The following is a 72,089-nucleotide window of genomic DNA, read 5'->3' as shown; positions in this document are numbered from 1 at the left end:
GAGAGTGTGTAATATAAAATAAATAGCAGAATATTTACCTTATGTATATTTAGTTAAATGGGACCACGGCTGTAATATACCATCATGAAAAACATGTCTATACACTAATGTTCCCTGGTATTTGTCGATTTCATTTGAATGTGTTCCAATTTTAGTTTTATTCAAACACGGGCTGTGTGTCAAATGGACACTCTGTTTAGTGACCTGATGGGGTCATATATACGAACCAATACCTGTAGTTTTCGGCAGTTTCACACACACGCCGGGGTTCGCAACATGAATCCTTTAGGAATGAGTTATGCCCCTCTTTTGTGTTTACTGGGCCGGGACAGGCTATAAAGAGTAGCAGTCCCTTGTTTATGTTGCCAGAATAACACTTGGGCTACGGCGAGATTGTTGCGGTACGCTGGGCAGTTGAGCAATGTAAGGTAAGCTCTCAGCACCTAATACTATATGCATACACCTTTTTGCTAAGAAAGGAAGAGCATTTTTTTGCACTTTTGAGCGGGGGTATCCCCACATAGATTTTGCAGAGGTTAACACGTGAACTCGATTGAGCACATGAGCATCAGTGTTAGGGTGCCACTCTGCACTGCCTAGTAGTCATGGGGATTTGCGAACAACATTTACTGACCGGCGGCATGGTGTGGCTACTAGTTAGCGCTAGCAGAATTTTTCCTGACCGCCATTCCGCAGCGCCCATGAGTCACAGGGGTATGCAAATAACACTTTGAATTGGTGACATGATGCCGCCATTATGTAGCATCTGCTGCATTCCCTAGACCACGGTTTTATATATACAGTGCTATATGCTTACTCTGAGTATAGTGAGAGTTTCCTCACCGCCACTTCAGGAAAATGTTGTCCTAATTATCCACATTTGGGGCCTAAAATAGAGACAAAATGAATACATAAGTATACCGGAATATTGAAGATGGGTGTATTGTATTACGTATAAATCACTGTGGATAATATGTCTGTATCCCAGAAGATTTCTTTACCTAACCATTGATGATGGATTCCGATGACTAGGCTTAATAAGAGTTTGAGTGAGTGAACACATTTATTTATCTGTATGGTAATTAGAAGATGCAAACCAGATAGATAATAAGAAAAAAAACACACCAGAATGTTTTGGCTCTTGTAGGTATCGGGATCTGGAGGAATTTCGGCACACACCAAGGAAAATTGAAAACCTATATGGTGTGGCTATGAACACATAGAAACTGTAAGTTAATATTGTTAAGAGTTTGTGAAAAAATGTTATGAATCTATGTAAAAGAAGGAGAGAGAAATGGATACAGAAACTTTAGTAGTATCTCTGATTGTTTCACAGGGTCTTAATAAAGCCATAGACACAGTGAAGGATTTATTCCAAATATCTACTCGCCATCCCGTGAATTGACGCATGGGGGTGAGTAGCGGGACGTGTTGATATATGCTCTACGCATATGACAATAATAGTCATCTGAGATAAATAATTTGGGATGACATAGGATACTAATGGTGTTTTATGTATGTTGTTTTAGATTGAAATTGGCTTATACCATTCCAAATACAAGGGCAGACCTAATAGTTTGTGCCCTAAGTCCTGAAGAAGGTCTTGAAAACCAAAGACAGTCAGTTCTGTTATATGTGGACTGAAACATGTGTCGACGATTATGTGAATATTCTGATTAATCAAATAAGGACTGGGCCAAAATAACACTTGTTATAACTACAGTTTGGAAATACTTGTATTAGGAGAACAATACATTATTTATAATTTGCCAAATTTGTTTTTTTAACAAATAATTGGAGGAATGAGTGAGTTTGGGATTGAGGATGAAAGTTGAGTATATGAAATATATGATGATGTACTGTTACTTATGTTTTTAAAACAATACATACAATGATGTACTATGTGTATATTGATTAAAATGTGTAATATATTTTTTGAATAACCCGTGTCATCTCCATCCACTGGTCCACCTTTTGTTTTGTAAACTCTATATACCTTACCTGAAGGACCAGGGATCTTATTTTGAACCTCTATTGGAATACTACATAAAATCTTCACGGAATTCGGAACTAAAGGAAACTCTGCCTCTACAATCTCGTTAATTGGTCTCATGTCCTAAGTAAAATGCCATGAACCCCCTTTCAATTTTTACACAGGGTACACAGCAGTATTATACTGTGACTCTGACATCACCAAGATGCCCTGTTACATCATAGCTGATAAAGTCTTCAAAATATCCTCATTTGCCTCTCCAGACATTGGGCACTGCCTTGCTTGAGGTAAAATTGCTCCAGTTTCAGCTTAATTTTACCTTCTCCCACCCCCTTCAACAGGCCTACGTCATAAGGGCCTGTAGTCCATAAAGAGGTTGGCACATTTTCCATGTCCTCATCAAAAAATGATGGGCGCTGCCGCACTATCACCATTCGCTGTGGGATTTCCCTTCTCTCTATTCTGATCCAATATGTAATACACATCTCGAATATTAATTAATCATCTGACGGATCATGCATAAACATATCTTCGTCTGCGACATCAGTCCAAATATATCCATCCCCAATGGCAATTACTGTACTCCTGGGCCTGCCCTCGTCATCAAATCCTTCAAGCATGGCCAATTCCCTTCACACTATGCTGCCTGCAACTGTAAGGAAAAAATCTGTCCCCCCTCTTCATTCATAGGTATCTGTGGACTAAACAGAAATTCATCAGGTATCCTCATAATCTTTCCCACCAAGCCGGGTAGCCACATCAACAAAATGCATATCCCCATTAAGAAAGACTTCTGGCTCTAATGGCATTCCTCGCATATCTATCTGCCCTGTAAACACCATAATACATTTTCCCACATTTAAATAATGTATTCCTAGAGTGGAACACACTATGCATTCATCAGTAAAAGGAATTGTCATATTTAACTTCACCATTAAGTCTCGACCCAGAATATTAACTGGTGTCTGCCTTGAATACAAAAAACGGTACAGACATATCACACTCTACTATGGAGACTGGCAGTTCATCAGTAAAAGGAACTCTACTAGTATCTCCAGAGAAACCTTGCGCATTCATGGCATTTCCTGATAACAACATTTTTCCCTCTCGTGAGCGAGTTGCCCCAGTGTCTACTTAAAAAGAAAAATATTTCCCTCCTGTGGTAACATCAACCCTTGGTTACTCTTGAGGATTCAGTGTCACCGATAATACTGAACACATCAAGTCACCCTGTGAGTTGTCCTATTGTGGATACATGCTTATTACCTTGCCTGTAAAAGGACTTCCTCCCGTGATAGTGACTCCCCCTATTCTAAGAGCCAATAACTGTCCTGTGTTTGCACTCTGCTCTATCTGCATGAGTGCGTGTTGAGACTGCCCTTGCGGCAGATTCAATGGTGCTTGCTGAGGTTGCAAAGCCTGTTGCATTTCCAGCGCTTGTGCTTGATACACTGTCTGATCTTGCGCAAATCTGCCCATATTTTGAGACCTATATGCTGGAGAATATGCTGTCCCCCCTCTTCAGAATTGCCCATTCTGTACATACCCTTGGCTTCCACATGTGTGTGCAATGTGCCCTGTCATACCACATGTCCAACATATAGGAGGGGCCTTCTCAGTTGCCCTCCTTGCATATTTTGACTGTCATTCTGCAAATTCTGAAGCCCGCCTTGGTATTTTGAAAGCCACCCTGCTTATTCTGCAAACCACCTCTTCCTCTGAAACCCATTCCTATGTCTCTCGGCACAAACCCATTCCCTCCTTGATCCAATTGCTGTTGATTATTTGCCTGTGAAATACCCACTGCTTGCTGCGTTCCCAACCCTTCTCCGCTTGTCAGTACTGCTCCTTCGATGGCATACTTTGATCATTTCTTTTGGACTAATTTAGCCTCCTCATGCTTCCTAGCATCCTCCTTCTTCTTATTTATCTCTTGCAGCAATCGGCAATGATGCACGATAGTCAGCTGTATCTCTGCTCATGGCTTCGCTTCCATTCCCAGCAGTTTGTTGAGCTGTCTCTGTACCTGTTCTGGTAATCCCTCATACAAAATGTGGTAAAATACTGTCACTGATTTCCCCCACTGCTCCTCATTTCTAAGGTCCACCGTTCCTGAATGCTTTGAATGTAAGCAAGCAGATCCTCGTCATCATTCAATATTACATGCTATAATTGCACCCATATCTAATGTATCAGAATACTGTACCCTGAGCGCTTTCCAAACAGCCACCCTACAATTATTAAATGGCGCTCCGACATGAGCTGTGTTCGGTGCCATAACACTTGAATAACCTACTCTTGTCCAAATGTCATCAGCTCTCTCCTTAAGAATGGCTGCTAGGAGGCCCTTAATGTCCCCTATAGCTAATGTATTTCCTCCAACTCATGAATCCATTTTCCTGCACCCGCCATTAAACTAGGGAGTTAGCATCTTAAATTATCCTTTTCCATTTAGGGACAAGAGATATACTGTGGTCTGGCCCCTCCTTTCTCCAATAAGGGGAATTGTGTGAACCCAAATCCACAATCAGCTCCCATTGTCTGTCTACTCATAGTGGGGACAATGGTTCCTGATTGCCTTCCTCCTTCTACCTGGCAATGACCTCTATCTGTTCACATATGGTGGTGATTCCCCCCTCTCACTATGCGATCATCCTTTAGATCGCTCTGGGTATGCCCTGGGGTCTGATGTCCTATCTTTAGGTTGGTCTAAATCCAACCATCTCACTTCCTTTTCCGTCTGCAGACATGCCTCAGGACCACATGCACTTTCTCCCTCTTCCTCACGGAAGTTTTCTCTGTCTTTGTCTGACATATCTAGTCCCCAACTAGTATGGTTTTCATCTTTCTCATTTCTGTTTAAATTCAGCCTGTCTAAAGACAAGGCCCTATGCTCGAGACTAGACATGCTTCCTTCTTTGCCTCGTCATTGAACACCTATGGTTCGATATTCTTTCCCTTGCTTCTCCATTCACTTTTTGTCCTCATCTCCTGATAAGCTTTGCCGATTCTATCTCCGATGCCTCCTATCTCACAATTCTCATCTAGGTTTACCCTAGACGGTCGTGGCATTGCTCCTTGCAATGGGAGGAACTCCTCTATGTCGCCCCATGATATTACTGGACTTGGTTCCATCAGCTCTTTCTCAATGCGATTAATATTGTGTGCCCTCTGCATCCTTTTTCGCTCAATTTCTTCATCTAGTTCCCTTTGTTTTTGCTTCCCATCTAACTCTGTCCTCCTCCTGTCTTTTCTCTTCTCTCCTTTCGTTTGCTCTGTGCAGTTCTTCGTCTTTGCATTCTTTCATCTCATAATTTCTGTTTTTCCTCCTCTTCTCTCTTCTTTTCCAACCTGTCTCATTCTTCGATTTCTCTCTGCCTGTAGTCATACTTTGTCTGTTCTTCTGCCCTTTGTTCCTTTCTTAGTTGCTGTTCCTGATAAATCTTCTCTCGCCTTTGTCTACTCTTTCTTTTATGCTAATCTTCTTTCAATCATTTCTCTCATCCCCTGTCTTTTCTATCCTACTCGTCTTGATCTCCAGTTGCCTTACTTCCTTACTACTTAACCCATTCCGCACTAAACTGTTTAAGCTTAGGTGCGTGTTTTGGCAGTTGCTTACAAAGATGCATCAGTGGAGTAACATCCCCCATTGTCACAAGTCTCAATTGACTGTCGATACTTACTCTTGCTTTACACAAAATATGTTTCAGAAAAATAACCAATATGACTGTGCACCAACAGTTGCCCTCAAAGCCTCTACTTCACGATTTACTCCAAACTACGTAGTTCAGCCAGCACTGACAATGACTAAACAGATCGATAATAATAACTTTTGATCTCTACTCAACACAACCATTCCTTGTCGCTCTTCAACACAGAAAAATACACAAACAGACAAACTAGTCGACTTCAACATATATTTCCTCAGCACTCTTTGCTGCTATTACCTGACCCTAAACTACTTCGATAAGAGTTAAAGATATTCCCTCTCACAGACCTTGTCCATGTTCCACTTAAGTACCCACTTTGGGTTTTGGAATAACTCCTTCTAGATGCTCCTTGAGCGTAGGACTCTGGGCTTATCTAGACCCTCCTCATCTCAACCAACCCTTGTTACACTTTACTATTACCACAATCCCCTGTTCTCACATCATTTGCTGTTCCCCTCAATCCACTCACCATTCGCCTTTTGGCACGTGACACTCGGGATTGTCTCCTCCTCTAACCGGCCACCTTTGTCTTCTGACCACTCAGCGCCTGTGGAAACCAGGAGGGATTTTGTGAGAGAGCGCCCTGTCCCACCTGTATCTTCTTTACTTGCAAGTTTTCTAAATTGCTACTCTCCACAGGAAGCCTCGAAATCCCCCAGCTAAATGGAAGAGCACGCCCGATAACTCCGAACTTCTAAAAGCCTACTGGGTCGATGGGTCTTTCAAAAACCATCCTCTGCTATCAAGTGAATCTGAGGACCGGGTCCTTTAAGACGAGGTAACAGGATCTGAGATGGATGGGGATGCAGACCTTACTCATACATCAATAATCAGACCGATTTAGGAATTTGGCAAAATCAAGGCTGTTTTAATAACAAGTCTTTAAAACAGGGAGTACAACAGACATCAACGGATGCCGCACAGCTCGCTCAACGAGTTCACAATGCATTTAATAAAAAACAACGTTTATATACAAAAAAAACATAAGTGACATCATGCTACGTGGCAGTTAAGAAAACCTACTAGGGTTTGTAGTGGGCTCAAGGAGACCATCTACATATACTTTCTATGGGGTACAGGGGTACAGGGACATGATTGGGTCTCTAAAATCATGTGGACAATTAAGCCCAGCTTAAGCGCAAGTCATCTTCCATGTCAGACTAATACACGTCTTACTATGAGCTTCTCAAACTATAGGGCTCCTTAATATGTGGCCCTCTGGAATATTCCACTAGCTAGCAGTATGCAAGCTGGTACCTCAGGTGCTGGGGGGGGCTGGCCATGCCTCCCCACCCATTAAACCCATCATTACTCCTGCAGACTGCCATTCAAATAACTTCTTTGAACTTGGCTTTGCAGAGGCTCAATGTGCCTGAAAATAAAAGGGAGTGAACGTATGAGCTGATCTTCTGGTCTCAGTGTAGCTCACCCCAAAGTCCATTTTTATCTGGCCATGTGACTGTAGACCATGTTTTTGAGCTCCTCATTATATTTAATAAAATTAAGTTAAGAAATTTTGGCACAGTGGTTTTCCATTACACCTCAAACAGGAGCTCAGCTAGCTTCTCACATACATGTATCTTCTCGAGTAGATAACAAGGCTCTAAGCGGTCCCCAAATCTTGACACTGGGCCAGACATGCCTTTCTGACATGTTTCTTGGCCAATTTAATCTAATCCTATATGGAAACCCCCACCCTTTTCCTGTTTGGTCTCCCTATCTCCCAAAGTTGGTTCATTCCAGGATTCAATCACACCTGGACTGGCCTGGAGGGACACAGGGATGTTTCCAGGTAGGCCTCACGACCCTCGGCCTCTTTTGTGTGCTTCAGAATCTTCTAGAGGACTACCTGAAGTTTTAGTTATGTTTCGTACATGATTACACTTTTTATGAGATGTTCCCAGGCCTGACATGAGCTGTGTTTAGGGCTGAGCTTCTTGTGATAGTGTCTGCAAGACGTTGCCTAAAGGCCTTGATCATTGTGTTTTTGTTATACTAGAAACCACAGAGCCAGACAAACACATAGTTTGGCACATCCACTGGTAGCAAGGCTTCAGTTCTCATGTGACCTGGGGTGAGCGAGATCAAAAGGAGCAGGGAGCTTGATCAGGTGACTCTTTTTAAAAATGTACGAACATAGTGCCCATACTGTTATGAAATCAATATTGCTTATCTCAATTGGTCCCAGGCATCCCTTAAAATATGAGCTGGCATGCCCACATGGCTCTGAACCTTTGTCCACCCTTCTTGTGAATTCAGCAAACAAAATCTGGTTTTCATCACATGTTTCGGATGGCCCGATAGCAAAGCAAGTAGAGCACTCGCTTTGACATCTGTGCAGAGCCTGCTGAAGCAGGTTCGAATCCCAGCAGGGCCAAACTTAGCCTTTCATCCTTTCGAGGTCGATAAATGAGCACCACACACCGTGGGTAAGCAGCGCTCAGATGCCCTGAGGGTTTGTAGCGCTATATAAATGCAAAATTATTATTATTACCTGAACACATTTCTGCTAATATTAATGTGTTGTGGTCGCTACACTTTACTTTTACGTTTTGCTTGTAAAATGCTCTGCCACAACAGGTAATGCAAAGTAACATGGGCTTGCAGATTTGAACTTTTAAAAACCTACAGTGAACCATTACTTTTAGATTGCAAGAGTTTGAGAGTTGCATCTGTACAAGAAAACACAAACTCTCTCAGAACAAACTTCATTTTATAGCCTGCAATAAACTGAGAGCTGAGGGGGAGCAGCAGTTTCACACTAACTACTATAGTGGCAGCCTAGCAGAGCACACCTACAGATAAACTTATTGAACATGCTTCTTGCATACAAACTCTGCACTACTAGCTGTGCCCCCGGCTTCAAATGCAGCTCCTTTAACATACCTGGAATCATATTGCTTGTCTGGTCCCTTTGTTAACTTTTGATGGGCAAGAAAGCTGGCATGAATGCTGCAAATACCCAGTGCGTTTACTACCTTAACATCTGTGGTCCTAGTTTAAAACACCCTCGATTATGGGACAATTACTTCCCACTCGCCTTGTGCAGAGGCACTGATGTCTGCTTTGGGCCCTATGCTGCTTTCAACCAGTGCCATTCAAGTCACCACACCCTGCAACAAGCATTGGCAAAACCAATAGTTTTGTTTTCATTTAGGCATTCGAAATGCATTTTCCAGCCAGGCCCTGCCATGATGGTACTATCTGGCCAAAAGATGCCAACAGCTGGTAAATGACATTAGCAACTTGCTATATTGGGACAGTGCTTGGCAAATGCATATATATTGCCTAATCAAGAGCCAACACTGTTGGTTTTGCCAACGTGTGTCATTAACACAAAGTCAGTGTAAGGAATAGATGCAAGGACACGCATATGGATCTTATATCTAGAGCCTGAAGGAACATTTAGTTAGGACATTTATATTACAAGTGCTGGTTTATAGTTGCAAATATGTCATTACATGCTTAAAAATAACATAGGTACCTCCTTAAAATCACAGAGATACCTCAAAGAGATCCCGCGGGAAGCGTGTTTTTAGATGTGTAGACGGAAAGGACATGGGTAGGAATGGTCCCAAGTGGTCAACTGACAGATACAAATCCAAACAATACCCACACCATGTGTGTCGCTACTCCGATGCCATCTCTCTCCTGGATTCAATCCCCATATGCTGATAGAAATTGCCAAAACTTAAGACACAGGTCCTTACTAGTTTTAAAAAATTTGTGAATCCATTGCTCTCAAGTTTGAAATGGCCATGTGTGTGAAGGCCCACCAGTCCCCCCCCACCCCTTTGGATCCTTGGACGTGTCATTTTTTTCTTTCCTATATGAAATGTAAGAAAACTAAAAGTTCCAGAATTCAAAGCAAAAACTGGGCTTAATGCCTTTCACACAAATGGCCACGGGAAACGTCAGAGCTCTGTGTTTTCTGCTACCTGCCATGTCCAGATAGTTTTATATTTTAACTCTGACTGCAAAGTTATCAGTGAGCTCAAACATACTTTGAGAAAGCATTTTGATTTGCCTACAAATCAATGGTTAGGCTAGTATATTGTGATTAGCCCGTACCCACTCTTCACCTCCAGAGACGTAATTTCACCAACATACCAGGGGTAGCGGAAGTGACATCACACAACCCTTGACCTCTGATGATATCACAGGAGGTGATGTCATCTGACCCCACCCCGAAGTGATATCACGGGAAGCGATGGAACACAACCTTTCACCCATTGACAAAACAGGAAGTGGCATCACATAGCATTGTTTCTAAGTACACTATGAAACAAATGGTTACGGTATCACTGTAAAGTGATATACATTGCATACAAGAATGGATCACCATGTGTATCGTTAATATCAGTGCATATAAGCCCATATTACCACATTACTGTGAATGCTAACAATACTGATGTGTTATTATATAGCACTTACACTTAAGCGCTTCATATAGAACAAACATAGACACAATTTCACCCAACCTGTTTTGGTACTCATTTAATCAACCTCAGCAGGAGGAAAGGATGAGTTGACCTTGCCGGGAGGGAAACCTGCAACCTGCAGATCACACACACATTGCAGCAGCGAGCACTCTACCCACTGAGTTATCTTACTGACTATATCTACCAGAAAACCGCCACTCCAGAAACTGAGACACATGCAGCTGGCCACAGCCCAGGAGCCTCAATAAAATAAAAAAAAACATTTTTTTGTAATTTCTTTTTTTGGGGTAGCAAGGGAGACCACAGGGGTAGCAAGGGAGATTTCAGGGTTGCAGTTGCAACCCCTGGTGACCCCTAAATGACGTCCCTGTTCCCCTCCAGCCCCCCACTCCAGTCTCTAAAACGGGGCAAACTGAAATACAAGGAATCACTGTAAATATTTCAGGAAAAGTTGTGGGAAACATACGCATATGGTATGTGGCTACTCAAAAGGCAGTCACATAGAAAGAAAAGGTGTGCATCGTCTGAGACCAACTAGGAATGGAGCGCACAAAACACATTTGCATGAAATTCAATAATCAGGTTTGTGGAAGAATGTAACTTTTGAAAGCAACAACAATGCTCTCTCACACTCTCCTTTTTGTCCCCCCTTCCATGCACTTCTCCCTCTCCCCCTCTTCCATGCATTTGCGTGTTCTCAATGTCACTGGGTCTAGTAAGATCGCTGTTTTGTTCTCCCCTGTTCCCATCCCTTGCCTTGTCGCGCTCTGAAACACTTGTGTATGAGCGCGATAGAAATAAAATATCAATATCAATATCAATATCAATGCAAATGTACCAGTTAGCACATAACAAACCCTGATTACAAAAATCAATATCTGTGCTTTTTTTCCCATCGTCCACAAAATGTTTGGACCAATAATTACCAGAGATTTTCATGCAACAAATTTAGTGCGTTAATAAGACATTTGTATGTATTACTGGATACAGCTTATTTATTGAAAAAGAGTAATTGCCACTTAGTAAATGGATGGATGTTAAGAATACATTGCTTCATCCCCATCACAACCCTCTGACTTAGTTACTCTTAAGTGTGATGCGTGCATTTGTGTATTTCATATAGAAAACGAGCTTCAACATGATGAATGTTTGTTACAGTTGCAAAGTGCAGGTCATCATGGATGCAACATTATCAGTAATTTATAATGGGAATTCTGGCATGCATTGTGGGCACGGCTTCAAGAAAGTGATTTACCTTGGCAATGCAGGCATATATCGTATACAGAGGCTTCATAAAAATGTCATAAAAAGCACCTGGGACTGTGGGTGACCTGGCATCTAATTGATTTTTTCATGTGTTATTGAAGAAAACTAGTTGTAAGGATTATGTCATTTAACACATTTTGCTTCTCCAAGAATTGTGCACTCATGCGCCATTTCAACCTGTTGCTATGCTTGGTTGGTTGCTAATTTGGGGAGATGATAATGCCACTCCACTGAAATTATTCACCAGCCGCCTCTAACTGTGATTACTTTAGAATGCCATTGCCTCTCTAGGAACCACCTGCCCCACCCTCACAATTAGATGTCTTGGATCTAGCTGAGACTCCAGAGGCGCTTCTAACAAAACACTAGCCTCTGACTGCCCATGGCAAGTGAAGGGCAGGGTCCTATGAGAGATGTCAGCCACCTGGTCACGTGCATATACACCAGTCCTGTCCTTTAGAGGGTAAGGACTAGGTATAGAGTGGGAATTCAAGGACTGATGCAAGTGGTCCAGGCATTGCGGTTTCTTTTCAGAATGCATTACGTGGTAACACTGGGTATCAGTGACATATGTGTCTGCTAGAGTTGAGAAGATATATGGTCAAATGTCTAAAAGGCAGACTGGGCTCAAATCTCAGCTTCACCTTGTAAAGAAATGGTGTGATCCGTGGCAAATAATGTGTTCTCACTGTGCCCTATCAGTCAAAATGGGCATGTCTGGTATCTACCTAATGTTCGGGGGGTTGGGAGCGGTGGGGTGATAGGTTTGCTAGTGTGGAATAAATGTGCATTAAAGTGCAATTTGTTAACCATTATTTAGGTCAATGGTGTGCTGGAGGTGTGTTTGGACTACCTTTCTATGTTTGCTCGGTGCAAAGTGGGGAACACTTTGAAAAAGAATGTCCAGGGTCACTTTTGGTTCCAAGTCCACCCCTGTGGCAAGTACATGCCAAAGAGGGGGCACCTTGTTTAATTTGTGTTTACATTCTTCCCTTTTATTTGATACATTATAATAAAAAGCTCGGTGCAAATGTGCTGTACTTTCATAGCTTTTGATCATCCATCTGAGCTTTATTACAACTCTCATCCAGCTAAGCCAACATGCTGTGATTTCTCCACAGCTTACATGCCACTCTGTTTAATAAAGCTGACTTGCAAAGCATCAAAACACATGGCAAACCAACCTGAACAAATATTAACATTTTTCTTTTATAGAAATGGGTTATCCAAAATACCTATAATGCACTTGGAAAAGACAAATCAATGAGACAGAGCATGTGTATCTGCAAAATTATTACAAAGCATTTCAGTAAGTGGAATTTAAATCCACATAGGCAGTTACCCAGAGTACAATGCCAAGTGTAGGTAAGGGAAACTACTCACCTGTGTACATTTTAAAATCAATGCACTCTACTTATTTGCCTTGAGTAACTATTTGACAAGTTGACAAACCTAGTGAGTAAACATTCTCATACGCCTTCAGGGTTTCAGCATCATTCTGAAACTGAGGTTATGGACCTGCCTCAGCTCTTGGTGGCTAGGCTGTTGGGAAGAGAGTGAAGGCGAACTTAATATTGGCCTTTGGCTGTGTATGCTGAGTGAAAGGAACGTAAGGCTTTTTGGAGATACTCGGATATGCTGCATGGAGAAATGATGAGGGATTCTGGCCCTGCCCTGATCTCCTGACAGACGTCTGGCAAGCAGTGTGTGTTGCCCTAATGAGAGCAATTTCCAGCAGTCCTACTGAGCATATCACCGGAGAAAGTTAGAGAGAGGGTTGAGACAGCTCTCCACCTGCCAATTGACATATGTAAGGCTGGTGAAATGAGACCCTGGGGTTTCCATAGCTCAGGCACCACTTATTCTTTAATTAAATGTTCCTGCCTCCCATAGCTCTTACCACCTTGCTTATGATAATGAGTGGAGTATCCTGAGAGACCTTTCCCAAACCTGTCAATTCCCAGATCCATTTTGCACATGGTGATCAATGTAGCTGATTCAGAAAAGGGGGAGGGAATGAGGAGGGGGGGGAGAGCCAGAGACAGAGAAACTGACAGACAAAAAGAGACAGAGAGAAAGACAGAGGGACAGTGGCAAAGTTAGAAAGCCAACTAGGAATTTTCTTCAAAGACGAAGGGACACAGCATTGCATATGCTTGGTATCCCCACTATATACAGGGTAAAGAAAATAGAATCATTATTATGCTAATATCTTCCAAAATGTTCATTTGCATCCAATATAAAATGTGCAGTTCCATGTAATGTATTTTCTCTCTAACCCAATGCTCCATTTATCATAAATGTCCAAACCATGGCAAAGCACAGTTTAAAGATATGATGTAAACCCGGCATGCTTGTAATGAGCATATAGTATTTGCCATATGCACATATGATGTGCATGTATATTAATGCAGAGCCCTTAGCTCCCATCAGTTGCTCTGAGGTTAGATAGCAGAATGTAAACCTGTTGCTTTCCTCACCTTTTCACGCAGTATCCCAATATTAGCTTGATAAGCCCCTTTTTTAAATTTGGTCCATGCCAGCAATCACATATTGACTGACATAGCAAGTAACACAACCTCCTGCACCAAAAACATACATCTGCTAAATATTACATTCGAGTACTAGTCCTCATTGCCAAAAACGTCTCATTTGCATGCCGTAACAAACATATCTTGCATTGCCCTTCTTATGTAATACAATATACTGTCTGTCATGTATGTGCATTCAGATAACGATCTGTGGAACTTCCAGCCAACCTAATGTTTTTCGATGCCATGACAATGTCAGTTAGGCTTTATACAAGACCTCGTAGAGCAACAGTGGTTGCTCACTTTTCTTAGAGAGGCGGAGCTTCACCTCACTGATGATGCCCAACAAGGCTGAAACATGTGTGTGGGGTTGCTGTTGGTACTCTTGTTCAGAGTAGAATTGCCTAGCCTTTTGGTGCTGGACTGCCCCTGGGCAGGACAAAGACTGATATGTGGGGAAATTTCTTCTCTGTGAAAGGAACAGTGAGCTAAAGACTTGGTTGAGACTCTCCCAGGGGCCATCCACCCAAGAACAAGTCAATGGGCTGTGTTCGTACTGGTAGAGGGTTTCCCAGACCCCCCCCTCTGTTTTGCACTGTGCTTTTGGAACACAATTTTGTCAATTTTGATGGTTTTAGTAATTTTGCTCTAAACCTTTACCTCACAGTACATTTCACCGTTCCATTTCAATCCCATCCACACCCCACCAGCGGGCAAAACAATTTGCCGCTAGTCCACTCTGGGCTCTGTCACTTCTGACGGCTGACTGGACAATATGGCATGATTCCATCCGGCGCCTGACAGGGTATGTAGCAGAAAACTGGCAACATAGTCTCCTAGCTTCAAGGGCATGAAACCACTTACTGGTGAACATCAGTGCTCCTTTAAGGAGCTAGAAGTCGCCTTCATCGGTAAGTGCTCGTTCTTGGGATCATAATGTGGAAGCCCTTTCCCTGATCAGCAGCACCTTGATCGCTCTTCACTGACACACAGGCATGAACACTGTCGCAATCCCCAGCACTACCTTCCATTCCCTATGTTATCTTTCATGTTTGTTTCACTCTTTTTCCCTTTCACCCCCCTCTCCTTTGGTGCCCTTTCTATTCCTCTGCGTACTAGGGACTTTATAATCCGTTGTACTCCTGCCGGGGACCTAATACCGCACTTATCGGACAAGCCTCAGTACTGTAAATTCAGTAGGGTGGGGACAGGCACAATAAAGACGTTTGTACATAACATATCAATCACTAAGCTTGTGATAAGCGAGGTGTGTTCAGATATAATCAGCAGCAAATATCCTAACATGCAATAATAATGGTAACCAGCTTCAGTGCGTTTATTGTGTGATGCAGAAATGTGTGTGATCTCTAGGTCACAGGGTTGAATCTTTGTAGAACTGACATGGTGTTGCATCCTACGAGGTCATTAAAACACTTATCAGTATGTTGACAAATAGCACCTATGAATGGAATGACAACATTGGCTATTTATATATTTATATTTATAATGGGAAAAGATTCAGGTACTATATATCTGCAAATGTCTAACTTTTCACAAATGTCTATCTACCAGAGCCAATCCCTGATGCTCATTGGAAAACTAAAAAAAGCAGGGCCCTGTCAGCTGGGTGATAAACTACTGCTAAGGGTATATCCCAGCCAGAAAGTCTGAGGTATAATTACAATGCAAATTCTCAATTATTGATGTGGGCAGCAGTACTACCTGCATGGCATGCAAAGTATCTTCTGAGTGAGGACATTTTGAAGGCCAGTATTGATAATACGTTAACCAAACAACCGCCTACTTTTGTCATCTATCATCATTCCTTTATTCGCAATTTCTTAGAAACAGAGCTCCTGTGTCGTCCTGTGTCAGATTACTGATGCTCTTCAAGTCTTCTTTTTTGTTCACATTAGACAGGAAAGAAGAAAATCCAATGATTGGGAAAGGTTGAAAGAAGGGTGGAAAAATCGACAGGAAGCTTGGAGGTACCTGGAGACGTGAAGGAGGAGCCCACAGGGGTGAAGAAGAATGGGAGACTGGAGAAGTCTCTCCTATGCACCTCTCATATCCAGAATTGGTAGCCTCCCCAGAATATTAATGGAGGTTGGGTTTTGCCCTCTGAATATCTCACATGCGTAACACAAAAACTGACAGAAGTCTTGATCAAAGTGGTCGCTGGGCATAAGACGTTGATATCAATGAAACCCCCTGCATTGAACATAATCCCCAGAATATAAACTTGCACATAGATATTTTGAGATACAGACATTCTGGATGTTTAGTGTCCTGTCAAGAAGCAGGATCAAGATCAGAAATGCTGGTAAGTTCATTATTCCAGGAAAGGGCCCTGGAAGGACATTCACTAAACAGACTCTCAAATCTTTATTTCAATCATAATTTAAGTCCAACTTGAAATATTGTTTTTAGCACAACATTATCATCCTCACACTGGGTTTTGATTTTGCTTGCCTACCCAGGATTTGGAATCCATTGGGCATTATAATGAGTTTGGAAGTATTCTGATGGTAAATCTGCTGGAACACTGCCAAACAGAATTACCGTTACCAACACTTGGTTCCGTGGGTTTACAAGAAACAGATCATCTCTCAAGAGGGGAGAAAAGTGGCACCCGAAAGAGCAGAAGCAATCATGAGAACTCAAACACTGCATGCATATTAACTGTAAAGGGAGTCACAATAATATATGTAATGCATAGATAACGCTGTAACCAAAATAAATAAAGTTGTTAATAAAAAAAACTGAGAAAGTAAGGGAAATGCAGCAGTTTCTAGGCCTAAGTAATTATTGTAGGGTCTGTTTTTTTTTTTTTTTACTACAGCACATATATTCAACAACTCTTAAAAGGACTCAAGGAAGCACAGATAGGCAAATGTAAAATAGTATGGGAAGATGACATGACTGAAGGAATGAAGAGTTTTACTTATGCTCACATTCGAATGGAGACGTGATGACAGCAGTACTTATACAGAAGATGACGTTAGGACATGGACATAAACCACTAGCTTATTATAGTGGGATTCTAGACCCAGTAATGAAAGGACATTATCCTTGTGAACATGCTTTCGCAGCTACTGCTTTCACAATTTAAAATGCAACCAGTATTACAATGTGATGCTCAATAACATTGTTTGTGGTGCACTCCCTATTTGCCCTTTTGGAGGAACCCAAACGTACCTTGACTACACAAAGAGCATCTGGCCAGCAGTCAAAATTGTTAGCTGTAGAATAGTGAATCCAGCGACATTCATAGCAGAACCAGTAGGAAAAAATGACTATGTACACCACTGCACTGCGTGGGTTACGCCCCTGCTGAAAAAGGATAACTTAGATCCTGCAGAAGCAGGACATTATTGACCAATAATCAATGTCCCTTTTATCCTAAACATTTTGGATGAAATAGCTTACTTGCAGTTTCAAGCTTTTGTGGAGAATCATGACATCCTAGCAGCTCAGCAATCCGGATTTCGCACTAATCATGCGACTGAGTCGGCGTCTCTTGATCTTAAGTCACATATCGCAGGTATTATAGATGAGGGCAGTACAGCATTAATGCTGTTATTAGATCTGTCTGCTTCTGTTGGGTAGACTGTCTACAGTAGGAAGATGTTCGACTGAGGCAACAGCCTGGTTCAAATCCTTTTTGGGCCCTGGAAGCATGAGCGTCACCAAGGACAATGCTTGCTCCAGTAGCTCAACTCTCACGTGTGGTGTACCTCAGGGGTCTTGTCTTGCGCCAATTCTTTTTTATATTTACTCAAGACACCTCTGTGACCTCCTCTCCATCATGGGCATATATTTTGCTAATTTTGCCGATGACATGCAGATTGTCATTAGGCTATCAGGCGTGTACATGAATGACTCAGAGCGTATTAATGACATCTTCACTCAAATCCAGAATTGGATGGCTTCTGAATTCTTCAGTCCTTAACAATGCCAAAACTGAGTTGCTCATTTTGGGCACTTAACAAGGACTCAACAAGGTCAATGCCAGCTATGAGAATTTTATGATTACCCAACATACAATCCCTGTCTCAAAGACTGTTAAGACTTTGGGAGTTTTCTTTGATCCTCAACTGTCGCTTAATTAGCTATCTAAAATCATCTTTCTGTTATTTTGTGCAGCTACTTTGGCAGATCCAGCCTTTTCTGTCTAAAGAAAATCTTGCCATGATTGCAGCAGCCATTATAACCTGCAAGTTAGACTATTGTAATAGCCTTCTAATTGGCACTTCACAGACAAATATAAAAACATTACAGATAATTCAGAATGGTGTTGTACATGCTTTGAGTGGACTTAGACACAATGCGCACATCTCATAAGCTAGAAGGAGCCTACATTTGCTCCCATTCAGCAAAGGCTATAGTACAAAGGACTAAAAACTGTGATTAAATGCCTTCATGCTGAAGCTCCATCCTATCTTATCACCAGGGTAAAAAATAAATCTATCAGACGTTCTTAACACTCCAATGATACCATCTTTTTGGCAAAACCTCGTTCTACCTTAAAGAAAATTGGTAGCGCCAGCTTTAACCTCTGGGCTCCATCTCTATGGAACTCACTGCCTAAACATCTTGCTGACAGTGGATCAACGGCTCTATTTAAGGAACATCTGAAAATGTTCTTGTTTGACGTGGGACATGGCTAACTGATCTCAACATTTCCCGCTTCCATCCTTTGACTATGCCTGCCTTTTTGACATCTTCTGATATTTTAGCTTGTTCTAGGATGGTAATTTCTTTTTTTTTCTTTTCCTGCTGGCTTTTTCTCTTCATTATCTTGTATGTTACCCCTTTTGTGAGTGCCCTGAGGCCTGTGGATTAGTGGCGCAATACAAAAACATAGATAGACAGATACATAGATAGATAGGAAGTGTAAGTGTACTCAGATAACGTCTAAGTAATGACAACCGTACACGCAGGGTTGTCACGTTGGAAAAGGAGGGGTTGTCTCCAAGCAGACGGCACTCCAGTTCAATATGCATCTCTATTGGGCAAGCTTATTAAAGTACTAAAGCTCCCATTGGCTATGGTCATGGTGAAGTGCGCCACCCATACTAAAGGGGCAGACCTAATTTCTCATAGAAACTATGCCGCCGATGTAGAGACAAAAAAAGTAGCATACTTTCCAAATATTTCTGATTTCGAATTAGAAGAAGTTAAGCAAGGATCAGAGCGATGCATGCTGATGCAGGAAGCATTTAATATGTTATCCATTGTACAGTTAATTGCGCTGGTTGAAAGCAATTGCATAAGTGTGGTTAGTTCCGCTCCTTGAGTGTCTTTTAGCCGGGACCGAATTATCCCCAGTGTCTTCTGACAGCAGCTGGTATGTGTGTCAAACCCTTTTATGACTAAACTGGGTGCTTTGGGGGTGAGAAGCACCTTGACCATAAATGGGTGGTTTGACTGGTAGTATTGCCAAAAGAAATCTGAGCTGCTCTCAACTGTGAAACTGACAGAGAGTAGGAATGCCTCCCAAATAAGTCTGATTGGGTGAGAATATAAAACCTTGTTGGAGAGCAAGAGGGAAATGTTCTGTAAGAAAGAAATGGGAATAACTCCAGCTAGCGACTAGGCCAAAATATGCATCCTTCTTTTCGAAGATAGTGTCCACGCATACCAAGTGACTGTCCTGTGTCGCTGCCCCAGTATCCCTGAGGAAAGCTGGTTCTCGCACTTCAACTCCCTTTATAAGGATTTGGAAGCACAATAACTGGCCAACTTTGAACAAAATGGAATGGGAGGCTTTGTTGTCACATTATGTGTTGGATATCTCCTTAGACGAAGGGGAGGAAGCAATTGGCACACAGAAGAGGGGGAAAGCACCTAGAGCAGAAGCAATTCCTGGGGAACTCTTAAGTACTGAAGTATGAATATGGGGTCCTGTTCTACAACATCTGTTCTCAAACATTAGGAGTCCCCATCTCATACTCAAGTCTTGGTGAGGTGCAACTATAGTCCCCAATTTAAAAAAAAGGGGATAAGGGTGACCCCCAAAACTATAGGCCTATATCTCTAATTGACGTAGCCTCTAAAATGTAGGGAAATATTTGAATAAGAAAACTAGTGGCTTGGATCCTTTAAAGTAACGCGCTCTCAGATCTGCAGGCAGCTTTTAGACTGGGCATTGGCCCTTTGGACCAAGTAAATCTCTATCTGGTGTTCATTGACTTACGTGCAGTTATGACTGCACCTATTTCAAATGGGGGTCACTGTCAATCTGCTGGCAGCCATACACAGCCTGCATATAGGAACTTTACACCTGTGTACACATTCCAGTGGGCAAAGGCCTATCCAAGCCATTCCTGGTCTCTAGGGGCATCAAGCAGGGGCGCCTTGTCACCACAATGCTCTTCAGCTTATACATAAATCAAATTGCTTACGAGATTTCCCAATGGACATGGATAACTGTTACGCTCACCTGGTCTGTGCGAAGATGTTGGGGCACAGTTGGAGCCCTCCCTGGACTTGGCTCCCCTCTATCAGCCTTTACCCCAAGCTGCTATAGTGTGGACTGCTCTGGCTGCTGGCAATGCCCTTGGGAAAAGGTAAGAGGCAGTGAGAATGCTGCGGTTGAATTGCCATCCCCCTAGAATCCTTCATTCCAAAGTGAGATGAGCATGCGTTTTCCCATATGATCTCATTTGCTGTTTTGTAAGGATGAGCTCTCTGTCCTGCTTCTCATCAGCAGGGGCACCGTTGATGGACCTATTTGCTTCACTGGTCGTGTGCGTGGCGGCCCAAAACTGGCTGTGACCAATCCACTTTGAAGATAAGTGTTCATAACTATGATTATTGTCCGTATCCTTACACAATATCTTTTCCCAATGATTATTGTCCGTAATTCGTGTAATGTCTTTTCTCTCCCCAATAGGTGAAAAGATGGCCAGGCAGTGTTGCGGTATTGGAAGCGAGTTCAAACGGTGCCAAAGGGGAATTGAGTGGACCCCACTTGAAAGTCAGTAGGGTTTTAAGGTTGTACGCAAGGCTTATGTGTTGCGCAGCCAAGCGTAAGTTGTTTATGCAGTTTCTAACCCGTGCATTCCTTTTCTCTTGCAGGGTTGGCGTGGTGGTGTCTGATGGAGAGCGGTGATCAGAGGACCTGTCGTCGGATGCCAGATTGATGGATCCGTGAAGATGCTGGAACAGGTGAGGATGCGACCTGACTCTGATGGCTCCAGGAATCGGGTAAGATGCTACACGCTGCAGGCGAGGGGTTTGCTGAGACTGGTAAGGTGCTTGCTGAAGATGCAGAGTTGGAATCAGGTAAGCCGCGCTTCGAGCAATTGTTTGGCTGAAGTCAGGTAAGATGCGCACTGAAGATGCAGAGTTGGAATCAGGTAAGCTGCGCTTCGAGCGATGGTGTGTCTGGAGTCAGGTAGGTGCGTGCTGATGAAGAAGTTCCAGAACCTGATGAGAAGTGTGCTGAGCTGGAAATAGGTAAGAGAGCTTCAGACGGTGGTAATCATTATGCTGCACACAACAGACTAACGCGAAGCACCTGCATGCAGATGGGGCTGGTTTAAATAGCCTGGCCCCAGCTCCTCCCCTTTAAACCTGCCTTGTGGCTCCACCTTGCCACTCCCACTGACTTCTGCACATGCCTTCCAATGCTTCCCAATGGCCACACCCGGCCTGGATGCATGTGCCCTAGACATAAAGTTTGCAGAGCACACTTTCTTAAGAGCCTGGGACTGGGTCCATTTGGACCCTTTGGAGGATAAAGGTAATGGCCCTTGACCAGTGTCCATTACAATGCCCCTTTGCTAGGATGGAGGAAAACTGGCATCCTGCTAAATGCCGACGATATGGTCCTGATTAGCAAGACCAGAGGAGGTATTCAGAAGATGTTCAATTTGTTAACTTTGATATCAGCAAGGTTGGGCCTTGTAATTAATCTTAACAAAACCAAGGCTATGCTTTGGTCTAAAAGACGCAGGAAACCCCTTGCCCCAATCCATTTGGGGCTGGTTGAGAATGAGATAGTTGCATTCTATGACTATCAGGGAATCTGTCTTGATGAAAGAGGATCTTGGAGAAGACAGATAGAAAAATCCTTACTTAATTATTCAAGGCAAGGGGAGGCAGTCCGAGGTTTCATGAACTAATATGTGGGTAATGCAGTGCCCCAGGCCCTGGAAGTTTGAAGGAGCTGTGCAAACTCATCTGTTTTGTATGACATGGACATGTGGGGCTACTCTGACCTCAGTAGGATGGAGCAGAGGGAAATGGCAATGTTGAAAAGTCTCCTTGCCCTCCCAAGGAGTGCCCCATCTATCTCTTAAGATTAGAACTGGGGGTGGATGGTCTTTCTTTTTATTCTAAACTCCGACCCTTAATGTATTGCCACAAACTGTGCACTGTGTTCCTGACCGACCCTTTGTGCCTACAAGGAAGCCCTCTTTACTGTACTTGTGCAAGAAGGTGCTAGTGAACTCACATGGGCTAGTTATGTCTCAGACCTTACTAGAAAACTCGGCCTCCCACCTATGATTACACTTGAACCCCAGGACCACAGGGTAGAGAAAGACTGCATCAAGCAGAGGTATAGGGACTGGTACTACAAGATACAATTCTCAGAGATCAGCATGGATGGTGCAAAAGCAGAATACATAATACGGCAGCACTCGTTCGAGTGAAAATAACAATTATCTTTCACTGGAATGGAAGCATGTACCTTGATCTTAAAAGCAAGGTTTGGGATACTTCCCTTGGCAGCGGTCGTATGCAGCTGGGGTATAGGTGATCTACCCCTGTGTAAAATCTGTGAGCAGGGAGACAATTACCTTGTGCATTTTCTGTTTATGTGCCCCCAATACAGGCACATCTGCTACAAGTGGCTTACACCTACGTATAAAAAAGCACAACCTAAGGAGAATGAAAGACTAAATGGAATCTTTCTTGTGGAGTCAAAATCATGCTGATCTCCAAACCTATTTGGCCTTTTTGAAAAATGCATGCCACTAGAGAATGAAATATATTTAGTAATGATAAATGTCTGCTTTATGTTTTATGGTCTAACACTGCATTTAAAATGTTATTTTATCTGATTCCTTGACATTTGTGCTTTTATGGTGATGCTGGCAAAATAAAGATTATTACTACTACTACTACTAATTGAGCTGCCCGGTCGAGCCACACAGGAGGAGTAGAACCTAATGAAAAGACGCAGTGTTCTCTATCCCCCACAGAGGTGTTATGGAGACAGCATAGCACTGGAAATCCAGTAGTTATGCCTCTAGCATTATTGAAGGTGGCGCTGGAGCAGCTTCACTACCCTGTGTAAATCTCCAGAGAGAGTCTTGCTGAAACAATTGGAAAAGACTGTCTCACACCAAATGTATTACAATATGTGGCACAGTTTATTGTAAATTGCAATGTGTGCCGGAAACCTTTAGTGGGGCACACCTTGCCCAATGCTCAGGGGGATCGCTCAGCTGTAATGTGCTCGCCTTGGAAGCAAGACGACACGAGCAGCACAGGTTTAATCCCTGGGTCCACCCTTAGAAACCTCTGGGTATTAAGCACATTATAATAAAACCATCATATCATATCAATGGTTTGTTTCAGAATCTGCATATAGATTATGTAGCTATGCTAAAAGTATGTAATGGAGACAGGTACATACTGGTAGTAGTATGTCCCTTTTCCCAGCAGGTCCATGTACACACCTCAATGCTACATGCACTGCTATGTTTCTTGTGCATAAAGTGTTTCAAAGATGGGATTTGCACAAAGTCCTGGGGTCTGATAATGGCCCACATTCTTTTAACAAGTTGTTTGAACAAATGATTTTTCTATTAGGCATACACACATGTGTTCCTCAGCCTATCACCCAGAGGTGAATGGTATTTGTGAGAGGTTAAATGAATAAAAATAACTCTGAAGAAGGGATGGCTACTTTTCTTACCACTTGCTTTTTTTGCCGTAAGAAACCAGCCTAGCTCCGATCACTACCTAACGCCTCTTGGGTTGATGATTGGACGCCACCTGAGAGTACCTCTTGCTCCTCCCACTCAAGTTAAAAACTGATGCCCACAGTGTAGCAAAAACATTAGGTGATGAGATGCATGATTATTTGACAAGTATGGCCACTAGTATTTCTCAATAGATCAACAGTCGGAGGGGAGGGTCAAAGAAGATTGAGGAAGATAACCGACTGACTGATTTAATTGACTCTCTTATGCAGCCTAGTTTGTATCCAGGAGACCAAGTACTTATTAAAGGTTTTTTTAGAACTTGGAACAAGCCTCGTTTTGAAGGACTGTACCTAGCAGAGGTGGTCACCCCTACGGCTGTAAAGTTACAAGGAAGGAGAGGTTGGCTGCATTTGAACAATGTGAAGCTCTACAAAGTTAAGACCCCGACCCCTCCGACACCCGGTGACAGTGAAGCAAGAGAATAAGTTCTGTGCATGCTGACCAGATCAACTACCAAGAGCAAGGATAAAGAATTAATGGATTAAATAAAACAATCTGCAACAAAATGTACATTTCTTAAGTCTAGTAAGGAATGAATGGACTTGCAGCTGTTCCAGAACTTTCTCAGTTGAATTAAATGTAGATTAAAATTGCATAACACATTCTGTGCTGCCTGTCACATTGCCCACATTTTTGCATGTGGTTTTTATTTACATATTACGATACTTTCCAGCTCTAGTGCAATGACACATAGATGTATTTTTTGGAAATCCTAAAAACGGTCCTATTATTCGCAGAGTTATTATAGCTATCATAATCCTGTTGTTATAAAAAGTACACATTTTAAAGATAACCAAAGGTGAACACAGTAAAATAAAAATACATTTTGCATTGTGTGTTGTTTGTATTTTCTTATGCTCTTCACATTTCATGAGACATTGTTTTACAATTCAAATGAGTTACCTGTCAATGAGAAATCTCTTTTTATCCCTGACAAAAGCAGAAGTGATAATGTTTCTGATATTTCTGAACAGATTGCCTGATCTAAATGAGATGTTGGGGGAAGATAATGATGGTATAAATTAATATCTTGACAATTCGGCTCTTTATAAAAATAACATATGGTATCAGCACATGAGAGAGATGTGGAAGAGAACATCAGATGAAAGGTGCTACATATGCTCTCTCATCCCTTATTCCATGAACACAGCCAGAACATTCATTGCAAGAGAAATATCTACACACAATGCTAAGTGCCTCAGCCATCTATCAGCATGCACAACAAGAGGACAAATCGAAGGATGATGGGCAGTCCTACAATGGCGATCGAAGAAATCACTTTCATCTGAAGATGCTTACGTAAAAACGCAGAAGATGGAAAAAGACATAGGTTGGTTGAGCAGAATGCTCACATATTCATCCCTGACTGGAGAACAAATAAGGGTTGCCGAACAGAAGAGATTGGGATGTGCAGGTATACAAGAAACACCAGGATTGCCAGGATACTGGGAGAGACCTCAGCTATTGGTACATGGACAAGTTGCCACCAGTACAGATGGAAAAAGTTATGTTAACATGCAGTGCACATTTATTAATGAAAGAACCAGTATTAATAGTGCAAATTGTAAATGACAGATGCCTACATTCATGTGCCAAGTATTCCAAATTACTGACATGGGTTGAAAATGATGTAGGACTGGTGTCCATAATACCAATCAAGAATGCAACATTCTTCAGGAATAAATGCCTGATTCTAGTTGGAGAAAATAAAGTATGCAGGCAGATGCTCAAAAGTACCAAAAATGAATGGAGGAACTGCCATACTAATGGATCACTGTTGGGCCTGTGGATCTAAGGCTTATATGCAGCTGCCTAAAAATGTGGAAGGAATGTGTTCCATGGTGATCATACATGTTCCAGCATTGGTGATTCCCCAAAGTGATCTCCATATCGACAGTTTTCTGAAAGTGTATGCACACTTAAAGAAGAAGAGATTGCTTAGTCTCACACGATGGTAGAGGGAGAACTATTCCTCCAAAAAATCAATAGAAGCCTATCATGACCTTCCTGATGACCATAAACTGTTCAGCAGAATGGCAATCCTATTTACAGCTATATTCAAGCCAGGAATCCAGACTGCAGTAAACACCAAGTGGTTACAGATCACTAGGTGGGAGCTGTTTCAAATGATTAACATGGCAAAAAAAGGATTTAATGCAATCAAAGAAGAACTGAGGGAAATCAGGCTCATGACCCTCAGGGAACAGGTATGCCCTGGACTTAATTACAGCAATGGAAGGAGGTTTGTGTGCCAAGATCGGGCCCTATAGTTGTATATACACATCTGCCGATGATGGAGAAAATGGAACCTTGACAGAAGCAACCACTATACTGTCAACCCTGCATACAAAAATGGTGGATGAAGTAGATGATACAGAGGATGAAGATTGGTTTTCGTCCCTGTTCTCATGTGTTCCAACTTGGCTTGAAAATGCCTTCATACTACTTGGAGCAATACTAGTGTTAGTGTTGCTGGGATTCTGCCTTATAAGAATATTCATTGGACAATGCAAGAAGACATCAATTGGAAACAGAACGTAGGCCACCATAATGGGTTCTGTACGGCTGACTCGTGTGGACTGCTGTTTGAACCTCCCTGCACCAGAGTTTTGGAACTAGAGGGATCCCTGTCAGATAGAGGAAAGAGGCCAGTTTCTACGGGACGGTACATTGACTGCAGTTTGGAGGACTCTTGGAATAGCCCAAGGGAGAACCAGTGGGATCCCTGCCAGATAGAGGAAAGAGGCCAGTTTCTTCGGGACGCTACTTTGACTGCGGATGGGAGGACTCTTGGAATAGCCCGAGGGAGAGACAGCAATTGGTGTATGAATAGGAAGATTCTACCTAAAGCACAGGACTACTTCTGCCCCTGATGAATGTCCGGTTACATCGAACACAGAGGACTGAAACTTATATAAGTTGGGCTTTGTCACACAATGGAAAATGAGATTTATTGAGTTGCCAATAGTGTGGTATGCTGGTTGAATATTTCAGCATACTAGTTGCGATACTGTGAGGTGGTAGTGTTTTTACTTTGTATATGACTATGTGTTGTGTATGTGTTTTAATAATTTTTGTATTACCTGTGCTTAACAAAAGATTAATATATTAAAAATGATATTTTGTGAAGAAAATGTTTTCTGATGATGATTTGTAACACAGAATGCAGCCTATATTTGTTCAAGGGCTGTGTCTTGAAATTGCTATCGGAGGGGAATGTGTTGACTGTTCCTTCCTTTTGTAGAAATATATACACACACAGGCTGAAAACACTACCCGTGAGCACCTGAAAAAAAGTCCTCTAGCACACCCAGGAACGAAGTTCTATTATCCTAAGGATCATAAGATCTATTTAGGGCATTGAGTGTTCTGTCAACGAACTGGAGAGTGTATGAACATATAAAGAATGTCGTTGACCTGAGTGGTGTGACTAAGATATGGATTCTGAAGAAATCATTCTGTGGAAGAAGAAGGAATAGAATTGCAGAAGAGGAGGTGGTCGAGGACTCGACCAGCAGGAGGAATGGGGAGGATCAGGCATGTACATCATACTCCATCATACTGGATGAATAACAGGAAGACACTGTGCATGCCACCAGGTATCATCCCAATACTGCATCGAGTGTATGAGGTATATAATGCACTCAGACAATTGTTTCGTATGCAACCTCACACCGAAGTGGTAGCAGGAGATTTGCAGGCACCACTGAATATCGGGGAGTTGTGAAGAAGATCTGGCAGGTGCAAAGTGATGTCATAAGGATAAGATACAATGATACACTGAAATGATATAAGAATACTTAAGAATTAAGATGTAAGAAACAAGAGTAAGCATAAGAAGAAATTATATACACAAAGAAGATAAGTAATGAGTTGAGTAGTGAATGTATATACTCAGAAACGCAAGGTAGATGAGCCATATAGAAGCCTGCTGCAGTTGAAACCATAACATGAGTGAAGCAGCCATGCTGAAAAGATGGACACCGGCTCTCAATGACAGTAATAAAAGAGTTCAAAGGAGAGAGATCAGAGATGCAGAGCTGACAGAGGCTATAAATACAAATCCATGTACGAACAAAGAATAGCTGCTGGACAGAGATCAAGAATGCCAAATCAAGGAATAATTGCAAGGCACAAAGGGAGTCAAGATGATAAGCAATGTATGTAAAACATATTTCTCTTAGATTAAGCAAAGAAGAAAACATCTTCAAGCGCAAAGTGTTGGACAATCAAAGATGCAGAAAACCTATGTGAGGTAGAGCAACCAGTTCTCCAGGGGGCAAGAGGAGTAATAGGTGTTATTGAACTCAATAGCCTAATTGAATTAACTAGCACTAAATAAACGATTGAAATGGACAAAATTGTGGTCTCCTCACTCGAAAACAAGGCCTATTCATTAAGCTCCAGAAGAAGATAATAGTGTGCCTACACTCCCCTGAAAGGTCCGTAGCAGAGAACAGCCTACAAGGTCAACTACAAAGAAGACGCCTTGGCTCAGGGCTTGACCAATGAGAGATGATGGACTAACTGGGCAAGTGGGTAGTAGTCTCAAGTTGTTCTCTGCACCTGATTTTAGTTTTGCTTATTAGTTGCTAGGTAGCCAAGTGTCCAAGGTTGGGAGAGGATGCCAGGGCCTACACAACAATGAGCATACAATGTTGCATGAGCCAATCTGCTACTGTTATACTGTTATAATCTTTATTATAGATTATAATGAAAAGTGAAGTTCGAGGCTTTCTTACCAGAAAAGGAGCAGCCAATAAAATTACTAACGCAAAGCTAACACATATTGATGTATGAAGCTATTATGTAACCAAACTATCATTATGAGTGTGTGGACTGCATTTCATTGTTTGCCAGATTGCCCTACACTATTGATCTGATAATAAAGTAGTACTTTGCCATATTCTTTGAGTCTGCCCAGTCATTTGGGTCCAAGGCTGTTTATTATGCTACTCCCATAGAGTGCTTAGCTGGGGGCCCCACTTAAAGCTACAGAGCGTAATTCTCTGCTGTGCTTGTGCAGTGTAAATTGGCAGCTGCTTGTCCCTTTTCTTTCCTCTACAGGACACATTTGCTTTGCTATCTACTGATTTCCTGGTGCATGCCTAAGGGTAGCAGCAACTTTATCTGCCTACAATTTTCTGCCTTACTTGTGTAGTGAGTCCCTATCTTGGGTACACGCCTTACGGTTATCTAATCCATTATATTTTAAACACACTAATTGTACAAGCTAATGCCTTATCTGTTCCCTACTTGTGTAGTGCAAAATAAATATTCTTTGTGTGAGCTGCATTTCCAGGAGAATTTAAAGTGCAGTTCCAAATGTGTCCTTTCTTATCTTATAATTTTGTTTTTCCTGATGAAGTCTGGGGGCCAGAGCCTGAACATGCTCTCTATTCAATTACTTCCCCGCTACAAGGTGTTCAACATACTGGGGAAGGAAGAAGAAAGAAAAGGCGGCATATCTCTTTGCATTTAGTTGATGAGAAAAATCCCACCATGCATCCGGACAAAGCAATCATTTACAAAGAGATCAATTTGAAGAATATGTACCTCTACAGCCAGAAGAGTAAGAAACTGCATTGGAATGACCTGTAGTTGTTCATCCTCAGAACATTCTCCAAACACTGCAGAGAGTCCCTTGCCACGAGAAAAAGCTCACCAGCCAGCTTGGAGCTCTGGCCAGAGGAAGAGAACGCCATCCCCGCAACTGACCCGAGAGCAGCGAGGGGCTCAAGTAAATACGGATAGGGGCAGAATGTCAGTGCCTTATTACATATGCATGTCACATACCTGTCAGCTAATGTTTACACATCAAAGGTCCAGACACATATTGTGTGAGGCAGTGGTTGCATGCAGAACCCACATGATAATATGGTTGGAGGTGACAGGGAGTAATAACCAACCCAGCAGCTGTCCCACCTGTATATGTGGAGATATGCTCCCCATTATCCCCTCTCCAGCTTCCAGTGCCTACTATTGTTTCATTTTAAACAAAATTGTGGGCGCTGGTGGTTTTCCAGCTGTGTTCTTAAGATGTTTGTTGTAGTCTTGATCCCCCCACTTGGCCTATCTATGTTGTGACTTCTTGCGACTAGGTACAATGATAACAATGAGCAAACCTATGACAGCTTTGGGAGCAAAATTAGCAAAGGATCAGTTATTATGTGTTTCATACCATCCCACTGAGATCTTCAACCAGGATCTAGCAGTTGTTTAAACTAATCAATTCTGACCAAACTTGGTTTATGATGCTGTGTCAAACCCATGACTATGTGAGAAAAGTGATTGACGCTATTGAGATAAGTGATAGACGCTATTGAGATAAGTAAAACAACAAATGTGACTTTTAGATTATTTCTTTTAGGAGCGTAGGTCATTTGCTTGCATGGATTGGTACTACCTGGACTGTGTTTTGTAATGCAAATCTCATTTTGGGCTTAACTTCAAGAAATGGGTCATGGCGAACTTCACAACTTTAAAGAGAAAACAAAGTCATCTCTGTCTTCTTACACAGATCAACAGACAAAAACAGGCACCACTCTCCGGGGCATATTAAAGGAAATGGAGGATTTTCACAACGTCTCTATTTATAAAATCTATCACACTAACCCTAAAGCCTTTCATATATTCCTAATTGAGTAGGTTCCAGGTACACTTACATATTTAGTCCCATTCCAAATAGCTCATGCCAGGGATCCTACTTAATGAATTAGGGAGGTAGGTGAATGGTGAAGTATCAGCAGCTCAAATGAATCAAATTCTGACAAAATATTCCACTGCATGAATTAAATAAATAAATAAATACATTCAGCAACATTCCAATGTATCTGGTTCAAAGAAAAAAAAACAAAACAAAAAACAAGAGTAGCTATCTTAACTCACTTTAGCATTGATCAAAAGAGGTCTAGCAATATCACATTTAGATCGACATCTCTATTTGGCTCAATTACGGGTTATTTACAATGGCTAGATTAACCTCTTATAAAGGAGGCACTGGCAAAGCCAATAGTTATGGAATTTGCAGTTGTGTAGTCGATTGCCTTTTGTGGGATGGACAAGAAAAAGGCAGACAAGAATAAAGATGGTAACCATAAAGTGCCATGAAGGGCCTAAATGTCACTAGATGACTGAGCATGCACAGACAAAAGAGAACATCATAATAAAAAGGCAAGAGTACATCTGGAGACTATGTAGGGCCTGCGTGCCAAGTGATGGCAAGAAATATTCATACAGGATGGGCTAGCAATGTGTGGGTAAGGGCAAAGGGCAAAGCGGGGGCCCATGAATAGTTACCGAAAAAAGGAACCAACATGACCAAACAAAAAATGTGGGTACAAAAATATCAACCACACCTTAATCCAGAAAGACAGCCCCTCTTACCCCTTCACTCCCGTTTTGCAGTGCAAGCTGTTGATGGGTGAGGTGGTTTTTTCCTGGCTTCAGGAAACCTCCTGAGGGGACATTTCACACTATGTGCATATGATATTCCCTGACAGAACCTCCCAATCTCTGGGAGGAAAATCCCCAAAATTAGATAAACACTAGACACCTGTTTTTTCAATATAATATGATAGGTTATTTATAACGCGCTTAACACCCAGAGGTTTCTAAGAGTGGACCCGGGGATCAAACCTGTGTGGCGCTGTGTCGTCTTGCTTCCAAGGCGAGCACGTTGCCGCTGAGCTATCCTCCCGAGACAATTATTTTATTATTTTCATGGTGCATGAAACGTTCCAAGGAGCTCTGTCAGAAATCAATACCTGGTAAGGGTCCAGAAATACTTCACATGTGTGATTGCCATTTCTTTGGACTGCTCATCCTATCCCTTACCCTGCATTACTGTGCTGTCAGCATGCTTCTCTTCAACTTCCTGCAGCTGCAGCACCCTCTTTATCCAAGGGATGCTGCTCCCAGATTTGGGGAGCACTTTAAGCATTCCACACCACACCTTTAACCATCCCTGCTACTGATCTCAAAAGCCTCCTGAAAGATTTCAGCAACGTTCGGAACCTGAAATTGTGGAGCTGCCACAAAACCAGTTGACCACCCTGTGAAGGTCTGCTGTCTCTAACGTGCTGTATTTGAAATGATGAAAGTGGAGATTAGTATGTTTCTATGTATGATAGGCAGGCTGTATGCCCCAGACCCAGAGCTTAGTTTTTCGAGTTAAATTGATTGGTTTTGGTTGCTGAAGCCCATCATTTTTTGTGAAAAGATTCTGCTTTTTGAAGTTATTGTGGCCTAGATTTTCCAATATCCTATAAGAAAAGTTGGTAGTATATCATAGTTTTATGTAGAGCCCTTCATGTCTGACTCATGACACCTCCTGCTTCTAAGCGCTCTAGAAATAGGTGCTATTAACACCGGAATATAATATTACTTAATTTATAAACCTCAGAAGGATGAAGGGCTGGTTTAGCCTAGCTGCAATATGAACTTGGAAAGTGCAGGCTGTCACATATCAGAGTTGAGATTTTAACTCATTTAGATATACAATTGCAGCACAGTGTGTTCTTTAATTAATTATACAGTTAAAACAACTTGTATAAGGCTATCTAACTAACACCCTCTCCTGTTGCCTCCTGTCTATTTGAAAGCAAATGTAACAATACTATTATCAGGTTTACTAGTGGGCCATGACATATTCCCCCTGCTTCTAAGCGCTGTAGTTATAAGAGTTATGTTAATAAGAAATGTAACTCCCAGAGCCAATGCATTACTAAATGCTGTGGTATGAACATTTAAGGAGAAATAGCTGATAAGATAGATTGGTGGGCTACGTGCGCACTGCTGAGATCTATGTGTGTTCTGCAGGTCACTGGATTGAATCCTACCAAGGACTACTCAACCGTTCATTCTTCTGAGGTCAAGAAATGAATATTAATTTTGGTTGCTGGGTAACATTCATTTTTATACAAGAGTGTTTTATGTAAAGTACATTAGCAAAAGCACTGTATTAGTGATGGATTATTATAAATGCCTAAGTGTTAGCATCAATAAATCCAAGCATAGGGTCAGAATAATGTCATTGTTTTGAATAGTTTTAAATACGTAAAAAGTATCACTCAAAAAGTGTTTATTGGCTTCCTCAAAATATGTGCGAATCTTATTTCACACTGGCAGGTCTGAAGCTGAGTGAGACTGGGCAATGAATGCATTGGAATAGGAAATATATATATATATATATATATATATATATATATATATATATATATATATATATATATATATATATATATATACCAAATATATATAGCAAACCTTGTTAATGTTGTGCAAACTTTTATAATGCCACCTTTGCCTCTCTGATATGTTGGACTACATCCTCTATCAGCCTTGTACAGCATAGTCAATTGTGAGGCAGCGTGGGAGCCACAGGCCAAAACATCGGATTAGCCAGAAATACCATGAGGCATTTCTTTGGCATAGGACGGCAGCAACTGGGAATGAGGTTGCACATTACACATTACATTACAGTGACAGACCTACCATTTACAGGAAGCATCCATTGCCATTTCCTGGGGCGTTTGAGGCTGCACATCCCCCTTAGTAAAGATACCTGGCATGTTAGAAACTATGGGGTGTTAATGGATCATTTGAGGGTCAGCTTAGCACATGATAGAACCAACTACATGTGAGGCTGCACATATGGCACAAAAGGTATTGAATAACATTACTGGGGCACCTGAGGCTGTACTTCACAGGTGATGAAAGCAATTACATACGTTGACCATTCACTGTCATTGGGTGGCATTGCTGGACATTTAAGGATGCCCTTTGCATAGGATAGAAGCAACGGGCTATATAAAGCCATATATATGTTCACTGTACCTATGCTGTAAGACTAAGATAGACACAATGTGAGTGTGTCGTTTTGCTCGTGGGCAGTCTGGGTTTTAAGCCTTGCACAATGCTAGGGTATCATGAACCTCTGCGTGTTGAAATGATGCACAACAGAACAGGAGAGGGCACATGCTTCTACTTGCTCCCCAGGCCACAAACAGTCACAAATAGACAGGTTATACAGAACGGAAAGCTGGGAGGAGTAACTGTCACTTTTACATGTTGGTGGCTTTTGAATTGTGGATTCCCTGGGAGTTGGATTCTTGGGAGTTGTTGAGAGCTGATAGGAACTTCCTAGGGATGGCCATAGTTTAATGGGGGGGAGAATTCCTCTTGGATGAGTCTGGACTCTTCTGGGAGTTCATCTGCATTATCTACCCTTGACGGCACCTCTCAAACTGGGCTGTAGCTACCGTGTCCTGATAACAGAGTTCGGCATGGAGTTCTAAAGTCCAACAAGGGTGTAGAGTCAACTTCCCTACTTGGATTTACAGGTCTACTTTGGGTGCAGTGAGTATGTTTTATTTTTTTTTTGTTTTTTGTTGGATGTGACCTGCTATGGCTGTTTTAACGTGCTTGACATGTTAAACGACTTAAAGAATCATGACATAATATAATCTGACATCACACAACCTAACCAGCTAGTATAGCTAACCATTTATGAAAAACTTGCAAAACTCGCCGGAGGAAAAAAAAACAAAAAACACATATTTGGTTACAAGATCTCAAATGGGAAGAGATAATTAAAAACAGAAAAGCACAAGGGTGGACCAGCGTTAGATTTAGATAAAGTTAGGTAGGAAGGGGAAGTTGAACTGTGGTGTTCATGTGTGGGGGGGGGCGGGGCGGCGGGGAGTGGGCATTACCCACCTTAAAGCAAAAGCAAGTTGTACATCAGAAGCACAATTCAAGTTTAGCTTGCTGACAAATATGCATTTGGAAACAAAACATGTAGATCTTAGCAGGCCAACATTGCGTAACCTGTTCCCGCATTTTAAACATGCCAAAGCATAGCATAGATAACACAGGGCAGCTTAGCAAACCTAAGCGAGCATAGCATTTCAAAGCTGAGCAGAGCAAACCGATTAGAGCATTGACTAGCATAGCAAAAACAGGTTGTAGCCTAAGAGACCAAAATAGCAATGTAACCCAGCACAACAGCACAGCAAAGGATGCAAAGGGAACATGTCCGAACACACACGTGTATGTGCGCGTCCATGCGCATGTACATACACACACACACACACACACGTGTGCAAGTGCATGTGTACACACACACACACACACACCTTTAGAGCCACCACTTATAGATTTAAGATCTGCTTCTCTGGATGTTGACTGGGAAAATGGTAATGAATATCTGAAGTGGAGGAAAAGTCCCAGAAATTAAAGGCAGGGGAAGCCCCTGGAAGGCAAGGCAAATGCTCTTTCCTTTACTAAGAGGTGCTATTTAGTGTTTAGAGGAAGGATCATTTGGGCCTTTTCTGGCAACTGAGGCATGTCTAATCATTTGAAAGAAATGGAGGATTCCGTAATATGGAATTATTTATTTGTTTTGTGTTCTATATAGTGCTAAAATGCTGCCTTACATTTGCTTAATCATGCTTTGAGAATCGGCAGTGTTTTGCATAGCCTAGGAAAGAAAATAAAGCAATGAATAAAATAAAAAACTTACAGTTCAGAAATCTGCATTAAAGAAAAGAGGCACTAGTGCACCACAAAATCTGTACCCGGGCCCCAGGGGCCTGAGAAGAGCTCTGGGGAGGTCTGGTGTCCTTAAACACCTTCTCTCTGATCCAGCTTCCTGAGGATCCTTTGGGAATTGAGTGGAATGGGATGGAATGCAATGTAATGTGAGGTTATTTTAAATATCGTTTATGCTGCACCAAACAGTATGCTAGTATGGTATGTTAAATGGATTGTATACTTAGCCAAATCACCATCGTAACAGTTTCAGTGTGTCTAAGCTTGTACTATAACCCCGGCAGGGGTATCTAGACCTTAGTTTGCTGGAGGAAAGAAAATGAACAAGCAGTGACAAGAGGATCGGGAAGCAGGAAATAGATGCTGCAAACATATGGAGGGAGGGATGGAGAAGTGGGAGAAGAATGTTGTGCATGTCAGTCCTGTTAGGTGGACCATACTTCTGAAATGGCAAGAAGGAGGTTTTGCCATTGTTGTTGTGATGGGAGATAAGGCCGTGTCATTTCAAGGCATGGGGGACTACTGGGTGGTTATGTCTTGGTTGTGCTCAAGGACAGAGCTGAAGCCACGAAGATTGCCAACAGCAGGTATCAGAAATGTGAGGAACATTGCGGTAGTTGTGTTTCATAGCACCCAGGTGTTCAAGATGCAGCACACCATCTGGCAGACATGACCAGAAGGGAGAAAATATTGTGTGAGACACTTTTGGGGGGCATCGGTGGGAAGGGGGAGGCTGCAGATGTCAGAAGGGAGCCTATGGTGGCTGATGCCAATCAGCAGTCTTAGAAATATACCCTTTCCAGTAGCAGGCCCACAAAAGCCTCAGTTCCTCCGATCCTTTCTATCTGCAGCCTTATGGCCCAGGCCAAAACCTACCATTTCTGGCCACATGCAAGTATGGCAGGACTCCTGGAGTGGCACCAGCCGCCCTTCTCCCTCATGTCCTTTTTCCACATGAGGGACAGTGCTCCTACCATAGCTGGCCATTCTGCTTCTTCCTCGTCCCGGGCCTTCCAACAGCAGTCTCTAGCCAGTCCCAAGAGATATTCGACCCTCAGCAAAGGGAGGCATCTCTGTCCCACGTCTACCCCTGGAGACGAGCAGACATAAGTGGGATACAGTTGTTATGGTTACAGAGGGTGTAGACTGTTTTTGGCTGATTGCTGATGCTAGGCAGGGGCTCATGGTTACAATTGGTATTAGGGCTAATTTTGTAAAGTTGGACATTGACATCATTTTTTTGTTTTTTTTTATGAGCCAATAGTTTCAGACCCACTTTTGCATCTGCATCATCAACCCCTTTTTGCCTCTTTATTTGGGCAAATAGCTGCCATCCTCATAACCGTCACTTCCCTCTGCTTCCTCTTCTACCTGAGTGCGGGCACATGACATCAGATCGCTTATACAAGCATAGGGCACACCTTAGAGGGATTAAACTGCAATGCCTCCTTCTTTCGCCGGAACTTGTGTGGTGGCAGCGTGATCTACAGGATCCCAGGGACCCACTGGTCTTGGAGATCGTGTCCCTTGGTGTACCGGCACTCATGGGTCATTCCGAGCTGCCGCAGCTGGGTGAGCAGCAGCCAGTGCTGCTCTGTGTATCTCCAGTCCCCTGAGGAAGGCGAGCATGACATATCATTCCCGACACCTGGTCGCCATGTGCGACATGTTCGCTTGACATGGCCTACATTCTCACCTGTGCCCTCCAATTTCCTGGCATGTGTGTTTGCATGCCAGGCATTCATTATCATCATGGTTCACTGGATGTTCCCAGTAAACCACCTTACTACAGAATTATATGCCATCCTCAGCAAATTACTTCTGTGCACATGGCACCATGCAAAAATTACTCAGGCATATTATCGTGGGTGGTCCTATAAGCCTATGTCACTCAAATACATGCAGTGTTGTATTGGTATAGGTGCACATTTGTGTATGAAAACATTGAAATGCTCAACCGAGTATGCGGTCTTCAGTTTACATACCAAGCTGCCAGACTGCGATCTCAAGGCTCTGTGGCAGACCAGTAGATGGAGTTATGAGGCAGTGGCCATACATATGGGACTCACGGGTCAGCATCACTCACAGTCTTTTGTGTTAAACTTGCACCCTGGCCTTTAGTCATCCAAAGGGATGCATACAGTCTATTATACCACAATTAACATGTTCCACATTTAAAACCTGTAAGGGAACAAGCACTGCCAAAGCCAAGGTTCAGAGAGAGGCCTTTAGGGAACCAGGACAGCCAAAGTCAATGGAAAAAGTCAAAGTTCTGATGCTCTTCTTAGAACTATGTTCTTAAATAGTCAGTGTTTAAAAGTAAAATCACACCAACTCAAGAGGAGTCACCTTTGAAAAGCACAAGCTTTAAGGCCAATGCAGGTAAATTGAGGTCAACTTAGTGTAGGGTTAAATTGCACTCCCAAAGATAGGACACACCCCAAATGGCAAAAGGATAAAGTACCCAAGCCCCACAGTACCTTTGAAATAAAGAGGTTGCTCCAGCTGGTTGCCTTCATGATGCAATGCAGTAGACCCTTGTCCCTGGTCCTTGGTCGTGGGAGGACATCTGGTGGGCTCCTGCGGCAGTACTCGAGTGAGGGACTCGGCAGCAATGGATTTCCATTAATTCAGCTGATCCTTTTGGTTTTGGGCCTTTTTCTCAGCTCCAACAAAGAATGAAAAGCTATGGTTTGGATTTCCTTGATCTCTTGGTCCTGCATTCTGGTGAGGGGACTCGGGATGTGGATTTCTTGCTTCTGTAGAGTTTCCACGAAGATATGGCTGGATTCAGACTTTGGAAGACAATGCACTCACAAGTGGTTGAGGTACACCAGGTATTGGGCTTCTGCAGCATTGGAAACTCGCAGCAAGTCGGGGGTTGTGCCAAAATAGATTTTGTCTCGAGCCTACTTATTCCCACTAGCCTAATGGAGGAAGTCGTCCTTTACGGGTGTTCCCTGTCAATAAGGAAATTGGGTCAGCACAGCTGCAGGGCTTCACTGGGCACCTTGCGGTCTAGGAGGGTGCTGCTGGTATCTTCTCTCCTCTTCTGCTTTGAATGTTGTCCTCTAGTAGTCAACTCTTCTTCTAGTCCCAAAAACCTTGCTTTTTATGCAAGTTCCCATTCATTCACAGTCATAGGCTGTCAATCACAAAGCAGGGTGGCTGTACTCCAGGACAGCCATCCAGCCAATTGGAACTAGTTTCACTCAGGCACACATAGAGACAACGCACAGGGATGTTTCAGGATCCTCCCTCACTTCGTGCCTTTCCAGAGACACTGGATCTTGGGCAGGCTTCAGGAGTGAAGCCTGCCAAAGACAAAATACACAAAGGACTCAAACCTAATGCAAACAACAGACTAAAAGCCCAGAAGAAACTAACTAACAAGAAATGGCAAAAAAGAAGACAGGCCATTTTGGGAAAATGGTCCCCCTTGGCTGCAGCACTGCAGCTGAGGTATCAGGTATCAGTCTGCAGATGTGTCAATAGGTAGTAAAAAATAAACCACTGCCACCAGCCATTCAAGTGAGTTAGTGTAACAAAATGTTTCATCAATAATGGGTTAAAGGAATTACTATAACCCCACAGCACACCTCCACATATGGTGGTGTGTGCTGGACCCATAAAGTAAAGGTAAGACAGACAGTAGTCCTCGTATTATTCTTGGGAACAGTAGTTCACCCAAGAAAATGCAGTTCAACATTCAGTGGCACTGCACAAAGGTTGCTGTGTGTCACAAAGCAAAAGCAAGCAGATGCCTATTGAGTTTACCAGACTAAAAATAAAACAGTAAGGAACATAGAAAATCATGTTGAGTGAGTGAGAAAAAGGTCCCACTCACTCAGGAGTAAAAATTAAAAAGCCCTGAGTCCAGCAAAAGAGCTGGGGTCTCTACGGTTAAAGGGAATTGGCACAAAATCGAAAATTCTCCCCATCAACCGTGCATGTAAAATCCTTTTGTGGATGTATGTTTTCTTTTTAGTGTTCAGGGAAGTGATTTCTTCTTGTTTAGGTGATATCGAATGTGCAGATGGTTTTTCCTCATGAGCGTCTGATTTGCCTGCTGCTCAGAATGATTATGTCAGAATCTCCCTGCGAATGACAAACGTATGATGAAATAACGCAGATGAAAAGTGTCACATTGAATATTGGTGTCTTACCATGTAGTATGGATATACCCAGGTGTATGCAAAGGCACACCAACCGTAATTCATGTGATATCACCTCAATGGTCAGAATGTGTAGCTAAGCAAAATATCAATGCAAAACTGTCCCACAAAGATGTGTTGAGCTTGCACGGCCTTCAGAATAACAGGGTTCAAGGAAGAGAGCCATGTCTCGCAAAGTTTGGCATTAGGCCGAATTGCATACTCTGTGCATGGCAAGAAGATTTTGGAGCTTTGGAAAATTGACCATAGTTACTTAAATCATACAAAAACCAAAGGGGTCCTGGGAGTCCCTTTGCCAGACATTAGTCCTGGTTACGAGAGCCGTAACACGTGTCTGGGGTTGCTGTTGGTACTCTTGTTCAGAGGAGAATTGCATAGCATTTCGGTGCTGGACTGCCCCAGGGTAGGACAAAGACTGATATGTTTGGGATATTTCTTCTCTGTGAAAGATAGTGAGCTAAAGAATCTGGGCAAGGCTCTCGCAACCAGGACTAATGTCTGGCAGCGACATTCCCAGGACCACCCTTGTTTTTTTGCATATTTAAGTAACTTTGGGCCACGCCCTAAATTACTAGGGGAATCCAGACGTGGACCCCTTGCTCACTGTTCTTAGAGAGGCACAGCTCCACCCTACTGTTCAGGTCCAACCAGAACGAAACATGTGTCTGGGGTTGCTGTTGGTACTCTTGTTCAGAGGAGAATTGCCTAGCATTTCGGTGCTGGACTGCCCCAGGGCAGGACAAAGACTGATATGTTTTGGATATTTCTACTCTGTGAAAGATAGTGGGCTAAAGAACCTGGGTAAGGCTCTTGGAACCTGGACTAATGACTGGCAGAGGGACTCCCAACACCCCCCTTGTTTTTTGCACTTTTTCATTGGTGCCAAAACATATTTTATGCTGAAAGACATTGACAAAAAGCTGCTATGGAGCAAATCATGAGTTACCCTCAGCATCTATGATCTGCAACCACCATCTTGTACTGTGTGCGCAAAGACACACTAATGTACACCTCAAAAAAGAAAAATGTACACTTTTAGGTTTGTGTTTTTTGCAGGACACTCATCCACCGTTGGGAAGCTTCAGAGTCTGAGAGTACATGAAAGGGTACACTTTTGGGGTTGAGAAGAAGGCCTCAGGCTCCATAGGCAGATTGGGACAGGTATGATTTCATGGATGTATGGATCTGACTTGAGGTGGAGGAAAGTAGGAGGGCAAGGACAGCATCAAGGCCTTTCATCCTTTTCAAATTAAAGGGGCCTCTGGGGTGCCCCCAGACACTGCCCACATGTTCCCAGTCAGCAGTCTTGTAACACAGTAATATATTCCTTTCTCTATTTTCATTATGGGGCTTAAAATGTGCACTTTGCAGCATGCATATTGTAAGCTGTGTTTCCTCGAGCCCTTGAGGCTGTCACTTCCCACAGGATATACATACGTCTTATCACCTCATTGCCTTCTAACACTGGTTTCTCCACATCAGCCACTTGGTGACAAAGAAGGTTTACAGCTCTTCAGTCGGCATTCAGGGCTCAAGCTCCTGCATTCTTGCCGTCTTGTGATCATTGGTGGCTATTAACCGTATCTTTGTCACCATTGTAATGTATGCACCCTAGGTGTGCCTTTGACTGTTTTCACTCTAATCAAGTGCCCCAAACCATCATGTTGAAATGGGCCCGCACACATCTTCAGCCGGGCCTATAGGAGGGAGCCCTGTAGGGCAGAACCTCAGGAGTGCAGGTGCCTTACCTTTACCAACACAATACTTGAACTAGCTGGCCCCTGGTAAGCAGGACCATGCTTTCTAATACTGAATGGGATTACACCAGAGTAATTCTGCATCCAAATAACCAGATTAACTCAAGAAGAAGGCAAATTGTTGTTTTATTAGCAATTATCTAAATCAGGGAGTTTAAAACGGACATCAACGGACGGAAGCTCATTCTCGCTGCGATTTCCTGCAAAAAATACAATTATATACTTTTTTATGCATCAGAATGACATCTAATGAAAAACCTACAAAGGGTTGGGATTGGGTAAGTGCCACATCTAGATATACAATCATATAGGAGCTATGTTTGTTATTGGTTGGACAACTTATGCCTACCTATTAATGCGTGTCATTTAAGAAAAATCTGTTACGTCATGTTCATTTGTTTCTTAAGCTGTAAGGTCCTTTGTTATAAGGACTCATACAATTGTTTTGGCACGTTTGTGCCATTTCTGGAACATTCGGCTCAATTAGCATCACGTAAGCCAAGATCCTGGTCCATGTAGATAGGACATGAGACTGCTCTACCACCGAAGATTCTGCTCATTCTGCAAGCTTTTAAATTAATTAAGACTTGGCATCTTTTGTGTTCTTTCTTGCACCTTAACGTGGGTGGATTCATCCTCTGCACACACGTTCCTCTTCAGCGTAGATAGCTGACCTCGACTCTCAGTTCTTGACTTCAGGCCAGACAGCCTCCCAACGCAGTTCCAATAACCTGCTAGTCTACTGCAACACAGCCTTCCATTTTCTCTCCATGATCCTTTGGCTTAACACATGTCCGGTTTCTGTACAATGGCAGCACTGACTGCATTCTATTCACTACTTGTAGCTAGCCTATACGATGACTTGGTCTATCTTGCATTTTAGCATATTCTTCATACTTCTGATTTCTGCAGCACTTTTTCTGTGTAATCTTCTTCTTTTACACTTCAAAGTTCACTTGATTCTTTACTTTGTCATTTCTCCTCTAGGATCCATATATCGTGTTTAGTATTTCAGGACATCATGCACTCTTTCTTATGACGTCATCAGTCTATTTTCTTAACTCTTTTTCATATTCCTTCTGGGGGTTTCTCCTATAGGCTATCAACTCGAGGGTACATTCGATATGGTCGTCTTAATGGATAATGGTTTCCATTTGCTTGCTGCAGTATTTGCGTAATAGCAGGTGTTAGACAGTGCACAGTCTCATGGCTTCAATACAGGAGAGGTAGGACGTAGGATCTCCTGCGGATATGTACATCTGCTACTCTACAATTGCTTCAGTCATGAAATTAATATGGTGCTTCACCAGTGGAGGGATTTCAGTCCTGGGGACACATGATCCGACTACTTCAGTCAGAACAAGAGGCAGGTGGCAAAGGACTGAAGCATCTGCATGTTAGAGACAATTTTGATGAGCATCCAACATAAATCTGATTAGCACCCTGCTGGGGGGGTGCACCAGCCAATCAGGAGGCTTGGAACATGGGATGCACTGTATGGTACAAGCTTGTTCTCCGAGCTGCCCGGGCAGCAAGCGCCTCTTCCCTGCTCCCCCTCTCACTTCATCTCTTAGAACCCGTGTAGTTTCCTAGGCGGGTGCTAAGAGTGTGCAAAAGAAACTTAACTTTGAAGCAAGGCCTGGCACCAGACTCTGCTGTCATCCAGGAAACCTGCCTTCAATATTGATGAGGTCCAACATCATCAACATTCAAAACTGACTTTCTGTCCAACAGCACTGCGTAACATTGGGCCGTGCTTCAAATGTACATTTTGTTTTTTATTTATAAACACCATCAGCATGCGTGTAGATAGCTACATGGGTGCTAATGGCAATATGCCTCTCGGCAGCGGGCCGACCCTTTCAGTAACAACACTACAGGGTCGGCCTGCCACCGAGGGTCACATCGTCTCATTACTTGAACATAGACGGTGCCGGATGCGTGGGGGACAAGTGGGATTTTATGTGGAGTCAGTAGAAGAGGTAATACTGGAAGGAGGTGCCTCATTCAGCTTAAGTGAAATACAACTAGTCTTTGAAGAGCACGCCTAAGTTGTCCACCTGCTGTTTAGGTTCATGTGGTTGGTCACGTTTACTCATGAGATAGGCATGGGCACGGAGGATCACGTGGGTCGCAAATCAGTAACTATGTCTTGACTATTTTAAGGCTGATGCGTTTTCTGTTCTTCCAAGACTAAGGGCCTCATCACGAGTTGGGCGGTAACGGCAGTGGTATTACCGCCGGTGCTATTAGCCTTACCGGCCAACCCCCAGTGCCATTAGCGCCGGATCACGGGTTTGGTGGAATGGTTAGTGCCCATTCCCCATTGGGCCCATTCAGGAATTCCTCATCCCCCATTGGGCCCAGTGGGGAAAATGTACTCTATTACCGCCGGTGGATTTCCCACCGGTGGTATTAGCACTGAAAATTGTCAATTTTGCTGCGGATTTCCACCCAGCTCAGAGCTAGGGGGAAATCCGCCAAGTCCATGATCTGGCGGACCCTTAAATGCGGCAGTAATAGCGCTACTGCTGCATTTAATGGTTACCGCCAAACTCGTGATGAGGCCGTGTATGTGCAAAATGCACTTTCTGACCACTTGGCCACCTGTGCAGCCATCTTGACATTTCTCGTGTAATTGAGTGTCACAGGCATACCTGTGGTGGCCAACTTCCCCAAATGCATCTCAGGAAGGTTCCAGGCATCTACCCATTTTTTTTTACCCATAAAACCTTTGTGAATAAGGTGTGAGATGGCAAGTGCAAATCTGGGATGATCGGGGTGTCTGCACATTTGATGGCGCTGAGCAAAGCTTTTTGAACTAGGGTCTTGGTCTTAAATGGGGCGGGAGGTGCAGAGCTATGGCGAGAGTTCCGCCCGCCTCACTTATGAAACCTTGCGCATAACAAGACGATGACTGTAGGCCTGATTTATGTTTTTTTTGCGTGGTGCCAAGTGACTTTGCACTGGTGAAAAGTGACTTTGCTCTGCCAACAAACACCCTGATTTACAGAACAGTGCAAAGTGAAATTGTGCAAAGTGACTTTGCACTGGAAAAGTACTCTTTGCACCGTGAATTAGGCCCATTTAGCACGGTGCAAAGAGTACTTTTTCTGTGCAAAGTGACTTTGCACTGCAGAAATACACGTTGCACTGTTCTGTAAATCAGGGTGTTTGTTGGCAGTGCCTAGTCACTTTTCACCAGTGCAAAGTCACTTTGCACCGCGCTAAAAAATACCATAAATCAGGCCCTGTACCTCTGTCCTCCGAGGGAACTGCGGCAAAGCAGCTTAGTGGGAGCGAGGATCCGCTGCGAAAAGCAAGCGTCGTGTTAGGAGTAAAAGTCACGTGTCCTTTTCATTCAGGATTTCTGAGTATAAACCTTTTACATCAAAGCAGAGCGTGTGCCTGTCACACACTGACAGTAATAGCTGAAACTGCAGATAATGACAGACCGGCTGACTCACTCCATTCAATGCTCGGTGGATTGTGTCGTCAGTGCAGGTTGTGAAACCATGCTGCGATTCCTAGTACTGCGGGGACATGTCATGTGGATGGCAGGTTAGTGTATTAAATGGTGTCGGCTTGGCTTCTTCGTCTCAGCGGGGCCTCCGTGCTGCATTGTGGAGATTTCAGGGGTGACTAATGGCAAGGACAGATCCTGAACACAGCATCTGCAGTGACTATATGCAGTGTTTAGAGGTTCCCTGACGGCAGTGTGCAGAACACATATCTTCTACCATAATCTCTGTGGACTCCGATGGGTAACAATAAGGGTAGGAATGCACACACAAGTGACCAGGGCTTTAAGTGGGCCGGGACTAGTCAGGACTCTTCCACTGACTCCCCTGACCGGATGTTTCCCTAGCAGTAATACAAATAAAAATATGAGTGTCAATAGTTCTCCTTGACAGCAAATATCACCGTCAGCCACTTTCAGGATCACAGCATTAATTAAAGAAATGTGAAAATGGTTTGTTTTCAAACAATGAAGAGACATTTAAAGGTACATGGTTTGCTTTTTTGCTAAACATTGTATGAAGTATTGGCATAAGAATGATGTCAATTAGTGAGTTGTAATCATGGATTTCATTCAAAAGAAACGTCAGACTGCACGTGCACTGACCTATTTTAATTTGGTGTCCTATTTTGTATGGCAATATATTTATGCTGGTCGCCATTTGTATACACATTAATTATATTTTATAACATCTTTTGAAGTAGAATTTACTCCTTTTCACTGCATATTTGAAAACTCGGTTGCCTCTGCTAGGTCGCTTCTTTCACAATAGAAGCCCCACCTCTTTTAAAGGTTTATTAGTTACTAGGGATTTGAGGCTACGTGAGACCCCAACTATTGCATCAAGACGAGTTAGAGCCCCCGAGTTCTAATCCCACTTCAAGCACTGGTAGCGACAATGCCTACAATTACTTAAACTCTACTTTTCTGACCCTTCTACTGAGTGAACTTCCAGAAAGGCACCATGGTTGAATCACTCGCACAACTGTACAATGTATTGCACTGAAAGTCCCAGATGAAATGTGTAGATTCAGCCAAAGGAGAATAGACTGCATAGATGTTTGCCTCGTCATTTTCTACCTTCTTGTGACACGCAGCCCCTTTATGGGCCCCCGTTGTGGCCTGTCTTTGGTGGCCTCACCTGCCTGCATATTTCCGAGCATCTCTTGAGGCGCAGCTCTGCTTGGTCTCCCACTTTACCCTTGCCACTTCAATACTAATTTCCCCCTTTGGTCTGTACATGCTACGCCTTCTAGTGACGCAAAGAGACCAGGAGCTAATTGGTTACCACGTGGCATTGAAATATAGTCTAGGTGTTTCGGGAGAGTGCAATGCTCATTAGAGAATGCAGCAGGATGGAAGGAGAGAGGAGGTGAGCAGCGAAAAGGCACCAGATGGAGGAGATGGAGAGGAGGAAAGATCAATGAGATTGATTGAGTACCTGAAAAGCAGGACGGCGTCCTGTTCAAACTCGGAAGACATGGTGGCTCTCTTGCAGCCATTTCACTGATAAATCCCCTGCAGAGAGAAGAAGGCGAGGGGACTCAAATTGTGCATCGCGCATGAGGTCAAGGAATTCTAGCAAGTGTTCTAGAACGCATTTCTTTAGGTGATACCCCTCTTGCCCCTTGACACGTCATATTCCAAAATTATCATGGAGGCCAGAGATTTGCACTCGGCTGCGATTCTAGTGGTTTCGTCAATGAGTGCAGAATCAAAAGATATGACATCTAGCATTGACCACCCTGCTTGACCAACCACATTGTGGGATCCTGGGCCAGACACTTTTCTAGATAGAAGCATTTTCCTCACCTTCCCAAATTCAGAGCACTTAGAAATAGTTTAATGATCAGTATTTCCGAGTGCTGCTGGGAAAGCTCTTTGCAAACATATTTTGTTAATTGTCGTATCGCTTTCAACTCATCTTGGCCACGTTTCATTCAAAATCGTAATACTTTACAGTGTAATATTCTGAAAGCACGAATAGATTCCATATTCGCATGGTTTCCATGGTGACTGATAGAACTTTGCAGACTGCAGACAAAGAGTGTGTTCGTTCCAATATCATGACTGATTTGTCAGTATCCCACTGGAATTACTGGCAGGATACTGGCAAAACTATAATGAGGGCCATTGAACCACAATGTACTCATGGCAAATATGCTGACCAGGTGCACACCACACATAGCAAATACATTGGCCAACACTGGAGATCAATCCTGCCAGCAAGAGTGATTCTTCATCAGAATCGAAATGCCCTCATCACATGGCATCTCATTTTGCAGAATTAGAATGCACATAAGGCATGTTCGTTGGACCCACATGTTGGGAATCTGACTGGGAGGATTAAGCCCCACCCCTGTTCCCAACGCTTGATTCTTATGCTCGGCTGTGGCTCGGGTGAGTTGCTGGCCTTGTGTTCAGAGTGCATGCACCTGTGGTTCAGAGACTCGAGAGTGCACACACTATTCTGCCCTGCATTTATTTATGTATGTATTTATTTATTTATTTGTTTGTTTATTTCATAGAGCGCACATACAACCTGGAGGCATTTAGGCGCTGTTGTAAGCACAAGTCAGATACAGGTAAGTGAGGCACGCTTAGTCACAAAGTAAGGCATTGGTGGAAAGACAAGGAGCATAGGTAAGGTTTACATTGGTTACACCGTGACAGTGTTTACATACATACTGGTCAAACTGAACATACTAAGGTAAGGTGTTGCGGAATAGCTGACTTAATGGTAAAGGTGGGGGAGTTTGAAGAAGAGCTGGGTTTTGAGGGTTTTGCAAAAGATTCAGTAGGAAATGGTGCTTCAACATGCATAATTTCAGTACATTATTTTATAAAAGGTTCTTGAGGGGAAATGTCCTGACCCTCTTTAATGTTTAGGCTCCCTCACTACGCACTATCACTCGTACTAAATTTAGTAAGTATTTAGTGCCCTACACTGAAAATATTCACACTCTGTGAGGACTCGCCCATGAATCTTTTAGAATCATGGTACCCCTTCAGGAGCTATCCACCACCCTGAGACCAAAATCTGCCTCTGCTATTGAATGGAGGACATTTTTCACAGGCAAGAATTAGCTACCGGGGTGGCAAGAGCTGCTCGCCATTGCTTTACTATTAGTAGAAAAAGTCCTTCTTTCAGTGTTGTCTGCCAGCACTTGGATTTTAGATACAAGAATGATTAATGCCTGTTGGGTTGCCCATATAATCTTCCATAATCTTGAAAGTACTTTGCAACAAAAAAAAGTGTCATCTCATAGCAACCCCTTGAAATGCTTTACTGGGGACAGGGGATTTAACAATGGGGATATTACAGCCTCATCTTTTTGTAAAGACATATATTGTGGAACTCCCACCTATATATATTGTTCGTTACTGGACGTCTCTTTATAGCAATGTAAGGAAAGATTCTCTCCCAGTGACTGTTGCCCACAGTATGGTCTTGCAAACCCGGCCATTTCGGACACTGCCCTTGTGATGAAGAAAACCCGGCAATAATTGAAGAAGTGGTGCTGCATAGCAGGTGCTGCTTTTTATATGGTATAGAAGCCCCACTTCTGCATCACCATTCATCCTGTCACTGAGTAGCTGCCACGTGCCTCGCTTGTCTTGAAGTCTTAGGTTATACATTGTGAAATGTGTGTGTGTCCTGCAGAGACTTTTAATGTCTTGAGGACAGTTGTATTGTTTGGGGGCCGTGTCTCTTCTTTGGTGGACATTCATTTGTGAGTCTTTTTTGTAAGTATTTTCTTTGTGTTTTTTAGTTTTGTTTTCCCTTTTTTAATTGTATTTATTTTATAATTTGTTTCTAATGAAGGGAACCATTTCTTTCACCCACGTCTTCTTCAAATTCTGCTTTTTGCACCTTCTGTTTTGAATTGACCTCCAATGATAAGACACAGTTGAAAAGAAATATCTTAGAATTAGAAACAAAGAATAGAGACATCAATGCCCCTCAAATCTATACCCAAAATGTCACAGTAGTACTGCTAATCAATGTCCAGGTTCTGGGACATGTAAGTGAATGTCACTCATTTCCCGGTCTGTCTCGCTCTGCAGAGTGTTAACCTCAGTGCAAACTTGCCTCATCTGGAACAGCAGCCATCTCTTATTTGGACAATCTAAAACAGACCCAACTTCTGTAAGGATTCTTGGAGGCTAATTCACAAAGAAGTTACCTGTAGTAACTCTGACTTACACTTAAACATTTGATTCATGAAGAAGTTACCAGGAGTGTATCTGACCCACTCCCTGCGTACTCCTGCAAACAGAAAAATAAGAGGTACTTCTGGTAAGTTTGTGAATTGGATTTTTCATCTCCAGGTCAATCGTCCCCTATATAGTGTCTGCTTTTGCTATATGAACAGGTACAGATGGGATAATATCGTTCCAGGGCAAACAGGGCAAGTCCTGGTCTCGGAGCATTTCTCATGCAATCTACATCGAAGTATTAATGTTATTACAAAATGGCTGCCAAATTTGTTTTCCAACAGGCTTCTGTGAGGCCGGAATTGTAGCGTATCTGTAAATAGGCCAAACCCTTCGAATGGGTGAAACTACCCTAACTCCCAAAAATTCCCCACAACTGGGAAATAAGCCAGAAAGATGAAAGCAGACACATATTGGTAGAACAAGTACGGGAATGATTGTGTAGCAAATATTATCAACAGATGTCCTCCCCAGCATTCTACACTGATGGCAGTAAATAATATGTTTCTCAACCCATCAGTTCAAAAAACACAATTAATCTCTTGATAGGACTTGCTACTTTCCAGTCCCCTTCCCAAAAATCAGTTAGAGGGCCCTTGACCTGATTGAAGGTCTAATGTCACCACAACTTCCAATTTTGCTTCTGATATTCTTTTCCCTAACCTGAGGTATCCATTGAAAATGCCTTCTACCTCATAAAAATAATCTTTTCTCTTGGTACTGTGTATAGTTTTAAAAGTATTGACGTAATCACCAACAGCACAATGGTGATTGGCACCTGGTCTGCAAATATGTAAATTAGCCCCAAAATGACTCAAATGGACTACTAAGGGCAGCCATTTTGGTTTAGAATGAATCTGTGCCATTCTGCACCAACTGTTACACATAGATTGGTAACTGAAATCCTTACTTTATCCTACTAAGGAGACATTCTGTCAGAAAGTAAACATGAAACATTCGCTGCATAGTAAACAATACAAGTCATAGGGCCTCATTCCGACACTATGCCCCAAGACACACACCCCTTTTTCCGACTCAGCCATGCTGAATGGCAGAATTACCGCCCCATTCCAAGGTTGGCGGGGGCGGTAATTCCCCATTCACCGTGGGCCCTTCCCCATTCCCATTTTTGGCCCATAGGGCTCAATGGGAATGGGGAAGGCGCTAATTACGGCACCGTAAATTACGATGTACTACACATTTTCCATTGTTATCATTTATTTCTATTTAGTTATTGCATATCGTCTGTTTAATTAAATTATATATATTTTATTGACCCTTGATTGGACATTCCGTTATTTTGGACTGCTATACTTTGCTGTTTGGGTTGCCCAAGAGGAGTATGGCCTTCGTTGAGTCAGGTTTCCACAAAAAGCAAAGGATGTACATCTCCTAACTGTGCCTGTTTTAGCTTTATTTTTGGGTTCATTCCTGGAGTGCGACAGCATGCCCCATGATCCCCACCCCTCAAGCAAACACTGTGCCCCATGACACCCACCCCTCAACCAAACACTGTTCTCCAAGACACCGACCGACCCCTCAAGCAAACACTGTGCCCCAAGACATCCACCCCTCAAGCAAACACTGTGCCCCAAGACAACCACCCCTCAAGCAAACACTGTGTCCCATGGCCCCCACCCCTCAAGCAAACACTATGCCCCATGGCCCCCACCCCCAACCAAACACTTTGCCCCATGGCCCCCACCCATCAAGCAAACACTATGCCCCATGACCCCACCCCTCAATCAAACACTGTCCCCCATGACACCCACCCCTCAAGCAAACACTGTGCCCCATGGCCCCCACACCTCAAGCAAACACTATGCCCCATGACCTCCACCCCTCAAGCAAACACTATGCCCCATGATACCCACCCCTCAAGCAAACACTATGCCCCAAGACACACACCCCTCAAGTAAACATTATGCCCCATAACACCCACCCTCAACCAAACACTATGCCCCATTGCCCGACCCCTCAACCGAAAACTATGCCCCATGGCCCCCACCCCCAACCAAACACTATGCCCCATGGCCACCACCCCTCAACTAAACACTATGCCCCATGGCCCCCACCCCTCAACCAAACACCATGGACCCCACCCAACCAAACACTATGTCCCATGCCACCAAGCATGCACCATGCATACATACTCATACAGACCCCAGACCCCCACCCCTGCATACAAACTAGCAAGTATACACCATGCACCCATACAGCCCCAAATCCCCACCCCCCAACTCAGCACAAAAACTCACAAGCAAACACCAATACACTATGCACCCATACAGACCCGAACCCCCACCCCCCCAACTCAGCACACAAACTCACAAGCATACACCAATACACTATGCACCCATACAGACCCGAACCCCCACCCCCCCAACTCAGCACACAAACTCACAAGCATAAACCATGCACCCATACAGACCCCCACCCCCAACTCACCATACAAACTCACAAGCATACACCCATACAGACCAGGACCCTCCAACCCCACATCTCAACACAGTCTGCACTTGCACACAAACACATTCAGACAGTCCTGAACCCCCCCACCCCCCAACTCACCAAACAAACTAACAAGCATGCACCCATACAGACCCGGACCCTCCAACCCCACATCTCAACACACACTGCACTTGCACACAAACACATTCAGACAGACCTGACACACACACCCCCACCGCATCTCAACACACACCTCACTTGCACACAAACATATTCAGGCAGACCAGACACACACCGCACACCCGCATCTCAACATGCACTTTCACACAACAACAAACATTCAGGCAGACCCGACACCCCCCTGGCCACCCCAGCATCTCAACATACACTGCACTTGCACACTAACACATTCAGGCAGACCTGACACACACCCCACCCCCGCATCTCAACATGCACTGAAACTGCACACAAACACATTCAGGCAGACCAGACACACACACCCCCCTCCGCATCTCAACACACTGCACTTGCACACAAACACATTCCGGCAGATCCGACACACACCCACCCTCCGCATCTCAACACACACTGCACTTGCACACAAACACATTCAGGCAGACCCGACACACACCTCACCACTGCATCTCAACACACACTGCACTTGCACACAAACACATTCAGGCAGACCCGACACAGACCCCACCCCCACATCTCAACACACACTGCACTTGCACACAAACACATTCAGGCAGACCCAACAGCCCCCCTCCGCATCTCAACATACACTGCACTTGCACACAAACACATTCAGGCCGACCCGACAAACACTCCCCCTCCACATCTCAACATGCACTTTCACACAACAACAAACATTCAGGCAGAACCGACACACACCCCACCCCCGCATCTCAACATACACTGCACTTGCACACAAACACATTCAGGCAGACCCGACACACACCCCATCCATGCATCTCAACATACACTGCACTTGCACACAAACACATTCGGGCAGACCCGACACACACCCCACCCCTGCATCTCAACACACACTGCACTTGCACACAAACACATTCAGGCAGACCTGACACTCCCCCCCCCGCATCTCAACACACACTGCAGTTGCACACAAACACATTCAGGCAGACCCGACACACACCCCCCTCTGCATCTCAACACACACTGCACTTGCACACAAACACATTCAGGTTAGACACAACACACACCCCCCCTCTGCATCTCAACACACACTGCACTTGCACACAAACACATTCAGGCAGACCCGACACACCCCCCCTCCACATCTCAACACACACTGCACTTGCACACAAACACATTCAGGCAGATCCGACACACACCCCACCCCCACATCTCAACACACACTGCACCTGCACACAAACACATTCAGGCAGACCCGACACACACCTCACCCCCACATCTCAGCACACACTGCACTTGCACACAAACACATTCAGGCAGACCGACACCCCCCTCCGCATCTCAACATACACTGCACTTGCACACAAACACATTCAGGCTGACCCGACACTCACTCCCCCTCCACATCTCAACATGCACTTTCACACAACAACAAACATTCAGGCAAACCCAACACACCCCCCCTCCGCATATCAACATACACCGCACTTGCACACAAACACATTCAGGCAGACCTGACACACACCCCACCCCCACATCTCAACACACACTGCACTTGCACACAAACACATTCAGGCAGACCCAACACACACACCCCCTCCGCATCTCAACATACACTGCACTTGCACACAAACACATTCAGGCGGCCCGACACACACCCCACACCTGCATCTCAACACACACTGCACTTGCACACAAACACATTCAGGCAGACACGACACACACCCCACACCCGCATCTCAACATACAAGCAGCACAAAGATCCGACACACACACACACACACAAACAAATATCCCCCCTCCCAAAAAAAATCCGTACTTACCGGACGACGTGCTGGAAGGCATGCTAGCTGGAACACTGGTGAGGTCCGGTACTCTGGCTGGCGTGGGCGTGGCAAGTCTGAAATGCCTTCTGGTATCAAGCCTTAATGGCCACGCCAGCCGTAGTGCTGGCCCTCCATTGGTGCAGCACAAACGCACTACGTGGCTCATAGGAGCTTCGTGGTGCGTGTGCCCTGAGCCAATGAGGGCCAGTGTTTTGTCCGGCCCAGAAGACAACAAAGACTTTTCCTAATGGAGGGTGGCCGATGCTGCTTGCCGGCCACCCTCCATTAGGAAAGTGTTTGTTCCTAGCGGGCCGGACAAAACAGCATGGCAGGCCGCAACTGGCCCACGGGGCGTAAGTTGTGCGCCCATGCGCTAAAAGATCATACCACTACTTGAATAGTTCTTAAGTCATGGGGCTCATTGTGTTATTTACATTGTGATACTTGCTTTATGCTGGGGCCTTCTGTCACATTTGCACCTAGGGGGAGTCATCTGACTTTTGCACTATGATGTTTTCTCCTTGGTGGGGTATTTTGTGATACTTGTTCTTAGGTAGGGTCATCTGTGATATTAACACTATGATATGTGCCCCCATGTGGGGTCATTTATGATGCCTGCTCCAGAGAAGAGGTCAAACATTATAACTCCACTGTAATATCCAAGCCTGAAAGGGAATCAAGGTGATGCTTAATTTTGATATGGTCTCAGTTACTTCAAAGGCCTGTTGGTGTCTCGACTATCTGCAGCCCTCGCCTTACTGCTCAGCATATTCTATGATAGAGAAAGTGGGCCAGCGCATTGTGGCACTAGGTGGTAGGATTCCTAGGAAGATTTGACCATCACATGGTGGTAGCATTGATAGGCAGAGTGCCCTGCAAATGGAGGTTCCTGATGCACCAAGTGGTAGGGTTGATAGGTAGCTTGGCCAGCTAAATGGTGGTACCTTTGGCACTGGGTGGTAGGGTTCATAGGTACAGTGGGCCAGGAGAATGCTGGTAGATTTTTGGCACTGGTTGGAAGGGTTGATAGGTAGAGTGAACCAGCATATTTATTTTCACACCAGGTGGTAGGTGTGATAGGTAGTGTGGGTCAGTACAGAGCTGTTCTCGTGGACCTTGGTACCTATGGTTGATTGGTACACAATGAAGGCCCCATATAATGTGGAAAATATGAAGAATGGACACATGCAGCTGAGCAGATTGTATAAGGAATGTGTATTGAGTTCAGCTGAGGTTTATGTGTATTGCTCAGATGAGAGTGGGAACACCTTCTAATTTGGAATTCGAGCTAAAAGTCTCCCTGATGTGGCTTTTGATAAACAATATGTGCACAAATGTTTAGTATTATAAACATCTGGAAGGGTTGTGAGTGCTTGGTGTGCTTTTGCCAGTAAGGGTAGTGTGTTTTTCACAGCAATACAGCACTGTGTCAGTTACCAGGCAGCAATAGTGATGGAGAGAGAAGAGTTGTGGCGATTTATTTCTTTATTTATTTATTTATTTCTATAGCGCTGGAGACACAGCCCAGAGGCATGAGATGATACACATGGCTCTTTTTGTGTCACCGGCTAGTAGTCTTGATAGGCACCGCTGGCACATGGAGGTTCCTGTTCACGGGGAGGTAGACCTGAGAGATAGGCAGCAGACGACTCTTCCCAGATATTCATTCATATAGATATTCATATCGTGCCTTTTGTCTGTTCTCACCTTATTTTGAGGTTGCATCGGTCAATGGGATTTCAGTGAGTGCAATATGTGCATGCCTCTAAAATAATGATATTGTACTAAATACAAATACCTTGGCTGAGCCGTATTTCAAAACTACTACAACAATATCACTTAAACTGATTTTTTTGTTTTTTTGGGAGGTGGAGGAATAATCTGGTTCTGTGGTGAAAATCATAAATTGGCATTCATATGAACAAAATGTGATTTGCTGAACACCTCTCATCCGAAAGCAACTGGAATGCGCTTCAGGTGCGTCATTGCTCGGTTCTGGGGATCGGCAGATCATCCGACCACAATCTCGAAGCTCAGCGGTGCTACTCGCATGGAAACATCTCAAGAGTCATCCGAGGAATGAACGAGACAGTCATTCCTGCCTGCATTAGGTGTGGCAGGTGCAGGCGGGCAGATTCCCCAGACACCTCTGGGCCTCGCAGAAGGGTTGATTACTAATTGATGGACAGGTGGATCACAGCCTAATTTCAGAGGACGGGGGTGGGGGGGGGGTGTGGGGGTCAGCTCAGAATTATCTGCCTCATCAATTGACTTAGGCATCCACACTGGAAAGTGATTCAAGGTTGATGCGTTAATTGGCAGAACTACAATATGCAGGCTGTAAGGAACATGCACCTGTGACGAATCAACTTCCAGGGCACGAGTGATCCAGGAATAAATTTCGGTCTCTAAACCATCAATCAGCACCACACCTCTAGTACACCAGAAGGGCGCCAAACAGATTGGAAACACAAAAATGATAAACCTCCTTGTCCAATTTTGGTAACATGGACGGAAGGGCAGGCTTATCTCCGAAAGGCCATGGCCTAAAATGTTTAGTTGCAACACAATGAAAATACAATTCTTACCCAATGATAAAAGACACTGTCCAGTCAAGGGTATATACAAATATTTACTTTATTATTATCCCACCCTGTCTAGGAATGCAGAGGACAGGCGGTTTCAAAGAAGGGAAATGGATGCACTCTGGATATTGACAGGAAAGTCGGCGGTATAGTAAATAATCTTAACAGTTCAAGGATACTTGATTTCAGCACAAAGGGGGCAATGGATAGTAAAATGTCATCAGGGGCCTTCGGAGAAGGACCAGGGGGACAGAACCGCACTGTACCTTGTGCTATAGAGGTTCTTGGTGCTCGACAGGGTCGTGTCAGTTTCAGGGAGCTTTGCAGCATCTGTGACAGAGTTCAAGACAGGAGAGAGCTGCGGGTATCAGGCGGCAGGCAGTTTATCGAGCAAAGCTGGACAAATGGCTGCAGTCTAGCCTATACAGCGGCTCAGAAACATAAATCGTTGTCTCAGTGCTGGTTGGCGCTAATGAAGCACTGGTCGAGGCATCGCTTTGGGCTTTAGCGACTGAGACATAACAACAGTCAGCGGTGCAGTCGGTTGCAGCTCAAAAGGTTCGACTGGCTCAAAATGTCCTTTAAGGCATACATTGGTAGGTGCTTGTCGAGCTTCTTCACTGGGATCCTGTTGTACGTTAAGGTGGATGGCCCAAAGCTGAGGAGTGTGTTACCGGCAGCTAACTTGTCCTTGGTTTCTGATTCAGCGACTCTCACTTCCCACCAGGAAAGCTTGCTGCAGAGCCTAGCAGGGCATGCTCTGTGGGTACCGGTTCTGGAGCTGCTGGAGGGTCTTCTGGATTTGGTATTGCCCTCTCTTCCCTGGGAGATTTTTAGAGGAGGGATCTTGCTTCCCTCTTGGAGGTCCTGGTCTTCCTTCACTGGTGGAAGATGTAAGGCAGACTGTACCTTGAGCCAGGGTCCAATGATTAGTTATTCCTTCTGCTTCTGGTGAATACTTCAAATAATCAGCTAAAAGTGGGGCTTGGCCCTCTGTTAAAGCCAAACGGACCACATGGATTGGTGTAGGTTAAGCATACCTTAATGAACGTATCTAGGGTCCCCATCAACAATCTCCTGTATGCGTGAGGTCAAAACCATGCAACAGAAAAGGTGAAGGGGTGAAAACATCTAATACAAAGTCCCAGCCATCACCCTGCCTGTAGTGGATCAAAGGGTCCCTCTGGTTAATGGAGCTCTCTGTTGTTCCTGATTAAAGCGGCTGGTCTCTCTTGAAGCTGCCACGAGATTAGACTTTCTGGCTCTGTCAAACCACATACTTGTACTTACTGAATGTGGTCCCCCTGCAGGGATGCATACTGTAAACACACCGTCCCAGACATGACATTTCAGTGTCAGTTGATACTGAGGATGGGAGCTGGCTTCAGGTTGACACAGTTGCATATGAAAGGTTGATATGGTTTCCTGTATGCTTTGTAAGCCTCTGTAGCCAGGCCCCATGTGTGTAATGCAAATTCCTGCTGCCAGCTGCAGGGCCCAATAAAAGGACATGGCTGATCCATGGAGCCTTTGATAGTAAATTAGGATTGCCATGGAAGGGTAAAGGTTTGGCCCTCCCCTTCTGGAGATGCATTGTGCACTTCTCCTGTCATATCCCAACTAAATATGACAGGGGGACTGTCCCTGTAGGCTGTGTTCACCCAGAGTACCTGGGTCTATGCATATGTCGTGCGGTGACCATGGGAAAATGTGTGTGGATTAGCCCCACACATTTTCCAGGGGTTGATCTACAATCATTCAGTTTCATTTCAAGTCCAGGTGAGCGCACACCCACCGTGTGGATGGTCAAATTCCTCACATGCCCCCAAACCTCAACATGTGAAACCCCACCATACTGTGGCTCTGGTTCATCATCAAGACTAAAGTACCAGCTGAGGCAATGTGCATTTCCATGCTGGGAGCCTGGCTTGTGCTGGATGTCCATATCTTGTCCCTGCGGGATATGGCCCAACGTAAAAGCTTAGGGTTCTCCCTTTTCATGGCCATTAACCATCCAAGAGGCCGGTGGTCAATCTGATCCATAAGGTTCGGCCCAAAGATGTTGAGCTTCTTTATGGCCCACATGACAGTGTAAGCCTTTTTTGTGAATGATGGCCCAGTTCCTTTCCCTTTTTGTCAATCGCCTGGTGATGCAGGCAACAGGTTGCTCTGTCGATTGAGAGTTCAGCTGTGCTAACACTTCTCCAAACACAAAATCACAGGCATCTGTCTGGATAATTAACTCCTGGCCATAGCCTGGAACTTTCAAAACTGGGGCTCTGCACTGGCCATCCTTTAAATCCTGAAAAGAGGTTTGACAGGCAGGGGTCCAAGTTACCCTCTGTGGAATTTTCTTGGAAGTTACATCATTTGGGGGCATGGCAATGATCCAATACCCCTTGATGAACGACCAGTAGTACCAAGTGAGACATAGAAAGGATCTCACCTGCATCTGTGTATTGGGGATGTTCCAATCCCTCACAGCCAGTATCTTCGTTTCAAGAGGTTGTTTCTTACCTCCACCACCCAGGTGGCCTAGGTAAGTCACTCTGCCTGGTCCTATCTGGCACTTTGTGGCCTTGATAGTCAGACCTGCATTCTGCTGCACCTGGGGCACTTGTTTCGGGTGGGATAAGTGATCCTTCCAGGTGTGGCTGAACACAACAATGCTGTCTAAATAGATGACACTGACGTTTTCCACACCTGATAAAACCTGATTAACCATGCACTGAAAAGTGGCAGGGGTATTCTTCAATCCAAAGGGCATCACAGTGAACTGATAAGGTCCTTCTGCGGTTGAGAATGCTGACCTCTCTCTCTCACTCCATCTGGCAAGCAGACATGCCAGTACCCTGTCATGAGGTCAAAGGTACTCATGTACTTTGCAGTGCCACGATTGTCAATGAGCTCATCTGCCTGAGGAAGGGGATGAGCATCTATCTTCATGACACAATTGAGCCCTTTGTAGTCCACACACAAGTGAACTTCAGTCTTCTCATCACTGGTCTTTTTAGGGACAAGTACCACTGGGCTAGCCCAGCGGCTGTGGGATGGCTCTAGCACTCCTAAGGACAGCATCTTGGAATGTCCTCCTTGATTCTGTCCCTGACCTTATTGGGCATCCGATGAATCCTACTCTTCACTAGCTTACTGTCTCCAGTATACACATCATGGGTGCACCAATCGGAATCAGCCAAAATGACAGAAATTAAATGACCGAATGCGATATTTGGCAGAATTTCGGCCGTTCGAAAACTGCAAATGGCCAAAAGGTTTTACCAGATCATGCATTCGGTGCTGGGGGCTGCGGGGGCATCCACCGCACCCTTGCTCACTAAATTGCGAGTAGGGCTGTGGCGGTGTCCCCTGCAGCTGATCCCGAAAAAGCATCCAAAAAAGAAACAAAAAAGAGGGCTGTGGGGCTGTCCCCCACACCCTTGCTCACAATATTGTGAGCAGGGGTTGCGGGGGGGGGAGGGGTCCCCCGCAGCCATCCCAAAAAAAAGAAAGAAAAGGACCCTGTGGCACCGATTCCCGATAATGGAAGTGAAAGGGAACAGGTGCCGCAGGGACACAAGGTAAGTAGGGGTGTGGGGGTGTGGTGGGGTGTGGTTGTGGTGGAGGTGTGGTGGGGGTGTGTGTGGGGCAGTGGCCAAGTTGTAAATGTTCAGGGGAGAAAAGACCAATGATTATTTCAGAAAATTTATCTTTGGTCTTTCCTCCCTCAAACATTTGGATCACAGGTTTTCATCCCTGATCCCAGCAATCTGCGTGATGTGGAGTCAGTGAAAACAGACTGACAACCTGTCCCTGTAAACAGCAACAGTCTGCCAGTTGCTGCTCTGACAGGTCAGTTGCAAGTTTGACACCTTCAACTGACCAAGCAAAGAGTTGGTGGTAGATCTGTTTCTTCGGCTGGGGCCTCCCTCCGGAACAGCCTCCCTGCCCCCCTGAAACTTGAGGAGAATCATCTCCGGTTCCAGAAGCACCTCAAAAACTTCCTCTTTGCTTCTGCTTTCTCTCCCCCTCTCCCCTGCTGATTTCCCAGCTGATACTGAAACGGCACTGGTCACCTCGCCACCCTTCTGATCGTGGGCCTAGGTCAACTCTCCTGCCAGTTGCACACCTGCACACCCCCCCCTGCAACCACCACACTTGGGGACTGTTTTCGGTATCCCTACTGTCCCCTACCAGCACTTGACATCTGATGTCTGCACTTACCCTTGCACTTGCCACCAGCTGGCCTTATATTTTTTATTATTGTTGTATTTATTCTATGTATCCCATGTGCTGCACTTTTCCCCTTCCCCCTTCCCATTCACTTAGGCGATCTGAATGACACCTTGCCTAGTATGTTCATTGTCTCTGTCTTCCTTCTGTTCCCTCTCGCTTGCCTTGTCGCGGCTTGAAACACTTGTGTATAGGCGCGTTATAAATGCCATATCATATCATATCATACCCATCCGTGGCTTCAGTGTGCAGGAGGTCTGAGAGTCGATCGGTCTCCTCCTCAGTCTCTTTATGAGTTTTTATGAGTATGGGGTTTTAGCCCGTTGGTGTGAAAAACCCTGCACATCTGTTTAGATCCTTTCATGTCATTTAAGTAATCCACACGCACTGGCCTGGAAAATAGACTGTCACTGTAGCCTTCTGGTTGTGCCAGTGCTTCATCAGCTCCTGACTGGCCTTTTGGTTCTTCGTCGACTGTTCCATGTACGTTGCCATTCTAGACCAAAAGCCAAGTACATAGTCCACCACATCTTGCATAGGGGATGAGAGGTTATCCTCCCAGCCCTCATTCACTAGACTGAGGGAACTCGTACAGGGTGTCCAAACAGAAGATCAAAGGGGCTAAACCCTACTCTATTCTGTGGCACCTCCTGTAGGCAAACAGAAAGCATTGCAGGAGAATGTGCCATTTCCTCCTCAGGTGCTTTTCCAAGCCACCTATCATGCCTTTCAGGGTCTTGTTGAACCTCTCCACAAGCCTGTTTGTTTGTGAATGGAAAGATGTAGAAAACCGATAGGTGACTCCACACTCTTCACACATGACCTTCACATTTGCTGATGTGAAGTTTGATCCCCTGTCAGAAACGACTTCCTTGGGGAATCCAACACTGGACACTATCCCAAATAGAGCCTTTGCAACCACAGGGGCTTTGATGCTTCTCGGAGGGACTGCCTCGGGGTACCTTGTAGCGTGGTGCAGCACCACCATAATGTATCTCGTTCCTGAGCTTGTTTGAGTATCCACATAACCCACAATGTCTATGTCTATTCTCTCGAAAGGCTGCCCAACCATGGGTAGTAGAATTAATGGGGCCTTTGTGGCACCACCTGACTTGCCCTAAGCTTAACAAGCAGGAAAGGACAGATTCCTTAACATTTACGCCAAAATGCACCCAGTAAAAGTGCGCAGACAACTGGTCCGATGTTGTAGTTACTCCCAAATGACATCCAAAATGAATTTTCTGTGGCATTGGGGAATCACCAACCTTCCGGTGCCCTCACCCTAAGGGTCTTTTTGCACACTGTACAAGAGTCCATCCTCCCAGTACACTTTGAACAGTCCATGGGCCTCGCCCTTAGAATGATCCTCTGCCTGCTTCTGGGCTTTTACAGAGGTCAGTCTGATCTGGGCCCCCAGTTCATGCAAACTCATCCAGCTTGGGCAGACCCTTCAGATCTGCGCTCACCTGGTCCTCCGCCTAAGGTTCCTGCGCTGCGCCATTCAACTCTGAAGTCATTGATTCCCCTGCTATGAAAGTAGTGTCCTCTGGGCTAGTACTGGGCCCTCTCCCACAGGATTAGGTGACTCGCCAGTCTACAGAACTGGACACGGGGCTACCAGCCATGCAGGTCCCTCCAACAAGCCCCCTGGAAGCACTCCAGTCCCTAAGACACTGAGAGTGTTCAATCTAGTGACCTCTTTGGCCCTATATCGGGTAGCTTCTGCAAAACCCTTGGCATCAGGAAGATCATTACCTAACAGATATGGGACAGGAATGGAGTCTTTCATCGCTACACAGTGCTGGGTCATTGCACCTCGCCAGCTGAACTCTACTATCGCCAAGGGGTACTTACTCTTTCTGTCAAACCCACTGATGCTACAATCAGGCCCATCAATACACCGGACTGGCTGTGCCCACTGTGGGGTGACAGCAGTGAGGCTAGCCACAGTGTCTCTGACCATAGGAGTTGTGTGTCGATTGATATAGACATGTTCTTAATAGAGTTGAGTATTATTGGGATCTGGGATCTCTTCTGGAGACTGTTAGGTAAGATTTTCATAGAAATGGTAAATCTTCCTGACCTGTGTCAACCCCAGAACTTTTTTGCTTTACTGGTGGATTATGTTTCCTTATACCTCTGTGAGTGGAAACCTTTTTCCACACTCACAGAATCTTTTACTCTTTTTATGGATGCCATTTCTAGACTCTCAATAGTGTCTTTTTAAAGTTATCCGCTTTGCCAGTGGGGGACTGGCTCTCCTGATTGGACAACCAGATCGCCCCTTGTTGTAAAATGTAGGGAATGAATGCAGAAGTTGTGCTGTAATTCCTGTAAAATACTCCGAACCGGGAAGCTGAAGACAAGTTGACCACTGGAACCAAAACCGAATAGGATGATGAAGGAAAAGCGGCAGAGACAATTTCCATCGACCGGAGAGCCTGCTGTGTAACCTGAACCTGCTTTAGCCCTTCCTTCGAATCGACCTGGGGACTCCAGCAATGACAACCCTGACCCAGAGCCTAATAAGACCCACTAGACTCAAGAAGACCTGCATTTTGAGACATCCCATGCCCTTCTGTGACCGTGTGGGCTGCAATACCCCAATACCCTGGGACCTCAAGCCATTGTGCGGTGCACAGACTCCTGAATTCTGCATCTCGCTGAAACTCTGTGGGCATCCTGGTGTATCTCCAGAGACACGAATCAAGTCCCAAAAGTCCCCTCACCAGAGTGCTGGACCCTTGTAACAATGAGAATATGACCAATGATATTCTGTCCTCTTATGTGCTCCTTTAAAAGGAGCCAAATCCACAGAGCCACATCCAGCCATGAGGAAAACCTTGCCTAGAGCCTTCTCCATTGATCCCTGCTCTAAGTCCCTTCGAAGGTCCTGTTTTCAGTCCCCACAACAAGGAATCCATTGACAAGGTTTTTGGCTGCAGATCCGGAAGTCCTCCTACTGCAAAATCTTCTTCAATGCTGAGGTACTGTGTTGGCTTGGGTATGTACTTTAAGTCTCTTGTGATTCCTGTGTAGTTATGGGGTGTTTTCTGTGATTGGTAGGCCTCTCGGCCAGTCCACGCAGTCCCACTGCTGGAATCCTCCTAGGGTGTCTTCTGTGAAACCCATGGACCCTCAACTAACTCTAAAGTAAACTATTCAGCTGTTTGAACAGTCTTCCCGAATAACTCTGACTTTTGCTACTTAAGAACCTATACTGACACTGCCTGTTGGACACTAGACCCTAGTGACCCCTTTCGGCCACTGAGAACACTCATGCTCCAAGAATAAGGGAAAAACTTTTAAGGGATTGGGCATTTTGCCTAGAAAAGAGAAGACATGTTTAAAAAATAACTTACTTGTAAATGAGTTGGTTGGTAACTGTGAATCTGAGAGTGAACAAACAGTTCTTGCCTAACTTGAATGTGTGTTACACTATTCTCAAAAGTATGTAACATCTTTCTTTCCTTTAGAAACTGTTTTGCCATTCTAACAGAAAGCGGATTTAAAGGTATATTACTTACCTTTGATTTGGTTGTGCCTCTTCCCAAAAGTAATGTGATTGGTCTCTATTTATTATTCCTATTAGGATAATTGTACGAGTGTCTCCCAACTGGGTCTTGCTTCCCCCTAACATTGGGTTTTGCTTTCCCTGTACTGTTTTAGACAGACACAACAAAGTTTTAGGTTTATACCTGCCCCAAGTTGCTGATAGCTCCTTGAAAAAGTATATGGGTTTTACTTACCTTGAGTTAGCTGTGTGCCATTCAAAAATAAGTTACAAAAGTTACTACTTATCTCAATCTGTGTTTCACTGATCTCAGAAGCACCTGTAATTGAATATTACATCCTTAGGTTTTACTCACCTAGTATACCTGTGTGTTATCACAAAAGTAATTATAGGTTTTTACTGTAACTAGAATAAGCGTTCCACTGTTCACAAAATGTCTTCTGTCCAGTTGACTAATTATGTGATATCTGTGGGTCATGCTGGACAACACCAAACAGGAGACAAGCATGCAAAACTTCATCTGGTCCAAAGTCCGTACAATGACCACACAGGCAAGAATGTTGGACAATAAGTTTGGGCGTTTCTCGCTGCTTCCAGTATTGAAATATTACAAGGCAAAGGGCATCCCGTGCCTGACATATGGAGTTGAAGCCATGCCTCTGCTGCCGGTAAAGATTTGGCCAAAGATTGAAGCCTTTTTTTGGAGATCGTTGTCAGTTCCAAACTCTACTTCACTACTGGCAATAAGAAAAGAACTGGGATTTATCTCATTAAAAGCCGTAGTGGAAAACAACACTTTGCCCCTATACAGAAAAATCCTCCTACCAGAATCACCAACCCTATACAATTTGATGGCGATGGAAATCAAAGCAGGCAACTCTAAAACTCTGACAACATGGGTGGACAAAAGGAAGGCTCAACTAACTTCAATCGCTTGCTCGCAAGAGGAGCTGTTGATCAATCCTCTTAGAGTAAAGAGATAACTGGAGGAACTGGACTGGATTGCTACCTTAGAGATGGTTGAAAAGAACAAACTCTTAAACCATCTACCTCCTCTACAGAGAAAATACAACAATCCCGCCGAAATCTACAAATAATGCCCTAGCAAACCTATGAGACAGCTTTTTATGAATCCAAGGCTAAATTTGTTGCCAACCAACGAAATTTTGTTCATCCGAGGAAACAGTCCATCAAATTTATGTAGACTATGCAAAGAGGAAAAGGCGGTAGAAACGATTAGACATCTATTAAATTCCTGCACGGCATTGAGAACCCTGAGAAAGGCTTATTTGTCAACTGTTCTGGAGGCCTCAATTTTGCGGGAAGAGGAGACTTGGTGGCAACGGCTAATCAGCGGACAGAAAACATCTTGGGCAATTGCCACGGCAAAGATTTTGCAACAGGCTTCCATCTTGATAGAACAAAGTAAAGAAGAAGAAGTGAAAAGCTAAGCCGTGACGAAAACAGAAGAAACAGACTTTGACAATTTTGTTAAAACCAATGAATTTTTGGTACATACAATAAAACATTTTTTTTAAAAACATTATGTGATTTGTTACTGAGTGTCACAGTACAGCTGGTAGGGTATACTACCTTTGAATTACTGAATGTTATCTGAAAGTAACCATGTTTTTTTTTACTCCAAAAGTATAGGTGGGACCTATGCTGAATGTGCATGACAAGGTTTGACTTCCCTAGAACTACTGTTAGGTGTTCCAAATAAGGTTTATGCTTTGGTCTGTGAACCTTCAAGCATAATGTTGTGTTTTTATCATTGTGATTACATATAATTTGATAGTACTTATTTCCCCCTAGATTTATCTGGGCCTACTTGTATTTAGATAAACCATTTTTTTTTACAATGCATAGTGTTTCAGTGTTTCTTTAGACCATGTGTATTAAAATTTCATTTGTACTGATTCTACAGTCCTCTCTCCCTCATAGGAGAAGCGTGGCTGCTCTGTCTATGCTACTGAACTCAGGTGGTACAGCCTTATACTAAGAGTGAAGTCTTGTACTGCGTCAGTTGAATGGTTTTGCTAAACCCTTAGTTGGACTTCAGGAAAACTGTCCTAACAGAGACACAGTACCATTCTCAATCCGTCCAACCAATACATAATTGGCCACTCCTTAGCCTAGTGGAAAGTTCTCCTTTAGGAGGCCCACACTAATGATGGCCTCTTTCAGAAGTCCAACATTCTTAGGTAAGCCCTTGCAAGCAGAATCCCCTTTGCTACGTCCAAGCTCCTTATACACGAAACAACATTTGGGTGGTGAGAACCTAGGTGTCCCAGTATTATGGATCCCTGTGCTTTTCTTTTGGGTGTGTACGGCTGAACTAATGTTTTAGGATTTCCCTTCAGTCTTTTGGGGGCCTGACTTCGAAGAGGAACTTTGACTTGTGTCCTTCCCATCCTTGTTAACTTTGTTGTTGGAAGATTTCTCTTCTGGATTAGGTGTGCTTGCCCGAGCCTTTTTCTGAACTCGAGAACTTACAAACCTATCAGGATCCTTTGGAAGCACCCTGTTGTCTGCAATAGTCTTGTCCACAAGATGCGGGTGTAGTGGTCAACCTCAAAATTCTTCAATACATGCTCACACGCAATCAAATTGTATATCCCTTTAAATGTCTCAACTTTGTTACCAGACAACCACCCGCTCATATATTTCAACAACAAGTGTGTGAATGCTTCAAATGTCTGTCCAACCTTCTTTCCAGGCTCTCTGCAGCTCTTGAGATACTGTTCTAGGGGTTTACAGAACTTCCAGAGGATGGCTGCCTTCATGCTCTCATAAAAGTGCCTTCCCTGGGGAGTTAAATGAAGAATTTAACCAGTCCCTGGTGTCGGTAAGCAACTTATCTGGGCATCACCCCACAGTACCTCTGCCACCTCTTGTAGCTGAAAAGCAAGCTCAAGCACTGAAAACCAGTCAAGAATGACCTTGTCTACTTCATAAACCTACACGAAGTCATTTGGGATGTGGCGCTGGGGCTTATCCTGGGCCCCCTTGTTTGAGCCACTACCGCTGCTATCGCTAGAGGTGGATCTGTTGGCCTCCTTCTCTTCTTCAAGTGACAGCATGTGCAGCTCTATGGTGACCATGTCCCACTTTTTTTGTTCCTCTAGCTCTAGTCTCCTCTCCTCTAGCAAGAACTTTCTGGCCACTACCTTGTTAACAGCCAGAACAATTACAGGACCACTTAGAGACCTTGCCGAGGCCTGGGACCTACTGGATGCCGCACTAGCCCTTGCCTCACTGACACTCTAGAGTGTTGAGAACCATGCTTGCCCCCCCCCACAGGATGGTTGGTGAGAAACACTGTTCATATTGTGTTCCTTGTCATCTTCCACTACCCCTTCCAGAAGGTCTTCTTCATTCGGGTGCACAGGGTCTAACCGGTTCCCTGCGGTCTTCTCCCTAACTATCCTCGCTTCTACCCAAGCTTGGAGACTGGTCAGCAACTCAGGTTTATCAATCTTAGTGCTCTGGGGAAGTCCCTGCTCTTGACATAGCATGTGCAGGACATCCTTGGTCATGCCTTTCACAGTCTCTATGTCAATGTCCATGATTATTACCAATACATAGAAGTGTTCTAAATGTTGCCTGCAACAGTACTTTTATCTTTAGTTGACTAAGATCTGCGCAAAGCTCCAACTAGTTTTGACTGCCTGCCACCAATGTGATCAATCAACTTCCATGCACCAGTGGTCCAGGGATGAATTACGGTTTCTAAACCATCAATCATCCCCAAACCTCTAGTACACCATAACAGATCCAAGCAGATTGGAAACACAAGAAAATGATGAACCTCCTTCTCCATTTGTGGTAAGTCGGATGGAACGGGAGGCTTATCTCTGAAAGGTCGTGGCTCGTTGGTTAGTTTCAACACAGCGAAAATACAATTATTACCCAATGATAAAGGTTGTAAAAAAAGATTCTTGATTAATATCACAACAGACAGTTCTAGCAACACTACAAATACAACCCACTCTGTAAAGGAATGCAGAGGACCGACAGTTTTAAAGAGGGATATGGGATTGATAATGACAGGAGGTTAGTTGGTAAAGTAAATAATTGCAACATTTGAAGGATACTTGGTTTCAGCACAAAGGGAGCAATGTTTCATAAAATGTAGGGGCCTTCGGTGATGGACCAGGGGCACATAAACACTATGTACCCTGTGCTGTAGGAGTTACTGGCGCTTGACAGAGTCAAGTTGGTTTCAGGGCACTTTGCAGCTTCTGCAACAGAGTTCAAGAAGGGGGACAGCTGTGGGTATCTGGCGGCAGGCTGTTTGGTGACCTAAACTGGACCTACATGGCGGTTCAGGGGCAGGAATCGTCTCAGTGCTGGTTGGCATTTCTGCAGCACCGTTCGAGGCATCTCGTACAGCTTTAGCGACTGCGTCATAACAAAAGTCAGCGGTACAGTCAGTCGCAGCTCGAGGGGTTCACCTGGCGCAAAAACATCCTTTAAGGTGTACATTGGTAGGTGCTTGTTGAGGCACTTCTCCTAGCTTCGTCACTGGGCTTGTGTCGTCCTTTAAGGAAGACAGACCAAAGTTGAGGAGTGTGTTGCAGGCAGCTGTCTTGTCCTTGGTTTCTGGTTCAGAGACTCTCTGGGACTTCCCACCTAGGAAGCTCGCTGCAGAGCCAAGCAGGACATGCTGTGTGCTGGCTGGGTGCTGGTTCTGGAACTGCTGGAGGGCCCTCTGGATTTAGTATCTCCCTCTCTTCCCTGGGAGGTGTTAGGGGAGGGATTTGGCTTCCCTCTTGGAGGTGCTGGCCTTCCTTCACTGGCGGACAATGTAAGGCAGACTTCTCCTTCATTTATGTCACAGCTCTTGCACTCTCTGAAACGCCAGCAGGCCCAGTATGATAGTTCGGTTCTATGTTTTTGTAAAACAGTCCCTGTTGTTCTGTGTTGTGCCATTTTTAACGCTTATAGCACTTGCCCATTCTGAATGACTCAAGGCTCATTAAGAGTGTTTTATTGCATTTACCCATGTTCCCTCCCCTGCCTTGAAGCTCTTTGAAACACTGTGTGCTGTGTATAGGCATTATATAAATGACCAATAAATAAAATAAATACATAATGAAGCTTCAACAAGGCTACGATGATGAGTTCTTCCTTCTGCTTCTGGTGAATCATTTAGATAATCTGTCAGAAGAAGGGCTTGACCCTCGTTTTGAAGGCAAATGTACCGCAGAGATTGGTGTAGGCTATGAGGCCATAAGGCTACCTTAATGAACAAATCCTGGGCCCCAACCAGTAATCTCCTGTGTGCGTGAGGTCAGAACCAGAGTGCTTTGCAAAAGAAAAGGTAAAGGGTTGAAAACATGTAATACTAAGTCCTACCCATCTTCCTGTCGGTTGTGGATCGAAGGTTCCCTCTGGTTAATGTAGCTCTCTGTGGTTCCTGATTAATGTAGCAGGTCTACCTTTTAGCTGCAGTGAGACCAGACTTTCCTGCTCCATCAAACGCCATACTTGTACCTTCTGAATGGGGCCCCACTGCAGGGATGATTACTGTAAACATGCAGTCCCAGACAACTATTCACTGTCAATTGATATTGAGGGCGGGAGCTGACATCAAGTTGACGCAGTTGCAATGAAAGGTTGTTGGGGGTTCCTGTCTCCTTTGTTAGCCTGTGTACCCAGTGCCCATGTGGGCCTGTTTGAATTACTTTCTGATTAGTATGCACATTTCTGCCACCCACTACAGGGCCCACCAAAAGGACAGGATGGATGCATGGAGTCTTTGTTGGTTAATTAGGCTGGCCATGGCAGAGGGGAGGTTTGGCCCTCCCCCTTCTAGAGCTGCATTGTGTACCTCTCCTGTCATATCCTAACTAAACATGACAGGAGGGACTGTGCCTATAGGCTGTGTCCACTTAGAGTGCAGAGGTCTATGCGTATGTTGTGCGGTGAGGATAGGGAAATTTGTGTGGATTAGTCCCACGCATTTTCGAGAGGTTGATCTACCATCATTCAATTTCATTAACAATTTCATAAATGCTGAGGCGAGTGCACAAACTACCATGTGCATGATCGAATCACAGCGCCACTGCAATGAAGAAAGCGATTGCCCAATGAACACTCCAAAATCATTCCGTGACATTCCTATACTATTTATTGAAATGTGAACAAGGCTCTAAAGATTCCTTTCTCAGTCGTGGAATGCCAGTCATGTCTCGAGATCCCTTTTGAGGAATACCAGCCCTGAGCTTGAGATCCCACTCTATCTTCCAACTAAGAAAGCTCTGCATTCATCAAAAATCAAATCTATCTCTCATTGAAGAATGTAGAGTGAGCCCTGGAGATTATATCTATGTCAGTAAGAGTGTGTATCAACCCCCTCATGATTTGTCGACATGTCTGATAGAGGAAATTGGAATACGCCTTCAAAATGTCCATTTGTTTCACAATGAATAATGTGAACAACCCATCTACACTTTAAATGGTTTCTAATATTGCGAAGTGTAGCTGTCCCTTAAAAGTATGATCTCAATCTGTTAAGGTGTGGGGGCATGACTTGGGATTCCAGTCAGGTGGTAGCTGTAGTCCTCAAGATTCTCATATGTGTCCCAGAAATTAATGTAGATTAGGCATTCAAAATTGCAATCAACCGCTCTAATGAGCGTGAATCACCCATCTACACTGCAAGTGGCTAGCGAATAGAGTCCAGTCTCCCAACCACTGAGGAAAGTGGAGTCCACCCTTGATGTCCAAATCTACCTACCAATTAGTAATGTTTTTTTACAACATGGTAATTCAAAAGGCCTCCCTCAAGAAAACAACTTAAGTTCAAGTGATGGGTGTGGTATGTGCCCTCAAGTTACCAATCTTGCTCCCCGGTGGGGAATACTTGACTAGCCAGATTCCAAAACGTTTACCAAAGTGGTGATGAAAAGCCTTCTTCAAGAGGCTACATTATCTCCCAGTGGGTAATGTGGGGTGTGATCTCAATATTCGGATATCACCCGTCCCTCTAGAATCCAACAGTTCCTCACATGGTGATCAGTCACTCTCTCTCAAGATTCCCAGTTAACTTCCAGTGAAGATGGTAGAGGCCTCTCACGGCTTTCCGATGTATCGTGACTTTAGGAGTAATTTCCCAGCATATCTTCCTCCCTAAAGAGTGTGAGTGAACTGCCAGTTAACAATGTGGAGCGGGCCTTCAAGATCCAAATTTATCTCCAGGTGATGAATATGTCACTGGCCATCAAGGTTCCAAATAATGATCTGTGTGCTGCTCAGGATCTCTCCCTCAAGAGTCAATCTACCAACTGGTACTGTTCTCTCCCAATGAGGAATGTGCATCCTGCCCAGGTGGAGCTGAGTCTGCACTGAGTTAGCTATTCTAGTTTGCAAAGCAAAGCATTTGGCAGATGGCATGTGGGCATGTATCTGCAAGAAATTGGCCCAGTGTTTGTATTAAGGAGATGTGTGTGCATGCATCTGAACAAAAGTTTGTGTCGGAGGTCGAAGTGTGCAGGAACAAACGGGTGTGATGTTCCTCTATGTTTTGGTAAGCTCAACCTTCATTCCCTTACCTTTCCTCCCATTGAGAACCGTTCCTGGATGACAGGCGAAGGGCACTTCGATGTTTTGATGCCCACACAATGTCATTTCGTAGCTTATCCCTGCTGTGGCTGCTTTCATGCCCCACCCCGTGGGCTATCTTCCAGATACCGGCTGGGTGTTGTAAAGCCCATTCCCGAGCTACCACCTAGCCTTACTCCTGTAGTGATCAGCCTTTGTCTTCTGCATTTGCAGGTAATGGTTGGGGATGTGGGTGTCTATAGTCCTGGGCATGTCTCTTAAAAGGTGGGTGTCTTGATATGGGCCAAATCGTCCTCGGGACCAGCCCTCGGGAGCAATAATTACCCAATTCAGCCCAAAATACAGGTTCTATTGTGCTGAGCAGTGATCTCATGCTAGTGACAAATGACACCTTCAATAAGTTTTAGTATTTATTCTAAACAGTGAGTGAATATACATTTTGGGATTCAAGTTAGAGAAGATTACAAAGCACAAAACTTAGAGAAATGCAAAATATAGAGAAACATAGAACATAGATAAACATAGAGAAACATAGAGAAACACAGTCTTACGCCCCTTCAATCAGCACTGGGAGACCCTGGCCCTC

Source organism: Ambystoma mexicanum, chromosome 3p, assembly GCF_040938575.1.
Source record: "Ambystoma mexicanum isolate Mex_15411 chromosome 3p, UKY_AmexF1_1, whole genome shotgun sequence".
Classification (NCBI taxonomy): domain Eukaryota; kingdom Metazoa; phylum Chordata; class Amphibia; order Caudata; family Ambystomatidae; genus Ambystoma; species Ambystoma mexicanum.
Note: the sequence above shows the minus strand (reverse complement) of the source record.